Below are 68,952 nucleotides of genomic sequence, written 5' to 3' on the forward strand. Positions count from 1 at the left end.
GACCTCCTTCAGCTGATAAACACCTTCAGCAAAGTGACTGGATACAAAATGAACTTAAAAAAAAAATCAGCAGCCTTCCTATATATGACAGATAGGCTAAGAAAGAAATCAGGGAAACAACACCCTTTACAGTAGCCACAAATAATATTAAATATCTTAGGTTAACTCTAACCAAGTAAGTGAAAGACCTGTGTGCCAAGCACGTGAAGCCTTTGAAGAAAGAAACTGAAGAAGATATCAGTAGATGGAAAGCTCTTCCATGCTCATGCATTGGTAGAATCAAGATAGCAAAAATGGCCATTCTATTAAAAACAATCTACAGATTCAATGCAATGCCCATCAAAACTCTTACAATTCTTTACAGATCTTGAAAGAAACATATTCAACTTCATATAAAAAAGAGAACATCTAAAACAATCCTGCACAATAAAAGAATGTCTGGAGGCATCACCGTCCCTGATTTCAAGCTCTAGTGCAGAGCTATAGTAATAAAAACACATGATATTGGCATAAAAACAGGCAGGGGGATCAATGGAATGGATTCAAAGACCCAGATCTAGATCCACACCCCTACCAACACCTTATTTTTTATAAAGAAACCAGAAATTCACACTGAAAATAAAAGGCAGCATCTTCAACAAAAGGTGCTAATCTAACTGGGTGTCTACATATACAAGAATGCAAATAGATTCATACTTACCACCCTACACAAAACTCAAGTCTAAGTGGATCAAAGACCTCAACACAAAACCATATACACTGAACCTGGTAGAAAAGGAAGTGTTAACCAGGCGGTGGTGGCGCACACCTTTAATCCCAGCACTCTGGAGGCAGAGGCAGGTGGATCTCTGTGAGTTCGAGGCCAGCCCAGCCTGATCTACAAGAGCTAGTTCCAGGACAGGCTCTAAAACTACAGTGAAACCCTGTCTCCAAAAAAAAAAAAAAAAAAAAAAAAAAAAAAAGAAGAAGAAGAAGAAGAAGAAGAAGGAAAGAAAGAAAGAAAAAAGAAAAAGAAAAGAAAAAAAAGAAAGTGGAACTAGCCTTGAATCCATTGGCACAGGAGACAACTTCCTAAACAGAACACTAACAGCACAGGCACTAAGACTGACAATTAATAAAGGATATCTCATGAAATCTAAAAATTCCTGTAAGGCAAAGGACACCATCAATAGGACTAAACAGCAGCTCACAGAATGGGAAAAGATCTTCACCAACTCCACATAGGACAGAAGACTAATATACAAGGTACATAAAGAACTCAAGATACTAGACATCAACAAACCAAATAATGCAATTTAAAAAATGGGGTACAGATCTGAACAAACAATTCTCAACAGAGGAATCTCAGATCTCTGAGAAGTACTTTAAAATGCTCAACATCCTTAGCCATCAGGGAAATGCAAATCAAAACGACACTGAGATTCCATGTTACACCAGTCAGAAGGGCCGAGATCAAAGACACAAGTGATAGCTCATGCTGGTGAGGGCGTGGAGCAAGTTGAACACTCCTCAGATGCTGGTGGGAGTGCAAACTTATCCGGCCACTTTGGAAATCAATATGGAAGTTTCTCAGAAAACTGGGAATCGATCTACCTCAAGCTCCAAAGGACTCTCCCTCCTACGACAAGGACACTTGCTCAGCTATGTTCATAACAGCTTTATTTGAAGTATCAAAACCTGGAAACAACCTAGACGTCCCTCAACCAAAGAATGGATAAAGAAAATGTGGTAAATTTACTCAATGGAGTATTACAAAGTTGTAAAAAAAAAATGACATCATCAAATTTGCAGGCAAATAGATGGAACTAGAAAAAAAAATCATCCAGACTCAGAAAGACAGACATGGTTTGTATTCACTCATAAGTGGATATTAGCTGTAAAGTAAAGGATAACTATGCTACAATCCGCAGACCCAGAGAGGCTAAGTAACAAGGAGAGCTTAACAGGAGATGTATGATCTCTCTCGGAAGGGGAAATAAAATAGATTTTGTGGGTGGACTGGGAGCAGGTGGGGATGGGAACAGGAAGAATCATGTCAGGGTGGAGAGAGAGAGTACTGGGAGAGACAACTGGAACTGGGGGCATTTCAGGGGGCAAGGCAGAAACCTAGTGCAACAGAAACTCCCAGGAACCTACGAGGAGGAACCTAGCAAAGACCCCTACTGAAAGGAGATAAGGAGCCTCAGCCCACCATCTTCTTCAACCAGGCAAGGCTTCAGCGGCAGGGACTGAGACACCAACGAGGCCACCAAGCCTTCAACCTATGATTTGTCCTGCCTGCGAGATGTGCTAGGGTAAAGGTTATGCAGAACTTATGGAAGTGGCCACCTAGTGATTGGTCTGACCTGACACCCATGCAGGAGAGGGAGCCAGTACCTGACACTGCCTGGAGTGCCAAGACCCAAAGGCTGGACAGCCCTGAGACATGGGACAGAACCAAACAAGGAAGATTTTAAAAAATGTCACTGAAATGCTCCGTAATGATCCTCTGCTGTACTTGTAGACCAGAGCCTAGCATAATCGTCATCAGAGAGGCTTCATGCAGCAACGTAAGGGAGCAGATGCAGGGACCCACAGCCAAACATTAGTTGGAGCTTGGGGAATCCTGCAGAAGAGGGGGGAGGAAGAATTGTAGGAACCAGAGGAGTCAAGGTCACCACAAGAAAACCCACAGAGTCAACTAAGTGGGGCTCCTAGGGGCTCGCAGAGACTGAACTGCCAATCAGGGAATCTGTGTGGGTCTGACCTAAGTCCTCTGCATGTATGTTACAGCTGTGTAGTTTGGCGTTCTTGGGGGTCTCCTAACAGTGGGAATGGGGATTATCTCTGACTCTTTTACCAACTCTTGGAACTCCTCCTCCCACTGGGCCACCTTGTTCAGACTTGATATGAGGGGATGTTCCTAGTCTTATTGCAACTTGTTAGGCCATGTTTGGTTGATATCCCTGGAAGGCCTGCCCTTTCTTGAAGGGAAATGGAGGAGTGGATCTGGGGGAGGGAGGAGATGGAAGGGAGGGACAGGGAGGAGAGGAAGAAGGGATGTAATATATGCAAGAAGAATAAATTTAAAAAGGAAGGAAGGAAGGAAGGAAGGAAGAAGAAAAAGCCTCCTTTGGGGTGTGAACTGATACCCAAGAAGCTCTCCCAAAATGAATTCACTCAAAATCAAAACCAAAAGTTCAAATGAACAGTAGAAACAAACAAACAAAGCATAGCTACTGGTTTTATTCAGCTGTGAAAACTGAGCGCACCATGACCAGAGAAACAAGTGAGACCCAACAAGACAGACATCACGTTTCCTTTCGCTCCTGCATTCTAGATTTAAACATATAGATACACACCATGTGTTGAAGTAATAAGGGCGGCGGCGGGGCTGCGTCCCCAACACCCCAGCTGCCTGCCCGGCTAGCTTATGCCCCGAAATAATTACACGGACACTGTATTCTTTTAAACACTGCTTGGCCCATTCTCTTCTAGGCTAATTCTCACATATTAATTTAGCCCATTTCTAATCATCTGTATGTAGCACCCCAAGGTGCGCTTACCGGGGAGATTCTAGCCTATGTCCATCCTGGGTCGGAGCTTCATTCCGGGAGCGGGGCATGGCGTCTCTCTCAGGCGTCTGCTCCCTAGATGAGAGCTGTCGAGACTCTGAGCTCACTTCCTCTTCCTCCCAGCGTTCTGTTCTGTTTACTCCTCCCACCTATCCTCTAACCAATAAAATCGGCCAGGGCAGTTCCTTTATTAGCCAATGACCTTCCTCCATCAATGTGTGTGATATCATACACACATAGATGATGTGGAAGTAGCTCAGGAACCATGAAAGGAAGGAATGGGCCTAAAGGGGGAAACAAAAGAGGACAGTGGAAGGGAGGGACAGACAGACGGAAAGACTATATATGCGACGTGTTAGATGGCTCACAGGCTGTGGTCCGGCTATTCCAACAATGCCTGTCTCCTGATGGAAAGGCCAGGAATCTGGGTTTTGGTTTGGTCCATGAGACTGGACGTCTCAGCAGGTATTCAGGCTACACTGGAATCCTGAAGAAGCAGGTCTACTACTAGTGAAGGAATGCCTTAGCAACAGGGTGGAGGAACTTGCCAGAGAAGGTGAGGGCAAGCAAACAAAAAGCAAAAGGTTCCTTATTCATGTACTTTTATATGTAATGGCATTTCATTTGTATTTTAATAAATAAAGCTTGCCTGAGGATTAGAAAAGTAAAACAGCCATACTGGTCAGCCTTACAGACCAGGCAGCAATAACACACACCTTTAATCCCAGCAACTACAATGTCATGCACCTTTGATCCCAGAAGCCATACTCGCTTGCTATAGAACCAGGCAGTAATGGTGCACACCCTTAGTCCCAGAACTAGAGAGGATTATAAACCTGGGGGAGACAGCTCTCAGACACAGTCCCATTCTGAGATTCCTGGAGGCAGGATCGCCATTTTGGGAAAGAGGTCGTGGTAAGAGCCAGTGGCTGGCTGTTTTGCTTTTCTGACCTGCAGGTTGAACCCCAATTTATGTCTCTGAGTTTTTATTAATAGTCCTTCATTTGATACCCAATGTGGGGCACCAGATTTAGGATGAGTCTTCTCACCTCAAATAGTTCAATCAAGAAAACTCTCACAGGTGTGCCCAGCTGCATGGGTTTAATTGATTCCAGATGCAGTCAAGTTGACGACCAAGATCGGCCATGACAGAGGGAGCAATATAAAAACATCACATTTTCTGCCACATACAGAATCCATATGTGATGTCTATTCTTTTTTATCAACTTGACTACATCTGTAATTAGCTAAAACCCAAGCAGCTGGGCACACTTGTGAGAGTTTTTTATTATTATTATTTTTAATTAAATCATTTGAAGTGGGAAGAGCCACTTTTATTCCAGATCTTTTGAGTTGGAAAGATCCACCTTTAATCTGGGCCACACCTCTGCTGGCAGCCTACATAAAGGACACTGAAGAAGGAAGCTCGCTCTTTTTGTCTGCTTGCTCTCGCTCTTGCCAGCAAGTCCATCCCTTCCTGGCATTAGAGCCTTCTTGTTCGGGATGCTGGAGAATACTCAAGACCAGCTGAGATATCCAGCCTCATGGACCGAACAATGCTGGATTCTTGGCCCTTCTGTTGGTAGACAGTCCTGTGGGCCTAGGTGGACCACAGTCTGGAAGCCATCCTGGCAAATCCCTTTCTTCGTGTATATGTAGATTCATTCTCTATGTTCTGTCCCTCTGGAGAACTCTGACTAACACAGCAGATTTAACCAGACAGGGCCATGTGCACAGCATGTAAGCAGGAGCTGGATCCTTCTAAGATGGGTGCAGCAGGGACAGAGAGAGGAGGGTGAGCAGAGCCAGGCGCAGAGATGGGCATGTATGAGATGTCAACATGAAGATCTGTTCTTTCATATGCTGGCTTTAAATTTAACTCTGTTGCCAGGCATGGTAGTATATACTTTAATTCCAATAATCAGGAGACTGAGGCAAGTAGATCCCTGTGAGTTGGAGGCCAGCTTGGTCTACAAAGTGAGACCTAATCTCAGAAACAAACAACAAAAAGAATTAACTTTTGTTAAAAAAAAAATCCTACCTAAGACTTTAACATGAAATGACATATAAAATTGTGGTAGTATATTTCTACATGTACACATACATATATGTAGTGGCACAAACATATTACAATATACATAGATGAAATCTATAAACCAAACTTAGAATTGGAGCTTCACAAGTCTGTATTACATTCAGGAGTCAGGGACTCATTCTACCATAATCTGCACTCCATGATTGCAAAGCTGTGCTACCTGCAGGTTTGCATTCCACAGGTCAGTCACGGTCATGGGTGTCTGTGCAGAAATGTCCAAGGGCTGATTCCCTCCTGCAAAGGTCTCTCCCAAGCCGTCATTCAAGTCTTTGCTTCATGGCACACTAGTCTTGTCTCTCATGAGGGTGGGGTGACCCTGTTGTCTTCCTCTTCAAGTGCTAACTGCCAGCTTGGTACAAGACACCAGAATTCTAAAGTAATCTTCGATCTAAAATCTGCTGAGAGACTGGCCTCTGGGCATGCCCATGTCAGGGGACGGGGGTGTTATCTTGGTTAATTGAGGCGTGAAGACTACGGGTGGCAGAAAGGAGAATGTGAGCTGAACACAAGCATCCATTGCTCTCTGGTCTTGATTATGTATTGTGTGACTCTGTGTGCACGAATGTGTGCCATAGTGCTCTTGTGGCTTGTGGGCGTCAGAGGACAACCCTCAGGAGGTGGTCATTCTCACCCTCCTGCTGCTGAGGCTTGCTCTCTCACAGTTCTGCTGAGTACTTCAGGCTAAGCTAGCTAGTGGCAAGCTTCTGGGCAATTCTCCTGTCTCTACTTCCCAATTTGCCATAGGGATGTTTTACAGATTCAAGTCACCAAAGCTGGCTCTTTTCTGTCAGTTCCAGGGATCAAACTCAGGTCAGCAGGCTTTGAAAGCAAGCGCTTTTCCCTGCGGAGCCAACATGCCAACCCCTTTCTCATTTTTGTTCATTTATCTGTTTCTTGATTGTGGATACAATGTAACCAGCTGCTGCAAGCTGCTCCAGCTGGGACTTGCTGCCATTGACTGTAACCTGGAAATGGGAACTAAAATAAACCCTCCCTCCCTCTCGTTTGTTTTCTGTCAATCCTCTTATCACACTAGTGAGAGAAGAAAGACAGCAGCTGAGGGTCTAGCCTGGGGTTGGGGGCAGGCTGCGAGGTATCAATTCTTTGGTAGTGAATATATTTTCATGTTACAATGATCCTAACTTCCTTATGTGGCCATGTGACATCAAGGACTCAAAGATGAAGAGTGAGTAAGAAGGACTACATATCTTTGACACGGAAGCCTTCCGTTTGCCCTTTCCACGGCAGCTGTGGACAGTGAGGTCCTCGTGTGATGATATGCAATGCGCCATGCAGAGTGGGCATCATGCAGAGTTCCAGGAAAGGCACCTCCAAGAGGCCTGTAAGGAGCGGAGTGTTTGAACAGACTTCAAAAGCTACGATTGCCAGTGGTAAATCCAGGGAGAGTACATTCAGGGAGCAGAACACTCAGTCTCCAAGTCCAAGGGTGTGGAAGTATATGGTCACAGGTGGCAGGTTGCTCATGCCACAGTAGAGTGCAGTGGGGTTGGAATGTGGGAGAACACAACACCTAAGCTGGCCAGGTAAACAGACCGGAGTACCAGAGCCTGCCAGCCACATACCAGGCTTTCTACCCCGGGATGGCACTGACCTTTGGAGCCACATTCTTTTTTGTTTGGAGGTGCCTGTCACTGTCCTGTGCTTGAGAGATGCTGAGCAGCCAACCTGGCCTCTGCCCACTGGTACCAAGAGCAACTGCACCAACAGTGGAGGCAACCTAGCATGTCTCTCAACTGCTCAGTGCCCCATGGGGAAGCTGCCCAAAGCAGTTAATGGAGGCAGTGAGGATAGCAACGGCCTAGGGTCCTGTCAGGAGCAATTCCTGTAGTGAGCAAAGACAAAAGACAGGAAAAGACAAACAGGAGGCTCTCTGAATCAAGGGGCTGAAGAGATGCTTGGGCAATAAAGTTCTTACTGTAGATGCATGAAGACCCAAGTACAACCCCGAACCCCCACGTAAAAATGTTTGGCATCCAACTAACCAGCAGAATCGAGTGATAAATTCCAGGTCAGTGAGAGACTCTGCCTCAAAGAAATCTGGGAAAGGATAGAGGAAGACACCTGACATTGACCTCTGACCTCTTCACACAAGCACACATGCATACACAGAAACACACACACACTACAAGCATGGCGGTGTGCATACTTTTAATTCCAGACTTTCAGATGCATGGACAGGAGAATTCCTGGGATGGGAGTATTGCTGGCCAGCCTAACCTACTTGGTGAGCTCCAGGCCAATGAGAGACCTGAGAATAATACCCAAGGTTGTCTTCTGACCTGCACACACACACACACATACACACACACACACACACAGAGAGAGAGAGAGAGAGAGAGAGAGAGAGAGAGAGAGAGAGAGGAGAGAGAGAGAGAGAGAGAACCAAGATCGAGGATGTCCATTTTAAAGGGGAGGGAAGGAAGCCCTACTCTTCATGGCAATTAGAGATAAAGGTCATTGCCCAAAAGGCCAGGAGAAAAGGTGAAGGTGGGTACCAGTCTATCCCAAAGTGAGTGACACTTGGAGAGCCCATGGCAGGCCATCTATGGACCTGGCCTCCTTGTAGGAATTATACGTTTAGCCCAGGCTGGCACAGACACTGGCTGTCTCCTGGAAGCAACCGTAGTTACACGATGGAGCTGATTCTGAGAGTCCCCTCCTACTTCTCTCTCCACACAAACACTGAATTTGGGAGGAGGGCACATCCGTGCAGCCATTGTCCTGAAGCACCTTGTCCCTCGAGACTGCCCCAGCCTCTGCTGTCTTTGGATCTTCGATCTCAGCTTCCACCTGGGTCCTTGCTCTCCTGAGCGACCAGCTGTAGACTGTGTCTCTGGACATGCCCTCCTCGTGTTTATGACTTGCTAAGCTGTCTCAAAGGTCTCAGGGAAAACCCTTCACCTTGTTATTATAATAAAAAATAGTGAGAGTCAAGTGGAGAAATACACAGGGGAGAGTTCACAAGGGTCCAGGGCACGGGAGTTTCTGTCCCCATGGAGTTAGGGGACCATCCCCTCCCAGCCTGTGACTGTGCTCGCCAACCAAAAGACCATCACATCTTCTTGTCCATGACACATTGTAGGCGCCATCTGTTGCTCTGCCCAGCCTTCCTTGGACGTTTGGGAGCAAGGATAAAGGTCCTAGCCCTCAACTGTGCTTTCCCATGCCTGGCTCCATCCCGAGGCTAGGACCCTCAACTGTGCTTTCCCATGCCTGGCTCCATCCCGAGGCGAGGACGGCCCACTTAAGCCATGTCACCTATTGCCATCTTTACTGTGAACTGAGACATCTAAAGGAACCCAGCGTGACCCCCGAGAAAACACAAGGTGTCAGTTCAGTGATGGAAACAGGGGACAAGTACCAAACACATCCATAATTCCAATCGTAGCTTCTCGAGATCCTCTGAGATGTGTTTCAGGACCCACAGGGGATCCCTGAAGCCATAGATGAATAGCGCACATGACGTGGACGAACTAGAGGAAGGGTTTACGTCGGTGGGTAGCCTATACAGCATGGATACACTGGAGAAAGATGCTCTCTGCTAGTGGGTGGCATACTCTGCAGGGATGCTCTGTACCCTAGTCTGGTGCATGTCCAGGGTAGGGAAGAGTGAGCTGGCACAAGACTTCATTGCCATACTCAGCGTGGCAAGCAATTTAATCTTGTGACTTATTTACTTCCGGAAATCTTCATTTAATATCTACAGTAGACCATGGATGGTTGAAGAGTTATGAAAAACAAAACTCTGGGTGATGATGGATTATTGTATACCATTTTGATATAAAAAATCATTAATAATGAATCAGACGGAATAAGGGTGGTGTAAAATGAGAAGGAAGGAGGGCTAATGAGTGGGGCTTGGAAAGCAAGGGAGCTGAGGCCCAGGCAGAGTCAGGCCAGGGCTTGTCCCTGAGCTCCACTAGAACCTGTGCTAGGATGAGGTGCCTTTCACAACCAGTGTCTGGTGCCAGTCCCTCAGCCACCTCCTCCTCAGTCTCAGGAAGACCTGAGTTGCTGCTCGCTGGTCTCCCCAAGACACAGAGCCTTCTCTCTAAACACCGTCCAGTTTCCTCTTGATTTGGAGTCTCGCTCCCCAAACTACTCCTAGTAGGTGGGAATCACATGTAACAGGGAGGTCGCAAAAACCTCAGTCAACAATCACATCTGCATTCTTCCTCCCAGCTGCAGACTGGGCAGGGTGTCATGCCAGAAGGGTGTGGGGACAGGTGTCATCCCTGGGCCAAACCAAATCAAGTTGATAACCTACTGATGACTTCTCTTTGAGTAAGAAGCAGCATCAGTAATACAGTGCTCAGGGGTCTAAAGAACCTTTTTTTGCTCCCTCAGTGAGCCTCTTGGTGGGTGTCTAGGAGGGAGTAACGGAAGCTCTTCCTCTCCAAACCCCAAAGACTCGCCAGCATGTTTACCACAGGGAGACACAGAAAAGACCCTTGGGCCCCAGACCTCCATCCCACCCATCACTCCACCCCATCACTGCAGGTATAGGAAGCAAAATCAGTAGACTGGTACCATGGTGTAGACAGGTACCATGGTGTAGACAGGCACTATGGTGTTTAGCAATGTGATGAAAATGAAGTCAATTTTCTGGTATGACTTTGACGACTAAGAACCTTGAACTACGGGGGCAGGGTAACATTCTTCGGAAGGAAGGACGGATCGGGCTGCTGGCTGGTGAACAGCTTCACAAAGCTCCAGGGCATCAGGGACAGATATTTCTGTACTGACGGCTCCGGAGCCAGCAATACCCAGCAACAATAACTTCACATATCTTCATCGAGGCTGAGCCCCTCTCAGCAGCCCTTAAAGCATTTACCTCCCCAGAAACCACTCAAAGTACTAAATATTAAAAGAAAATAAAAATCCCAGGTACCAGAAATTGCACTTAGCAACTATCAACCGTATTATTTCCTTCCATCGAATGCATTTTTCTATTTTTAAAAATATAAACGGCTTTGGCTATTTAAAAAAAAACACTTATCCACCCTCCTAAATGACTCTGATTTTTATTTGTTTTTCACAGTTGAACAAACTAGGTACAAAAATGAAGCAGTAATTCTAAGTAGCTCCTTAAGCATGGAGAGTTTCTTCCACCTGTCATTTTAAATCGCACATTGTTCAGGCGGGAGGCACAGGATGGGGGGAACTGGGTGAGCAGAAGTGGGAAGCTCTACCTGAAACCCAAGCCAAGGGGTTCGTCCACCTCACCTGGCGCATCTCTGAATAGAGCCGCATGCCATCTGCTCCTGCCCCCTCACTTCTCAGTCACTCAGTCACGCATGTCATCCATAATTATTAGGTAGGTATAGGGAGGAAATCACTGACGGAGCCTAACGAGCGCCTCACCCTCAGGTGCCTACAGACTAGAAGTCAAACACATTAACTAGATGGCTTCATTGACTCATTCCCCAATAACCTTTGAACCTCTGTTATCCAGAGGCGCTGCCGAGGGCCATCATGGAGACAGGCCGGACCTGGCATTCAGTGGCTGACTCTCTGGTGGGAGGTAAGCAGATAAACAAGATGATCTCAGAGTGATAATTGCTGGGAAGTATGTTAGAGGAAGTTGTGATGGAGGCACAGGAGGGCATGGGCATCTCGGAGGGGTGGTGATGGGGATGACCTATGACCCCGGGGCCATTTGCCTGGGCAGCTGGCTCCTGCTCCACCCCAGTCGAGGTCTCCATGCTCCGACTGTTCCCGTGAAGGGTCGGGGGTGGGGGGACATTGGTCACTGCTTGGTGGATGAGCAGGCAGCCTGTCCTACCCAGGGTCACGACCAGGGCTGGCAAGGAGAATGCATACGGTGCTGATAGAGACCCACACACCTTTAGCCTGGTGCAAATGGTGGGGCTAAGTCTCAGACAGCAGCAGGGAAGTGTGCGCCTGTGAACGCTGCCAGGCTCGGGCCACTTCCAAAGAACCCGCCAAAGGCAAACAGGACTGCTGCCAAGGCTCGCGCCTGCGCAGGACGGCTCCCGCCCGCCGATCTCCGCGCTAGCGAGCTCTGCGCCGGGCGCGAGGGGCGGGGCCTGAGTGCGCTGCGCCGAGAAGGCGGGGCCTGCCGGCTCCGGAGGCGGAGCCTAGCCCGGCTCGGCGAGGCCGCCGGACGGCACTTCCGGGCGTCCCAGCGCTGGGCCCGACGGCGCCTGCGCGGTGCGAGGCCGGCCGGCCGGGACGGGGCGGGGCTGGTGAACTTCTGTGCCTCCTCGTCCCGGGACGCCGCGGGACACCGGGAGGGCGGCTGGCACCATGAAGATCTGGACTTCCGAGCACGTCTTTGAGTGAGTGTGGGAGCTGCTACCGGCTCCGGCGCCATCGGGGAGCTCTCTGGCATCGGGTGTGGCAGAACGAGCGGGGCTGACCCCGGGACCGGGGACCGCCAAGGTCACGACCCCAAGCCTAGCTAGGACTTCGGTGACCCCGGGCAGGGGCCCTGCGCCACTGACGGAAGACAGGAACTGGCCGTCGGGCATGACCCGGAAGTGACTCCAGGGGTCGCAGAGCGCTAGGTCCCGCCGGCCTCGTGGTGGCCTGGGGTGTTCGGAGCTCCGACCACCTCGGTAGCCTGGAGTGACCTGACGGAACCCCGACGGCTTACGGTGCCCTGACGGAGCCCCGACGGCTTACAGTGGCCTGGGGTGTCCTGACTGAGCCCCGACGGCCTCACGGTGGCCTGGGGTGTCCTGACTGAGCTCCCGCCCCCTCCATTGCATGAACCTCCCACGGACAGCCAGGCAGCCGTCCATCTAGGTGGAGTTTCTTCTGGTGAATTCAGTTCACACCACCATGGTGCCAAACCTTGGTGACAGTCAGCCTGAGGAACAGCCAGAGATCCGGGACCAGGCCTTGCTCTTCCGGATAGTTTGTGACCGTAGTTTTCAATATCTGTGAGCCATGACAATTGACCAGATAGCCAGTCTGCCATCACATCCGGTCATAGCTTTATGGTTCTCTGAACTTGTACTGGAAAACAGGACCGGAGTCTGTTGGGTGTTGGGAAAGACACCACCCAGGTTCACAGTGCCACATACAAGATAAACAAATGGTTAACCCTTGTTCCAGCAGTATTCTTCGTTGACTGACATAAAACATCCCCTTGTCGGAATTATTGTTGACTTAGCCTTTGAGTCCATTTCTGGGTGATCTGTTGCCACACCGTTGTAATAGTATAGCTTTGTGGTGTGTTTAATCCAGGTGTGTCAGCACTGTTATGAGGGCTATTTTAAAAGAAGAGTGGGCCCAAGGCCTTTGAGGGCTCACTGTGTGCCCCATAAGGACAGTGCACTGGAGTTAGAAGGGACTCTCTCTCACTTCTGGGACTGGAGTCCCCGGGGTGCTTTTTAACCTGGTCACAGCCTTTGGTAGTCTGTTCAGAAGGGATTCTACAACCCAGTCCTCTGCTGGATCTGAGGGCTTCGAAGTTGCTGCCCAGTCCCATGCTTAGAACTTATCCTCCCTTCTGGTCCTCCACATTCTTCCCTCAGCTTGTCTCCTCTGCCCTCTCCTGCCCTAGGACCCGTTCCTCCCCGTTTCCTGCCAGGACTTGTGTTCAGTGAAATCTGGTCACTGGACTTGAGGTCTTTTCATCCATGAGCTTAGTCTTCTTCTATCACAGACCTCTAAGACTAGGGAACACTCCAGGGGCTGTGTCTGAGAAGATAGATCCGCAAATAAACGCTGTCCATGCCCCGGTAGGAGACCGAGGATGCCGTCTCTCCAGAGAGGTTGAGCCAACCAATCAAAGTCCCAACCCATACACACTTAGGGCACCCAAACCTGTATCTCAAGCAGGATCTGCCGCATGCCCATAGCCCTTACATTGCCGAGTCTGAGGCTAGACTGAGCATAGAGCCACAGTGTGCGCTGGGCAGCCGGACTGCTTAGCAAGGTGGAGTCTCAGAAAACAGGATTTCAAGATGGAGTTAGCCTCCTGAATTACAGTCCCAGTGTCTCACTACCGTTTTCAGGCTTCCATCTTGTGAACGATGCTCTCTCAAGCAGGACCCCAAGTCATTCTTCATCCGTACATCTTGGATTTTTCAGGCATTTCTGAGACGTGGCATATTGTTAACACCCAGTGTGGCGTCGCTTGCTGAGTCTTCCAGCTTCTGTGTGTGCCAGTTCCAGGGATGAGAATGGCCAGACTCTCAGCTCCATGTCGGTGCTCTGTGAACATCTACTAGGGTCTTTTTCACAGAATCATGCTTTGTCGTGAAGCTAAAACTAATTGCTGGAGCACTAGTGATCACTGGGTGCCCTTGGCCAGCAGTGATGTTTAGAGTTCGCCTAGAGAGCACAGACGGGGCAGTCCCGGTAAAGCAGAGAACTCCCCCACCCCCCGGACTGCTTATGAATTTTTCAGAAAGGGAGGGAGAAAAGGTCAGTGCATGGATGAGAGAGCAAAGAGGGCCTCATCTGATCTTCATTTGAGATCGTTGTCTCCGTGATAGTCAGAGGGCTTGGCCAAATCATTGCCATTGGGCTGCTTAGATTATGAAGCTTCCACTTAGATATCTGCATTGACTGTGGAATAGGGCTTAAGGGTAAATAGAAATCCAGGCTTGTTCATAGGATACTTTTGACTAAATGAGAACATTAAAAAGCATGTCACTGGTTGTCTGTGGTTCTGGAGGGTTTTCTTCTGTTGACAGGTGTGGTTGTCAGTCCGGGTTCTCCACAAGGTTGAAGTGATTAGTGCCCACCTGCTTTGCTTTTAGATAACAAGAGCACTGTGGTTTGTGTTCGTGGGCATAGCTTGAAGTCCATCTCCAGAAAGCAAGGACACAGATAATAATACAGAAAGGGGTGGGGTCAGACTGCAGGTGGACCAGCCAGCTGTGTGTTTCCTGAGAGTGAGTGCCTTGTGTACCCAGAGGGCAGGTGTGAGTGTGGCGCATTTTGAATGGGTATGTGGCCTTTTTGCTAAAGTAAAGAAGCTGCAGGTTCTCAACCACTGGAGTGATGGGCAGGTGCTCATGCTAAGTCATTAGGCCTTGGCATTTCCTCCCAGTGACCTTTGCAGAGCTGAAGCCAGACTTAGAGGAAAGTCGCGCGCGTGCGTGCGTGCGTGCGTGCGTGTGTGTGTGTGTGTGTGTGTGATGCCCAAGGACGGATGTTAAGACAATGCTTGATCAGCCAGTGTCCCCACGCGCCTTTACTCCCAGCATCCGGGAGGCAGAGGCGGGCAAATCTCTGAGGTCCAGGACAGCCAGGGCGTTGATTCTCGGCTGTGACTGAGGAAGGATTGCTGTGAGAGGCATGCTCCTTAAGGCTTTGCTTCATGGGCGTCTGCTATGCCGTGCGGTCTGTTTCCGCAGACACTGACGTCTGTACGCATTTAAAAACCGTCACCACTCATGTCTCCAGAAGTTACTTCCCAGCATAAACTCGTCTCATCCTAAAGCACAGCCTCTGTGGTAAAAGAATGGCTTACCCCATCCGCCATTTTACGTGTTTGGTTTTTGGTTTGTCTGCAGCCACCCATGGGAAATGGTTACCACGGCTGCAATGCAGAAATACCCAAACCCCATGAATCCAAGCGTGGTTGGCGTTGACGTGTTGGACAGACATGTCGATCCCTCTGGAAAGCTGCACAGCCACAGGCTCCTCAGCACAGAGTGGGGCCTGCCTTCCATTGTGAAGTCTGTAAGTATGCCCTGCCTGGGGCCGTGCACTAGGCTCTTCTACCGTCTTTCTGTTCTGCTGCCGCGTGGGATTTTGCATAGGTTGGAATTACATCCTAAAGGTTGGGATGTGTTGGATTAGAAAGACTGCTCAGCCTCCTAAGGTACCATGGCTGGAGGGAGCTGGCTCAGTGGAGAAGGGAGTTACATCTTTTGCTGCAGCCTGAGGCTTATTGTGGAATTTACAATGGTTGGGTCCTCGCTATGAGGTGACATTGGGCCCTTGTGGGTTGTGCCCATATTGAATGACAAGAGCTCTGTTTGGACTGCTACTTCACATTCAGGCCGTGGTCTGGTACTTTCTCAGAAGTGGTTCTGTTTCCATGACAAACCACCAAGCTTTAGTGAGCTGATAGAGCCAGTGAGAAACTAGGATGCCAGCTGGTCACGATACAACTGGGGGTTTAGACCCAGGCTTCTGTATTGGGTCTCTCTATTTAGAGCAGGAAGGAGCCTGCTTTCCACCACAGCAGAGGAGGGTGAGCTTGGGACGCAGCCATGGAGGGGTTCTGGTTATGGATGGACCCCCTCAGCTGTGAGGCCTGCTTTCTTATCTAGCCAGTGCGGCGGGGGGCGGGGGGATTCTTCCTGGCCTTCGTGAGACACTTGAGTGAACTCTACTAGATAGGTCTTCTGACTGCCAGGTGTCCCCTTCCGTGCCCCAGCATCACCCCATGGCGAATATGACATCGCAGCTCAACAAGCTGTCCCTGATTGCTTCTGTGGAAGGTTCTTAGTAGGCGTATGACAGTCTTGCTTCCTCTGTGTGCGAGTCCCTGTTAGCTTGTAGTTGACACATTTGTGCCTTCAAGAGGAAGCTGAAGATGCTTGACTGAAGCTCTAACTCTAGTGTCGCCCGTAGCTCATTGGTACAGCAAGGACGAAAACCTACGTGCAGGAGCATTCTGTCGTTGACCCGGTAAGGAAGACCATGGAGCTCAGGTCCGCCAACGTGAGTCCTACCTCTTCGTTTCCATTCCTCTCCCTCTGACCTGAGGCTTCCTTTCTTACACATGAAATAGGCATGAGGATATACTATCAAAAGGAGTGCCTGGCTGGGCGTTGTGGTGTGTCCTGTAACCTAGCTTCTTTGGGGGGGGGGGGGGCAGGAGAATTACAAATTGCATTCAAGGCCGTTTGGGGCAACATAGGAAGAGACTCCCTTATTTCGTGTGTGTGTGTGTGTGTGTGTGTGTGTGTGTACATATATATATAGTTTTTGTTCTATTCTTTTTTCAAGATAGGGTTTCTCTTTATAGCCCTGGCTGTCCTGGAACTCACTCTGTAGACCAGGCTGACCTTGAACTCAGAGGTCCTCCTGCCTCTGCTCAGGGAATAAAGGCACGTGCCACCAACAGCCAGCTTGCTTGTTTATTTATTTATTTATTTGCTTATTTATTTAAAAGGCTAGGGGTGTGGTAGAGCACTAGCCTAGCATGCCCGTGAGCTGAAGTTCAATCCCCTGGTATTGCAGAGTTAAAAATAAATAAATAATAATGAAGAAGGAAAGGTGCTGCATGCTCCCTAACCCTGCAGTTCCTAAATTCATTTTCTGTTTTTACATGTGTGTGGGGGGGGGGGGGCATGGCATACTCAGGAGACCTTGTGAAGGGGGTCGGGGCGGCTTGCCTTGGGAGTCCGCTCTCTCCTGCCAGGAGGTAGAGCTACTGGGGTTGAGCTCAGGTCGTCAGACTTAGGGGAGACACTTGTCTTTGCTTGTGCAGCCACCTCCCTGCCCAAATAAGGTTTGGTGAAATTTAAATAGGGAAATTTAAATTGTACTTAGCCAAGATAGTTTATCTGTAAGTTTTTTTTTGCTTTGTGTGCTTAGCGAATAAGAATTGGGGTTGTGTGTTGACTTTAGAAATTTTTCTAGTATTGGTTTTCGAAGTGGCTTGACTTTTTCCTCGTCCTGTAGATCTCATTTACAAATATGGTCTCAGTCGACGAGAGGCTCACATACAAGCCGCACCCCCAGCACCCAGAGAAGTAAGTAAAGCTGCATGGTGGCCTGGCTCCATCAGGCTCTTTTGCTTCTTGGTGGGTTGCTCTTTGAAAACCAAGCATGAGTCATCTAAGACTGTGGGTTGTTTTGCCAGAACTGTCCTGACCCAGGAAGCTATCATCACCGTGAAAGGGGTCAGCCTCAGCAGCTATCTTGAAGGACTCATGGCAAGCACCATATCGTCCAACGCTAACAAAGTAAGTGGGCCGGGCACCTCTCCTCAGCAAAGTTTGTGCTGAATGCAGCTCTCCACCAAGCTGGCTGGTCCACTCTGTAGGGAGAGGCAGAATAATGGGCAGTGATTTGTGTGGCTCTGGAGTCCTGTACACCTTTGCTCCCACACCAGCATTGCTAGCAGCCCAGGGGACTGTAGACATGCGTGGGTGGTGAGCAGCCGTGTGTCTGCTCAAAGTGCTGGTCCTCCACAAGTTTTGTTATGCCCATGAGTTCTAGACGTTTTGACTTCTGTTACCTTCATGATGAAATTGTCTGATGCACATGCCACGTGTACATAAAATAGCACCACTGGGAATCACCCCCATGTTAAAACAGTAAGTTTAGTGGGAAAGATGCCTAACCCATTATGTAACAGTCCAAACTGTGCTGGAACTAGCTCTGTAGACCAGGCTGGCCTTGAACTTGAACTCAGGGATCCATCTGCCTCCCAAGTGCTGGGATTAAAGGCATGCCCCACCACTGCCCAGCTAACGCGTTAACACATTTCATAAAGTCATTGTGTCAGTGCTTACTCGATGTGCAGGCCACAGGACACAGGAAGGCAGCAGTAATCACACAGCAGTCGCTAGGAAAGGAAAAGTAGAAGCAGGCCTTAGTGTGTAATGAGTGTTTGGTAATTGATGTTTTTGCCAAGTGCTGAGAGGGAAGGAGTTGGTGCAGGGGTGTCCAGGAAAAGCATTCAGGCGGGGGAGCTACACGTGCAAAGGCCCTAACCAGGAAGCGGGAGTGCTCCTCCTTCACCCCTCAAGACACTGTAGAGCCTGAGGAAGGAAGGGGGGAGGGAGGGAGGGAGGGAGGGAGGGAGGAGGATCAAGGACCAGATCCTGGGGTGTGCACGTTAGGGTTACAGTGTTGCTACAGAAAGCAAAGGGGCTTGAGCGCCCCAGTCCCAGTCAGTGGACACCTTCTGCACACAAGATAAAAGTGGCTTCTGTGCAGGCCAATTGCTCGAGGCATTTATTGTTTGGTAAATAATAACTGAAAAGGCCAGGACGAGAGATCTGTCCCTGAGGTTCAGTGAGCCTGTAACCCCTTATCCTGGCCGCTGTTTCCTGTATACATACCTTTGCCCTTGCTAACAGTAAATCCATTGCACTTTTTAAGGGCCGGGAAGCAATGGAATGGGTGATCCATAAACTGAACGCCGAGATAGAAGAATTGACAGCATCAGCCAGAGGAAGCATAAGGACCCCAATGGCGGCCGCAGCAGCGTTGGTGGAAAAATGACAATGGAAATTGGTGTGCAGCTGCAGGGCCCAGGACTCTTCAAGCTGACATCATATTTATTTGTTATTTAAAAGAATATAGCTACTTTAGGTAGATTTTATTATTTTTTTTTTTTAATGAGCTGGGGAAAGGCTGTGACTTTTGATCAAAACAAAAGATGGAGAGGGTCTGAGTCAAAGTGATCGCCTGAGGGGAAGGGATGAGGGGCTGGCTGGAGTCTTGTGTTCACGTGGACAGTTAACAGGCTTGTTTGTTGTTGTTTAAGTGCTTAGAAGAAATAGATGTTGGTCTCAAGTCTCCTTAGGTATAGAATCTTAGCCTTTCAGGTACTGAAGCCCTGCGTGGCTGTGGACCAACCAGCACAAAGGCCGGCTGCCCTCGAGTGCACACAGTTGCCCGACGCGGTGAACTAGAACCTCCTGCATGAGGAACTCACTTTAAAAAGAGACATTGTGTAATTTCAAATGACATTAATTTGTATAAAATAACTTGCCCTGCTGGAAACCAGTGTTTGGATTTGGTATTTAAATGATATTTTTGGAGTGAAAATTAACACTAAGGTAATATGACTCCAGCAAAAATGGTATTTTATTGTATTAACGGGTACTGTATTGATTTGCCAAAGTTTTGTGACTTAGTAAAGGCATTCCCTTCCTCGCATTTGCACTTTGTGATCTCTCACGCTGGGCTGCGGGCTGGGTACGGTAACTGGCAAATGAAGTGACAGCTGAGCATCGCATCACAGACAGCGCAGCTGCTCACATCTGCTGACCTTATCCATCGCCACCATCGACACCATGCTCCTGTCATCGCTGAGGCATGAGATGTCAGGTTGTTTGGGTGTGATTACTTTGGGGCTAATTATGACCACAAAGCATCTTTTTTATGGGAAAAGAGCTCCCCGTCATTTGGGACGACTCAGATGTCACCTGGATCATCGGTGCTTTCTTCTTCCCTCCGGGTGTTGGGTACGGGGGGGGGGGGGGGGGGGGGGTGACACGGACGGACAGTGCCCTGAGGAACCTCTACAAGATTGCAGTTGGTTGGGGTGCCAGAGGACTGCAGAGCAGCCCGGGACTGTCAATCACTGCTGTTTGCTCTGATACTGCAGTATTGTCGGAGGGGTTGCCTTTTGCCTTTTATGGGATGGGCTTCTACTTGGTTTTCTTAGAGAGACCGGTTAACATGCATACAAAACCACAGAGACTGTTTTAAATGGCTCTAAAATTCCTGCTTTTCTACTTCAAAACATTCCTTAGCTTAAATTTTCTTGAGACGTTTATAAAAGTAGGTTACATCTAATGAAAGGGGTTTTCGTTTTGTTTTGTTTTAACGAAGCTACTTTTAACGTCCCAGCTAAACAAAACACTGCTCTGTATTACTCTTTGACAAAGTTTCGGGTGGAGTCACACCCGAAAGGGTCTGATATACTAGTGACTATTTAAACTCTAGTTTAAAGGGATGTAAATCTTGGTTTGCCACACAGTTCTTAGATGGCTGTCTAAGCACAAACGCAGGGCCAGCCAAGTTGGGAGGCCTCGGTCCTGCCCCGTGGAGAAGGCCCCGCCCTCTGCCACCGCACCTGGGAAGGTGACCGGGACGCGGCGGCCTCACTTTCCCAGGTGTCCGCGCGCGCGACCGTGGTTTCCGGAGGCCGTTTGGCCAATGAGCGGGCGGCACCGGCTCTCCCATTGGCTCCCGGCTGCGGCGAGGGCGGGATGAGGCGGTGACTGGCGGGCCCGCACCCCGCCTTTTCCGGTACTCCGGCGGCCTGACCTTTCTGCAGCCGGTCCCGGCTGAAGCGACTCTGAAGCGACCCCGCGGCTCTGCCCGACACGTCCCACTCGCGACACCATGGTGGCGTACTGGCGGCAGGCTGGACTCAGGTATGCCCGGACGGCGTTGGGGAGGCCCGGCCCGCCCTCAGCAGGCCGCGCGCGATGGCCAAGCCACGCGGCCACCTGCCAAGATGGCGTCGCCGTGGACAAGGCACGCCGCGGGGTCACGGGGTCATGGCCCCACACAGGTGACCTTTCCCCAGTCTGCAGAGCTGTGCAGAGCTGTGCTGAGCCCCTGTGAGCAGCCACCCCTGTGACACTTGGTCTCCCCTCCCAGAAGGTCATACTCCAGGCCGTGGCCCAGTGCCCCGACAGAGGTGGGCCCGCCGTAGGTGCCTCATGTTGAGCCATCTCCCACGGCATCCGCACAGCTGCACACTGCACACCTTCCTCCTCCCAGCCCCTTGCAGGCCAGGTGTGAACGCCTTCAGATAACTGACCATAAAAGCACTGTTTTAGTTCAAAAGTTTGTTTCTAAATAATTAAACGACTTAAATACAGCAACAAGCTGGGGAATCATGCATGTGAGAGCTATGTTCACATTTTGCTCTGTTTCCTACACTGGGACTTTTAAAAAAGTCCTTCATTTTAACTCAATGTGAAAACATACACTGCCAAGAAGAAAACTTAGGACCTCCCAGTCAGATGCCAGCCAATCTGGGGCACAGTTCTGACTGTCTCCTTCGTATAGATCACTTTTGGTGTCGCTCAGTTTTCAATCCAATTTTACCATAGTAACCAACCAAAAGTAAGAGTATGGGAAGAAAACCAAGATGTCTCCCGTAAGGCCAGCACTGCCCAGCTGTTGGTAACGAGCCTTTCATATTCTCTCTTGCTTTGCTAGCTACATCCGCTTCTCCCAGATCTGTGCGAAAGCAGTGAGGGATGCCCTGAAGACCGAGTTCAAAGCTAACGCCGAGAAGACGTCCGGCAGCAGCATAAAGATTGTGAAGGTGAAGAAGGAGTAGCCGGTGAGTGGCTGGATGGCTTGTGAGAGTCGCCTGGTCGGGTTCACCGGAACTCGCTTTGGTTCGCGGCTCTGCCCCGACACTGGCGACTGCAGCCCTGAGAGGGCTCATGGCATGATGAAAGAGTGCCCCGGACAGCCCCGACAAGCAGAATAATTGGCACATTGATTTTCAGTGCAGTTAGCATCCTCAGATAGAAAGCCATCTTATTTTAATTAAACCTGGTTCATCTATCTGCACACAATCAAATAACTGGAGGGTAAGCTCCCCCCATTGTGATTGCTCTTGGAGTTAGGTAACCGACTGGGAACCTGAGAAATGGCAGTTCTTTGCCTGTTCCTTCCCCCACCGCTGCTGTGCCCGCACACACCTGCAGGCAGGGTCCTGCTGGCTTATTGAGCAGGAAGAGCTGGCAGCCCTGGGTGAGCCCTGTCCTGCGTTCAGAGCCTGGCTCGTTTTACCTGTGCAGCGCTGTGGGGAAATGTCAAGGTGCAGTCTTGTGCCAAGCTGAGTCATTGAGTTCAGGCCACGGTTCTCCAGACTACTTTATTTACATTGTTATTGTAAAGCTAAGCAAGGCCAGTTATCAGAGAGATGTTCTTCAGATTTCATTTGCTTTGCAGCCCGCAGCATCCGTCTGTGTTCCACAGCCTATGCCACGAGCAGCTGGCCTGATTGAAACTCCCTGCCCTAAGCACTTTTCATTTCATCTTGAATTAACAAATATTTTATTGAAAACCAGGGAGTGGGGGTGCAGTGTTTTGAATTGAGCCCCTTTTCTTGGTTCAGTCTAATCAGAATCTGGACCTGTAAAACCTTGGTTTTGGTAGACTGTTGATTCTCCACAGTGAGCTGAATCAGAACAGCCCCTCACCTGCCTGTGGGCACGCTGCCCGTCAGTGGCTGACCCCAGTGACTTTGTCCGAGCCTTGGGGTCAGAGAGTCAGGTCTGGCTCCTGAAAAAAAAATGTGTGGTCTCTATCTTGATGTCTTACTGCAGGGAGGACCCCAGTCTGCTGGCCTGGGGGATGGGGAGCTATAGGACAAAGTTGTTTCTGTCACAGTAGAGATGATTTACTCAAGGACAGGCAGCCCAGGCCTAGGGTCACTCCAGCTGTGCCGCAGCTGACACAGCAGGTTCCAGTCAGGGTGGGTGTGAGGCAGACACGGCAAACTAGCAACTGTTGCGTTTTCTTGTCTCCGTAGGCACTGGCTGAAGCAGGAACTGCTGAGTCGTCACGGTGAAGACGTGGGTACCTGCTATGGCAGATTGAAATCACCCTCACCTCCTGGGGACAAAACTGCCCTTGTTGATAAATTGACTATGCCAATAAAATGACATGGTTCATGTCTGCTGGATTTCGCTTCTGTTGTACATTTTTAAATAGGAACTTTGCACAGAGTAATGTGAGTGTGACCGTGTGAACCATGACCTGTATGCGGCTGCTGTGGTAGCACTGCTTAATTCTATCAAAGTGTCATGATTTATGAAAATGTGACACCATCGTGGAGGTTGTGTTTTCCCTAGTCTCTGAATCGCGTTCACGGTAAACCAAGGCTCTGGGTGGTTCCGGGTAGCCCAACCGAAACAATTAGAACAGCATTAGAGGAACAAACTGTATGACTCACCTCGCTTCACACAGACCTGGAGAGGAGTCATTAACACTAGACTTTATCCAGACAAAACGCTTTTCACCTTTTATTACTTTCTGGGTGCATTTGTCACCGGAAATGAGGCAGAGCCGATCAATACCTTGTGTCCTGTGTTGACGGCTGAGGTTCAATTAAAACTTATGATTATTTATTTATTTGGTTTTTTGGGACAGAGTTTCTCTGTAGCTTTGGAACCTGTCCTGGAACTAGCTCTAGTAGACCAGGCTGGCCTTGAACTCAGAGATCCTCCTGCCTCTTCCTCCAGAGTGCTAGGATTAAAGGCATGCACCACCACCACCCAGCTAAAACCAGTTTGGACACAGTGGGTAGGGCAGTCCGATCACCTCACTTCACAGTGGGTAGGGCAGTCTGACCACGTCTGAATGGACATTGATTATCAGTTAAGTGTTTAGGAACAAAAGACTTTGGTTTTGGCTTTCTTTAAAACGTGAACCCTCTGCCGGGTGGTGGTGGTGGTACACGCCTTTAATCCCATCACTCTGGAGGAAGAGGCAGGAGGATCACTGAGTTCAAGGCCAGCCTGGTCTTTAAGAGCTAGTTCCAGGACAGCCAGAGCTACACCAAGAAACCGTGTCTCAAAAAAAAAAAAAAAAATAATAATGACCTGGACCCTCTTAGGCTCTTGAGTAGAGCTACTGCAAAGTTGACCACACACTGTTACTTTCTAAAGCGCGGAGAAATAGCTAGAATCCGAGCTTCAGGTCCCGTGAGGCTGAAGACAGACACACACTTCCCCTGTGGGTTTCAGTGGACTCTCAGCACGGGGTGCTTAAGGAGGGACATTAACCGAATGGACGGTAGTGGTCCTGAAAGGTTAGGAGCCATGGCATCTGCTGAAGTCCTGATATTAAGAACTTGCAGCGTTTAGCTGACCACTTTCTCTGAGATTAAGGCCCCAAGAAGCAGCTCCTGTACCCAGCGGTGGGATAGCTGACTCGTGGGCCATAGGATAACCAGGCTGACTAATAAGCAAAGAGCTAAAGGATTTCCAGCTTTGTAAATAATTTATTCAGGGAGCCATTAGTTGGGGTGACTAGAGATGAGACTTGGGGCAAGGATTGAAGTAACCAAATGACTGTTCGTCAAAGATCCTGAGAGTCTGATCTAGTAAGATTAAGTACTAAGGCAACACGGATAAACTCAGGTCCAGCACCTTGGGGTGACAGGACAACTCGACAAGTGATGGGGTCTGTAACCAGTGGTGTCAGAGCAGAGGGATCCAGGGAGCTTTGAAGTCTTCCGACTCCTGATTTCAGCTACACAGATGTCACCGTGGCAACCATACCACTGAAGAGACCCAGTGTCCCTGGGCTTTTCGTCAGTTGGCACTGTAATCTTGTGCCGTTAGAACAGTCAGGTGAGACACATCAGCCTGAGTGGTCAAACTCCAAGGGAAGGGCTTTGCTGAGTCAGAGATGAAATGACTTGGTCATTTAAAATGGAATTTATTCGCACTTCAATGACTTAGTGAACAAGTATAAACGGTCATAAATTTTAAAAAAAAAAAGTTAGAATTGAGGCCTCTTTTTGCATCTGTGGGATCACCTTCCACAGGCTAGAATGAAGGCATCCCGGTAAGCATGCAGCTGACTCCTGCAGAGTGGTGGGCTGTAAGCCTTGTTAGCATCTAAGGAAGAATGGGGAGGTGCAGCTCTCACTAACGCTTGTGCTTCTCAATCCATACCAAAGTGGAAAGTATTTAAAATAAACAGGAGCCTGGTCAGTCACACCAACAATGGGGCCTGATTGCTCTCGCTGTGAACTGTAATTATTTCTTCCCGGTGCCTAAGTGAAGAGACTGCCGCCCACCTGCCAATTCAGTATTGGTTATAAACAGGCCCCAGAGAGTAGCTGGTGACAAGGCCCTAGGTTCCATCCCCAGCACCATAGGGATAAACCAAGACACTAGGACCCACTTTCATGCAAACAATTCCCTTTGGAGAGGTCAAAGAGCTCCTCCATGACAGCTGCAGACCACTGAGACCCCACGCACCTCGGACCTAGGTAGACTACAGCCGAGAGGTTACGGAAGGCTGCCTGGGCTCCTGTGTGTTCAGTCCTGTCGTGATGTGAGATTACAGCTGCAGTGGTTAAAGCTGTGTCATCCTGCAAATGTCCATGGCAACTTCTGCAAATTAATCTGAACTATAAAGTTCCCTAATGAGCCCATGTCCCCTGTCACCAAGGAGGGCACTGCGGCATTGCGGCTGCGTTCCTGCATCCAAATGGTTGCCGGGCATGCCTCGTGCCCTTTCCCAGAGAATGGAGAGGCGGAACAGGAGCTGCAGGGGTGACTGCTGAGGGAAATAAAGAGCATCTACGGACAGCCGTTGGGAGGAAAACCAGGACAGTCATTAGTGAACACTGGCGTCTAGTTCTAACGAGAAACACAGAGAAATGCGTTGAGAGCCAGTTACTGGGAGACCAGGGTCCGAGGATGAGAATGCTTTGTTTTCCCTAGGCTTTTGGACGGCGGGAGCTGAGAGGAGAAGCATGGCTTCTCTGGCTTCCCTTTGTCTTCTTCCAGCCAGTGCTGAGGAGCACATAAGGGCTACACAGTGCAGTCATGGAGGTGGGCTCACTTCCCTTGGCCCTGAGCCTCCTGCACACTCTTCAGACACCAGGTCTTGCTGGGTTTGGGAAAGGGGGACTCAGAGCTGCCCTGGTTATCGGGTACCCAACAACGCTGCTAAAGGGTTGGAGAGGGACCATCCGCTGCAAAGGACTCCTGGCAAGCTTCATCTGGGGGGTCTACCTATAGCTACCAAAAAACAAACGGGCTCACTACAGTCAATTCGCTTGCACAATCACGTAATGACGTAGTGGCTGCCAAAGGCCCTGCCACTCCCAACCATCACTACACCACCTACACCTGTTGTCCCTCCCCTTGGCAAGGGAAGGACAGGCTCCAAGGGCTTCAGGACAGCCACAGATCTTTGGAGAAATTACAGAAAATGGCTGCCCTGTAGCCTCTCTCCTGGCTAATGTTCCTTATCTTCTGCCTCCATTTCTGCCTCCTCTTCCGCCCTGTCCTCTTCGCTCTCCTCCTGCCCTGCTTTGACGTCTTGAAATTGTTGGTACTCAGATACCAGGTCATGGATATCACTCTCAGCTTCCCCAAATTCACTTATGTCCATCCCTTCGCTGGTGTACCAGTGCACAAAAGCTTTCCTTCTGAACATGGCCGAGAAGTGCTCGGAGACCCTGGTGAAGAGCTCCTGGATGGCTGTATTGTTACCCAGGAAGGTAGCTGCCATGTTCAGCCCGCGGGGTGGGATGTCACACACAGCCACCTTGACGTTGTTGGGAATCCATTCCACGAAGCAGCTGCTGTTCCTCGTCTGCACGGACAGCAGCTGTTGGTCTACTTCCTTAGTGGACATCTTACCCCGGAAGATGCAAGCCACAGTCAAGTAGCGACCGCGGCGAGGGTCACAGGCGGCCATGATGTTGCGGGCATCAAACATCTGTTGGGTGAGCTCAGCCACCGAGAGGGCTCGGTACTGCTGACTGCCCTGGGCCGTGAGTGGAGCGAAGCCTGGCATGAAGAAGTGGAGACGAGGAAAGGGCACCATATTCACCGCCAGCTTGCGCAGGTCCGCGTTGAGCTGGCCGGGAAACCGTAGCGAGGTGGTGATGCCACTCATGGTCAAGGACACCAGGTGGTTGAGGTCGCCGTAGGTGGGTGTCGTCAGCCTCAGGGTGCGGAAGCAAATGTCGTAGAGTGCCTCGTTGTCGATGCAGAAACAGGCATCTGTGTTCTCAATCAGCTGGTGGATGGACAGGGCGGCATTGTAGGGCTCTACCACCGTGTCGGACACCTTGGGGGACGGCATGACGCTAAAGGAGTTAAGGATCCGGTCTGGGTATTCCTCCCTGATCTTGTTCATGAGCAAGGTGCCCATGCCTGAGCCGGTGCCCCCACCCAGAGAGTGCACGATCTGGAAACCCTGCAGGCAGTCGCAGCTCTCGCTCTCCCGCCTCACCACATCCAGGACGCTCTCGATCAGCTCTGCTCCCTCGGTGTAGTGGCCCTTGGCCCAGTTGTTACCAGCTCCTGAGTTACCTAGGACCCGGAGAGAAGAGCGGGAGGGGGAAAGATGAGGTGAGCAGGGCGCCACCACAAGGCATCCTCAGCTCTTCCTGGTAGAAGCTTCTGGGAACACCCCCCCCCCAAAAAAAAAAAAAACCACTAAGCAAACAAACAAAAAAACCTACCATGAACAAAATTATCAGGCTGAAAGAGGGCTCCTAATCTGCTGGATCGGATGCTGTCCATCGTCCCAGGTTCCAGGTCCACAAGGACAGCTCGGGGCACATACTTTTTACCTGTGCAGATTAGTAGGAACAGCTCAGCACATGGCGGTTTTTCTAAAAGTTGATGTTTACTCAAAATGGATCCTTGGGGCACTGACCAAAAACCATGAGTATTCTAGAAGAAGGCCTTTGGTAGGTAGACAGTTTTTTCCTTCTTTTTTTTTTCTTAAAAAAAAAATTATTTAAAAGTTTTTTTTTTCATTTTATATACTAACCACAGTTCCCCCTCCCTCCTCTCTTCCCACTCCTCTCCCTGTCATCCCTCAAGGCAACCCCCCATCCACTCCTCAGAAAGGGTAAGGCCTCCCATGAGAAGTCTGGTAGGTAGACATTTTAATATCTATACCTGATCATACCTGACCCAGACTACCATGACACAGATCTGTAAAAATAGCTTTTTTTAAAGCTCTGCTTCTCTTATTACTGTGTCTCACTAAGAACATGGATTCCCACTCTTCCTGAGGGGAATGACTGGCTAGCATGGGTGATTGCACCCCCATTCTGCCCCTTGCACTGGAGTGGGGCACCCGCTAACTAGACTCTGTGACCCTGCCTATCTGCCAATTCCATGTTGGGACTTCAGTCTTTCACACTTGGGCCATTTCCTCTGCCCGTGCTCCCCAGATGATAGGCCGGCCCAGCAGCCAGCCCTACCTACCGTAGGCTTCATTGTAGTAAACGCTGATCCGCTCCAGTTGCAGGGCGGAGGCCCCACAGTAGCCCCCAGCAGGGTCAATCCCATGTTCTTCTCCGATCACCTCCCAGAACTGTAAGCAGAAGGAGAGAAATTAGCTCAGAGACCTGGGGAAGGAAGAGCCATTGGGGCAGCTCAGCCAACAGAGGGGCCCACCGCCAAGCCTTAGGACCTGAGTTCAGTCCCTGGAACCTTGTGGAATGAGAGAACAGCCCGCCCCCGTGTCTGCACTCCGTGCGCTATTACCCAGTTCGCGAGCTTCAGGCTAGGGGGCTGGAGGTTAAAATACACAAACACACACAGACAGAGAGACAGAGACACGGGTCATCCTTGAATTCCCCAAGAATGCCCCCTTTATTGTGTTCAGGGGCAGATTATATAGAGATAGCCACGCCCCAGCCAAACCCACCAGAAACCACTCTCCTGCCATCAGGAACTCCTAAAGGTCTCGTGCTCAGAGCAGCTGTAGGCACTCAGATCAGGGGAAAACAAGTTGTTTACAAGAAATTCAGGATCTGGGGTCTCACTGCTCCCAACAAGAACCAATCACAAACTACCACACACACACACTGACTACCACACACACACCATGGCCTGTGTACTCTCTCTTGCACGTGCACACGTGCCCACACACACACACACAAATACACACAAATAAATAAATAGATGGAATAAGAAAAAGTCCAATAGAAAGGGTGGGATGGCTCCCGTGAAGATGCTGCTGCTCTGGGCACTGCCTGACCCTGCCCAACACTTCCTTCTTGCTCTTCCTCTCCTTACCTCCGCTAAGTGTGACTATGAAGGCTGTGCTTTAGATCTCTCTAAACTCCTGGAGTGAAATGTCAAGCACACGAAATTGGATTTTGCTATTAACCCCAGTGCATTACAGCTGGTCCTTTTAGAATCTCACTTCAGATGAGGGAGCTTAAACTTCCCCTTGCCTTGGTCTGACCCGGAGAAGTGCCGATCCAGGAAATGAAAACAAACTGAGTTCTTATTTCATTTCACAATGGTGCTCCTTTCACTTTGGGGATTTTTTCTTTCCATGAACTTCACTTCAGAAGTCCATAACCAGGGCCTGACTGCACAACCTGACAATAGAATTTGACCATCCGACAGACTCCTTATTCAGAATTATGTGTAGCTGATGTCTTGGAGCTGTTTGGAACATCCTATGGACCCCTGCATACAGCATTTGAGATACAGTCTTACTCAGTAGACCAGGCTGGCCTCAAACTCACAGATCCGCTTGCCTGTGCCTCCTAAATGCTGGGATTAAAAGTATGCACCATCACCCCCTGCTGAGAACATCATTTTATCACATTCATTCATTCATTCATTCATTCATGTGTGTACGCATGTTTGTTGATGTGTGCAGAAGCAATCAGTGGTTGTCAATTTTCTCTACCATGTGGGCCCTGGGAATGTAACTCAGGCCATCCGGCTTGACGGCAAGCCCCTTTACCCGCTGCACCATCTTGCCTGCCCACAGCATTTATTAATACAGAGAAGATTACTGGAATGGTCTCATTAGACCATTCTGAAAAGCTCTCACATTAAAGTGCAATGAAAACACCTTCCCTTGAGTCTAAATCTCCAGGGTATTTTCCCAAGCCGACTTTGTAAGCGGCACATCTGCCTCAGCTACGCTCTTAACAGAACAACACCGGGCTCTAAGGGGCTGTGAAGAGTAGAAGAACCAGTAGGAAGATGTTCTGAGATGGCCCAGAGGAGCCGTGTCTTGCCACTGTGTGTCTGTGCTCATGATTGTGCCTACATGTGCCTGCAGGTGGACACACGCTGCGTGGACATGCGTGTGGAGGCCAGAGGTCGAGATCTGGCGGCTCCCTCACTCTTCGCCTTAAAGACAGGCTGTTTGTTGAGTCAGAAACTCATTGACCTTGATCAGGCTGTCCAAAGAGCTGACTGCCTCTGCCTCCCCCGAGCAGGGAGTTGCACACACAACTCTCGATGTGCACATTTGGGACCAAAATTCATGTCTTCTTGTTTCCATGGCAAGAGCTTTTCCAGTTAAGAGATCTCTTCAGCCTAGAACATTCCCTAACATTCCTATAGGCCCAATGCAAAGTCATGGCCAGGACTCCAGCCACCAGATGGCACAATCCCGAAGGCAGCAGGAGCAGCTGATCCCTATCCTTCCCGAACTTCCTCCCCAGGGCCTCTCTCCACCCTATCATCTAAGGTCAGAGCTGTGTCCCTGAGCCCTCCCCACCCCACTTCTCTATTGGTTAAGACACTCTGACTCAGTGACAGTGTTTGCCCCAGACTCAAAGACCTTCCATTCAAGGCGACCCAGCTCTAGCTTCCCTGGGTGTTCCTTCACCTGAAGGCCTCCACGCCAACACAGCACAGAGACACTTGCTCATCCTTGTAGACTGTGGCAATGTTTATGGCAGCTGAGTAATGGGACCAACCGGCCAGTCCCCGAGTAGAGTGTTGGACAGAGGAAATGTGGCTATACACAGCGGGATTTTCTTTTCAACCACAAAGAACAAAGTTTTATCATCTTCTGGAAAATGGTCGAAACTAGAGACCGTTGTATTAAGAGGACTAAGGTAGTCTCCAAAAGCAAGTCTTGCATGTTTTCTCTCATTGCTGTGTCTTGGAGTTTATATAGTCATATAAAATCAGGCATGTATACATAAGATACTGACTGGGGGAATAAGGGATAAATGGGGTAGGGGTAAAGGAAGATACTCAAGAAACAATATAAATCTGAATAAAAATGTAAAAGTAGATAAATAAAATTAGGAAAACCAAAACCAAAAGAGCCTTCTCCAGTGTTCCACAGCTGTGTTCCATACGGTAGCCGGCAAGGTCCATCCCTCGGCTAAACACTACACATTGCTCAGCTCAAAATGAAGGGGACCCCAAGACTGCTGTCATATGGAAGGGCACACATGCACAAAGACCTGAAGGGCAGCTGTCAGGGAAGGGAACAAGACAAGAGCGAAGTCAAGTTTCAACAGGGCAGAGTTTCCGTTTTACAAGCCGAAAGGTATTTTGAAGGTTACACAATATACACAATATGACTGAATTTGCATGCAAAAAATGGCAAAGAAGGAAAATTTTCATAACATATGTCTTACCACACCCAAAGGTTTTTCTTTTTAAAGCTCCATTATGTTTCATTATAATAAAATAGTAGGATAATGAGTAGAGTACTATGGCTTCACCTGTTCTTTCAGTATAATATATAATATATATAATATAATTAGGATAATGAGTAGAGTACTATGGCTTCACCTGTTCTTTCAGTATAATATATAATATATATAATATAATTAGGATAATGAGTAGAGTACTATGGCTTCACCTGTTCTTTCAGTATAATATATAATATATATAATATAATTAGGATAATGAGTAGAGTACTATGGCTTCACCTGTTCTTTCAGTATAATATATAATATATATAATATAATTAGGATAATGAGTAGAGTACTATGGCTTCACCTGTTCTTTCAGTATAATATATAATATATATAATATAATTAGGATAATGAGTAGAATACTATGGCTTCACCTGTTCTTACAGCAGGTGGGTACCTGGGGGATTCCCCGCTTTTGCAATGTGTTATTTATACTGATTTGTTTGTTGGTTCTGTGGGTGGGGGGCACACATTACCATAGCACACAAGTAGGGGTCAGAGTGCAGCTCGTAGGAATCGGTTCTCTTTCTATCACAGGGGTCTCGAGGATCGAACTCAGATCATCAGGCTTGGCAGCAACCGTCTTTACCCACTGGCCACCTTGCTGGCCGCTGGTCCCACTTTTGACTATTGTTAGTGATACTGCTCGGAAGGAACAAAGGCCCTTCATGGCAGTGGCTTTAAACACATGATTCATACACATGAAAGTAATTTCAAAGAAACACAGGGAGCTCTCTCCATAGGTGCTACAGATCTCTTGTTGATCTTAAAATTAGGAGTGGCAGTCCTGACTGCCAGAGCCTGCCTTCCTGGTGTCTCCAAGGGAAGGAGTCAAGACCCTCACTCAGAGTAGCGCAGGAGGATGTGGGGGTTGAGAGGGAAACTCATTTACATGCCAGAATATTTTAATCACTTCTCTCTGTGTTTGCCTCTTTACTTTTCTATTGCGTCCTAAGTTTTCTTTGTAACATTAGTATGGACCGCAGCCTACCCATGGCTCGGAGACCTTGAGGAAGAAGGGACAGAAAGGCGGAGGAGCCAGAGGGTGGAGGATACTGGGAAATGTCTTCCAGACATGGTGTGACTACTACGCTCAAATTCATAGAATCTGTGGCTACCAATACGAAATCAAGACGAGGTTCATTAGTAGATCAGCGGACGACACTGACTGGACTCAGTGGGTTACAGAACCGTGTGTGTGCGTGTGTGTGTGTGTGTGTGTGCGTGCGTGTGTGTGTGCGTGTGTGTGCGTGTGTGTGTGTGTGTGTGTGTGCGTGTGTGTGTGTGTGTGCGTGTGTGCGTGTGTGTGGTGTGTGTGTGTGTGCGTGTGTGTGTGTGTGTGCGTGTGTGTGTGTGTGTGCGTGTGTGTGTGTGCGTGTGTGTGTGTGCGTGCGTGTGTGTGTGTGTGTGCGTGCGTGTGTGTGTGTGTGAAGGGGGTAGTAGATGGGTGTATTACACAGTGTCCAGGGATAGTGGTAGCAGGTAGGGGTGGATCTGATCAATATATACATGTATAAAATTGCCCAAAAATAATGCAGGAGGTGGTGGCACATGCCTTTAATTCCATCACTCAGGAAGCAGAGGCAGGTGAACCTCTGAGTTTGCGGCCAGGCTGATTTACAAAACTAGTTCCAGGACAGCCTGGGAAAAACCCCATCAGGAAAAACTAAATTAACTAATTAATTAATTAAAATTTAAAATTGCCATAGAGTAAATTTTGAAAAGAACATTTGGGGGGCATAAGGCACCACAGTGACAGGGTATTGACAAAAAAACAAACCAAACCTTCCAAGACGGCTCAGCAGGATAGACTCTGGCCACCAAGCTCTAAGGCCTGAGTTCAACCCCTGGGGTGAAAGGAGAGAATGGGCTTCAGCAGTGACTGCACCCACCCTCCCAGATAAACAATCCAGATCGTAATAGTAGTGACAGGCAGTTTTCAACAGTGCTTTGTAGATGGCTCTCCAGGTAAAGGAGCTGTCAAACCTAGGGACCTGAGCATTCTGGGACACCATACCTGAACCCACACACACATACCACATATATACCACGTACACATACACACCACACATACACAACACATAACCTATACCACATATATTTACCACACATACACACACACCCCCAACACACCACACAGAGTACATACACCACACACACACCACATACAACACACACCCACCACACATACGTACACCACACACAACACATATACATACCACACACACCGCTCATATACATACACACGCTCACCACACACACACAATACAATACATGCACACCACACACAACACATACACACCATACACACACAAATTAAAATAAACACAATTTTAAATTGAGAAAAATTCCCAAAAAGCTTCAGAAAACTCTTGAAACAAATTACTGATTTTAGATGTGGAAAGCTCATTTCGAAAATGCTAAAAGCAAAATGGCTCCCATACCCATTTACACATACAATTACAGGCAAAATTAACATTAATTAACACTCTAGCTCTAATGGTTTTGCTAAAAGACCTTGTTTAATAAGCTTTCTATTTAACAAGTATCTGCAAACCCGCTAGGCCTCCTCCTTTGGGAACCTGGGCATCTGTTGGTTTGGCTGCAACCTGTGGTGAACGACTCTGGTCTTACCCACCTTGGATCCGATCTGGTTGCCACACTGGCCAATCTGAATGTGCACGATTTCCCGCATCCTCGCCTTGAACCCAAGGGTCAGTCAGATCTCAGAGTGTGAGAGAGCCTGGATTGTCAGGGAGAGCTGGGTGCAGTTTCTTTCATGGCCCTGATGGGACCAGCCCACCCCAGCTGCTCTCCCAATTGACCTATGGGGGTGTCTGGCTGAAGGCCCCGCCCCAGGCCTTCCCTGTTTTCCACAGTCATGGTGAGAAGGGTGCTTGTCTGTCCTGAGCTCTGCCCAGTCATTTCCTCGATAAGAGTTGGACTGAGGCTTCCTCTGTGTGGAACCTAGAACTAGCGTCTCCCAGACCTGGTCTCAGCAGCCTTGGGCTATGTGGTGTCCCATCCGCGGGTTATGGCTGAATGGCGGGCAGCTGGGAGCCACCCCAAAGGGCTTTCCTTACCTAAGTCATCATTTTGCCTGTCCATGGCATGTCCTACCATCTTCAGCCATGTTGCCTACAGAACAATTTGGGAACCAGCCTCAGCACTGAGGTGACCTTGGGGACAGTGGAACTTTTCCTTCTTAAATTACCAACTCAACAGTCAAAGAGTCCCAGCCTGGCCAGATGGTTCCTCAGGCAAAGGCACTTGCCACCAAGCCGAGTGCAATCCCTGAATCCCGCACAGTGGAGAGAACCGACTCCTTCGAGTTGGCTTCTGACCTCCCTACACGTGCTTTGGGGCAGACACACACGAATCAAGGTAAAATAAACGGGGAAAGTAGCTAGTACTTATTGCAGTAAAATGGTCATAAAATGAAGTTTTTCTTTCCAAACCTGAACAGAACTGAGAAGGAGACCCAAACTTCTTAAGAGTTCAAGAAATTGATGTAGAAGAATGAAAATAGACCCATATCTATCACCATGCACAAAACTCAAGCCCAAATGGATCAAAGACCTCAATATAAAGCCAGTCACACTGAACCTTATAGAAGAGAAAGTGGGAAGTACACTTGAATGCATTGGCAAAGGGAACCACTTCCTAAATATAACCCCAGTAGCACAGACACTAAGAGAAACAATTAATAAATGGGACCTCCTGAAACTGAGAAGCTTCTGTAAAGCAAAGGACAGGGTCAACAAAACAAAACGACAGCCTACAGAATGGGAAAAGATCTTCACCAACCCCACATCAGACAGAGGTCTGATCTCCAAAATATACAAAGAACTCAAGAAATTGGACACCAAAATATCACATAATCCAATAAAAAAATATAGTACAGACCTAAACAGAGAGCTCTCAACAGAGGAATCTAAAATGGCTGAAAGACACTTAAGGAAATGTTCAACATCCCTAGTCATCAGAAAAATGCAAATCAAAACAACTCTGAGATTCCATCTTACACCTGTAAGAGTGGCCAAGATCAAAAACACTGATGACAACTTATGCTGGAGAGGTTGTGGAGAAAAGGGAACACTTCTGCATTGCTGGGGGGAATGCAAGCTGGTACAACCCCTTTGGATGTCAGTGTGGCAATTTCTCAGAAAATTAGGAAACAACCTTCCTCAAGACCCAGTAATACCACTTTTGGGTATAGATCCAAAGGATGCTCAATCATAACACAAGGACATGTGCTCAACTATGTTCATAGCAGCTTTGTTTGTCACAGCCAGAACCTGGAAACAACCTAAATGCTCCTCGATCAAAGAATGGATAAGAAAAATGTGGTATATTTACACAATGGAGTACTACACAGCAGAAAAAAATAACGACAGCTTAAATTTTGCAGGAAAATGGATGGAGCTAGAAAACATTATCTTGAGTGAGGTAACCCAGACATAGAAAGACAATTATCACATGTATTCACTCATAGGTGGTTTTTAGACATAAAGCAAAGAAAACCAGCCTACAAACCACAATCCCAGAGAACTTAGATAACAATGAGGACACTAAGAGAGACTTACATAAATCTAATCTACATGGGAAGTAGACAGTAGAAAAAGACAAGATCTCCTGAGTAAATTGGGAATATGGGGACCTTGGGGGAGAATTGAAGGGAGGAGAGGAGAGGCAGGGAGGGGAGCAGAGAAAAAGTAGAGCTCAATAAATATCAATAAAAAAATAGATGCGTTTCTCCGTATCTTTTATGCATTAACAACAACAGAGGATGCAGAGATGGCTCTGCAGTTACAGAGCTTGTTGCGTGCATGAGAGGACCAGAGTTCAAATCCTCAGAACTCATGGTAAATGCTAGGTGGGTGTGGAAATCCACTTGTAATTCCTGCTTTGTAAGAAACAGATAGGGATTCCAGAGCAAGCTGGTTAGGGAGACCAGCTCAACGGGGGAGCTCTGGGTTAGACTGAGAGACTCTGCCTCAATGTACACGGTAGAACTACAATGGAGAAAGATCCCTGATATTAAAACCAGGCCTCCACATCCAGGTCCATGCATGTGCACCCACACACAGGAAAACATGCATATACATACATGAAACCCCATGCACACGCACATACAAAGGGGGGAAAGGAAAGAAAAACACACACAAGTTTGGTGTGTTGGCACACATCTGCCATCCCATCAACCAGGGAAGCTAAAACAGGAAGATTACCACAAGTTAGAGGCTGACCAGCCTGGGCCACAGAGTGAGGACCTGTCTCAAAAGCAGTAAGAACCAGGGAAGTGGAAGAGCGGGTGAAGGTGCCGTCCATCCATCACGACTGACGACTGAACTCAATCCCCAGAGCCTCAGATGTGGGAAAGAGAAAGCCAGCTCCCACAAATTGTCCTCTGATGTTCACTTACACTGTGGCATGTGTCCCCCAACACGAAATCAATCTATAAAATATAATTAACTGAGTTAGTGCGCACACAGCATCCATCCAGAAGTCAGCACACCCTCTAGACTCCCTCCTTATTCACTCTTAATACCCTCTTGTCTTTGGGACCCTGATGGCTCAGAGCAGCTGGCTTGCCCTCAAAGCCCCACACATCCTTAGGAGCAGAGCGCAGGAGGGTGCAGTGGCCACGGGCAGCTGTTAGCTGATTACAGACGCAGGCTGTATCTCCTGGCCAGTCAGGGGTTGCTAGTCTCATGTTGCTGTTGAGACCCTGAAGTGTCCGAAAGATAGGTTTCCTTAAAATCCTTAACATGAGTGTACCCTTAGCGTGGCTGTAGGGACACGGTGCTCAAGGACACTTCCCTCCACCCTGAGAGGTAGTCTAAGTTGAAGGTGGAAGGTGTTCCAAGAAACCTGATTGTCAAGCACAGCTCGGCAGGGAACAGCCAGCCACAGTGAGCTATTGTGAGAAGCTGTGTCCGTGGTGGCCCTGGCCTCTGTGCAGAAGCCTTGAAAGGGGCCCGTGTGGCTGTGCGCTGCCTTGCTGTGTGGACCTCAAGGCTGGCTCAGGCAAACCCCTTTTGATCTCCATGTGTTCATTCTTCACCGTATGACCAGGCCCCAGTGTGCTTGGGTCCCCCCCAGAGCAGCCCTCTCTTGAGCACATTCCTTTTGGTCATCTCAGTTTGCTCAGGGAGGGGAAAACCTGGCTTCCAGATGGGCCCTTAAAAGGGTTTTCTGTTAATGGGGCAGCTGGCAAAAAGAGAAGGCTTGTTTGCTCCGATTCCTGTATCATCAGCAATGTTTATTCAGTCTCGGCCCAGTGCTCAACTTTGGATGCTGGCTGTAGGGAGGCTAGGGTGGGGGGTAGCTGCTGGGCGGGAGAGGGCTGGCAGGTCCTCAGGACTGCCCCTGAGAGGGGCCCATCTCCTTCTTAGCTGAGAATTTCTTGATCTGCAAAACCAGAGTTAACAGTCTCAAACTCTTAACCTCTTTGGAGCAGGTAGTGCAATGAGATTGACCACAACACCTCAGAGGTGTTCCTGGAGGATGGGGTGCAGCTGTCTGAGTGGATGCCACCTGTGGACGCAACCTCATGGGCATCCCTGGTACTCAGGGTCCAGAGCGCCGAGTTACAGTGCCAGGGATAGGACTGCACACATAGAACATCCGAAGAGCGGAGAGTCTCAGCTCCTTCTTCATGAGGACACCTGTTTTTCCAGAAAGAGAGCTTCTCATGGTGGCTTTGTTAGATGCCAGTGAAGGGGTGATTTATGGCAACATCTCAGGCCAACAGAACTGCCCCATTCAAGATGCGGGTGAGCAGTGTCCCCAGAGAGGACAGCGTCACCCTCAGGTCTGATCTCCCACCAGTCTGAAAGTGACCCCTTAATCCGGAATTGTGGCACGGGATGAAGGGTGGCCCCTGTGCTGAATAACAAAGTCATTCTCTGGCCCCTGGAAAGTGATATGACGAGGGCGGGTTAGCGATGACTGAGCTCCAGTGCACAGCTTCGCCTGGTGTTCTTCTCGGGCACAGAGGACAGAAGCAGGGGGCTCTTTGTAGCATGCAAGGTAAGACACCAAGCAGAAACACCGAGATTCCTGAACAGGGACAGTCAGTCTTTCCCAGGCAACACCTTCCCCTTCGGGCTGCCACAATCAGCAGGCCACAGGAAATTGGTCGGAGCAAACCTTTTCCTGGATGACTCGGGGGGGTCTATTATGGGAATGGAACCAAGAAGATAAGAAAAGGCCAGAGTCACACAGAAGCCCCCAATCAGCCACTTTCAGACTTCCCCCTACCCCGAGCTGTCCCCAGGACTCAGATGGAAACTCCCCTAACTCCCACTCGGCAAATGAAACGTGCTTAGGGCACCTGCTGACTTCACCCACCCCCGATCCTCCACTTGGGAGTCATGGAAGTTCCGTGAAGAACTCAAGAGAAGATTGTTGAATTACAGCGTTTGCTTGTGAATTGGGAGCCAAACACCCTCTTAACATCTTAGCAGGAAAATGACATTGGAGAGGCCATGACTGATGACTTAGTGGGTGTGGGCAGCCCCTCTGATGAGCTGAGCACCGCTCCGGCTGCACCGTGCTTCCCTGCGTGTCTCTAACTCGAAAAGAAAGTTCCAGAGAGGGACTGGAGGATGTGGATGGCTTCCCAGCTCTACCAAGGAGCTTTGCATCTTGCTCCCCTGAAACTGAAGTGCCCGCAGAGCTCACACCATGCTGCGTTCCTCCTCATCCGGCCTGCAGTCACAGACTATGAAAAAACCTGTCCACCTCCTCGGGACACTGACACCAGCCTCTTGAGCCAGGATTTCTCTCACTAACAGACAGACATATGAGGATACGGGAACGGGTGCGCACACACACACACACACACACACACACACCACTTCCCCTAACCTACACACACACACACACACACACACACACCACTTCCCCTAACCTGCTGTGATTCTGAAGGCAATGGATCTTGAGCCTTCTCAATTGCACTTTCTGTCTCCCAAGGTGTGCAGTCTCTGATAAGCCATGATCTGTGGCGGGAACAGAGATAAGCTCATAGCCGTTAGCACCTGGAGCCAAAACCAAACAAAAATATATAGAGTTCTCCAAGCCTGGGGTTTGTCGGTGTGAGCTCGCGTGTGAGTTTCAGAAAAGATCTATTTACTCAGCAGATACTATCAGAGGGACCTTAGAAAAGGTCCTGCCCTCCAAGGACACTCTGAGGCTGACAGGAGCCTGGGCTTTCTCTCCCTGCTGTGGCCCAGTAGTCGGGGTTTGGGGCAGAAACCGACTCAGCCCAACTTCAGAATAGTTTGGTGGGTCTTCAGACTCCAGCCAAGGGTTCAGTCCATGGTGTCGGAAGACAGTAGAGATAGGACTTCCAGTCAGACATCCTGGGGGCCTTACGTCCTCTCAGCACTCTTCTCTGGCCCCTGATGAACAGCTGCATCCTGCCCTTGCCTTCATCCACTGCCAACAGCCCTCTGCACATGGCATTCGAATCAGCCCCCAGGGAGACTGTGCCCTTTCAGGTCCCCTCAACCATTCTCCTGAACTAGTGACAACTGGGATGTCTTAGTTTGGTTTCTCTTGCTGTGATAAATGCCATGACCAAAGAAAATTTGGGCAGAAGGGGTCTACTTCATTTTATAGATTATATTCCATTACCGAGAGAACCTAAGGCAGGGGCTCAGGGCGGAAGCTTGAGGCTGAAACCATGAAGGTGTAGTGAGAAGCGATGGGCCGCTTCCCTGCCGCCCCAGCTCCGGGCCACCTGGCTAGCTTATGCCCCGAAACAATTACACGGAAACTGTATTCTTTTGAACACTGCCTGGCCCACCAGCTCCAGCCTCCCATTGGTCAACTCTCACGCCTCGATTAACCCATCTTTAATAATCTGTGTAGCCCCACGAGGTGTGGCCTACCAGGAAAGATCTTAACCTGCGTCTGTGTCGGGTGGGAGAATCATGGCGACTGCCTGACTCAGCTTTCTTTCTCCCAGCATTCTGTTCTGTCTACTCCGTCTACCTAATTTTCTGTCCTATTAAAGGGCCAAGGCAGTCTCTTTATTTAACCAATGAAATTAACACAAAACAGTAGACTTTTTTTCTGACTTGCTTCCAGGCTCACGTTCAGTCCTTTTTTTCCACAGAGTCCAAGCTCACCTTCCCATGGATTGTGATACCCATGGTGGGCTGGACCTTTCTATATTAATTAATAACCAAGAAAAGGGTCATAGATATGCCCACAGACCAATCTGAGGGTGGCGACTCCTCCACTGAGGTTTACTCTGCCCAGGTCTGTCAAGTAGACAACCAAGATTCACCGCCGTATGAGGTAAGCTGACCCTTGCATTGCTGTCATGAGACAGGCACCAGACGTCCTCTGAGCACGGAAACGTCGAGAGGGATGGGGAAGCCAGGTGAAGAGTGATGGATGGGCCAGGTGCAAGTGGCTTTGGGCACTCATGTGGCGTCAGGAGGTAGCCTGGTGGTCGGATGACTCGTCTGAGATCTCGCCAACGAGCGTCCTCGGCTTTATCACACTGGCCTGCTGTTCCCATGTACCAAGGCTGGACTGGACACCCACTTCCCTCTGCACCCATCTTCCTCCAGAACAACTGACGGCTGTGGCCTCATCATTCAGTCCCAGATAACAGGATAAGAAAATAACTGCAAAGGACCCCAGTCTCGCAGCCTCCCCTGTCTTATGTAGGCGTGTGGTGTGAGTGTGTGTGTGCGTGCACACATGCATAGATGTCTTTGGAGGTCAGGGGCCATCTACCTTGTTTTCTGAAACAAGGTTTATCGTTGGCCTCGAACTGGCCAATTAGTCTAGGCTGACGGATCAACAAGTCTTAGAGATCTGATGCTCTCAGTCTTCCCAGCACTGGGATTAACTGTGTCATCACTGCCAGAGTTTAAGGAGGGGATTCTGAGCTGGAACTCAAGTCCTTAGCCACCGATCTGTTACCATCTCTGAGCACATTCCACTTTCTCAGTCTCCCTTTGGGAGAATGCAAGGGCCCCCTCTCTGTGACCCCATGCCCCACCCCAGGCTGAAAGCAGAAGCCTGCCTGCCAGACTCAGTGTCACCCCATGGGTGCTGGTGTCCACGAAAAAGACCTCAAGGGGGTGGGTTCATGTGCCAGCTACACATATATTAGGTGCCCGGCTGCAGGCAGCGTGTTCCGGAAGTAATGGCCTTGAAACCAACCTCAGGAATGTGACTCCAGGAAGCTACTCTCATGAGCATGTGCTAACCGACAGCAGGTCAGGATGTGAAGCGAGATGGTCTTGGGGACAGTGATAGGGTCCATGACAAAGCTGAGCCACCGGAGCAGAAGGCCTTCTCGTCCTGGATGTCTGTGAGTTAGCACGAGGCTTCTGGCCGTTGACTGAGGGGATAAAGAGGAGGCCTGTGGCTGGTGAGGAGGCCATGGTGCCCTGCAGAACCAGTCTGCTCCTGGAACACTGTCAGCAGCCATCAAAACAAACGCCGTCTCCAGGATGTGGCCCCACTCAGGAATGCGCAATAATAGGAAGTGTGTGCAGCCCGCCAGGGTGGGAGCCAGACAAATACCACACAAAGGAAGAAGGAGAGAAAAGATCTTGAGGCCACTCCGCTATGCACGAATATGCACGAACTCTAGTCCACCCTCCCATAGGCTTAGGAAGGTGGGCTGACCCTGGCCTAACTCAAAAATACGCATGTTGTTCTTTATTAGGACGAGGGGGGGAAAATCAACCTTATTTTTAGAAATGAATAGTCTTTTGTGTCTGTGGCCTTGGATCATGTGTTTGCCAGGAGACTTTATGGAATATTTAAAAAAAAACAACCACAACCCCTGCCCCCAGATTCATATCTGTACCCGCGAGACTCATGCTAAGCGGGGACCTCACTGGGGGTACCATCTTCTCATGTATCTGTTGACCCCTCTCCCGCTCAGGACGGGAGGAAGACTCGAAGGAGGACGGAGTTATCTGCTCCGGCAACACCTGATGCTGGCATGATTCAGTTACCTGAGAACAGCCCAGGGCACGTGGCCAGCCACTCAGGCAAAGAACTGTAGGGTAGTTTCCGGAGACATGCCCAGTTCATGAACACCTGCTCAACTGTGCCCCGAGCCTGGGTGGCAGAGACACACGACTGCTCATAAAACAGCGGCTAGAAGCAACACGTGGGTAAGTAGGGCCTCCAAGGCAGGAAGGTGCAGGCCCTGCCCTGAGCCTCCTTCCTTTCAGGCCCAGATTAGAAGATGAATCACAATCTCCAAAATGATCTCCCCGACACGTGAAGTGCTGTCAAAAGGGAACACACCTTTCAGGCTGTGTGGCTCCACGCTGCCAGGCCAGTGAGTCTGCTCTGAGAGACAGGGAGACTGTCACAGGAATGAACTCAGCCTCCAGCGTGCACGGGACCAGGGCAGAGGCAGACCACATGTCCAGCACTTCCCAGGTCCTACCAATCATGTCCCTTTATCCACGTGTCCTTCAGAGGACCCTTGGGACCAAGGTCTTTCCGGGCCAGCTCCAGTAAAATTGGAGTTTGATGGGTGAATGTCCCTGCAACAGAACACAGACATATACACCAAACCAACAAAACCGTGGGAAAGGTTGCCCTAGCGTGGACTTAGAAAACGACAAAACGGGGCAGCCAGTGGGGTCTGACTGCAAGTGCAGGGTGGTTGGTACCACCCAAGTGGCACTGAGATTCCAGCTTGGCCGTCCTGAGTCAGACCCATCACAAGGGGCTGAACTAACATATATGGAGAATGAGTCAAGGCTGCATTTTCTTCTTGGCGTGAACCTTTGGACTCTTTGCCCCCTTCTTTCCCACTTACCTCTCTCTTCTCATCACCTCACCAGTTCTGGGTTAGGGAGGCTCCAACGAACGTCTACGTACTCATCTAGGATGCCACACCTCACTAGCCTGTAATATTGCAGCTCCGACCCCACTTGTTGCAGGAGGCCGCTTGTTGGTTCCTGGCCGCTCAGCCCCGAAATAATCACACAGAAACCGTATTAATTAAGTCACTGCTTGGCCCATTAGCTCTAGTTTCTTGCTGGCTAACTCTTACATCTTAATTTAACCATCTCCATCAATCTGTGCATCACCACGAGGTTGTGGCCTACCAGCAAAGTTTCAGCACGTCTGTCTCCAGCGGCGGCTCCACGGCTTCTCCCTAAATCCTCCTTTCTCCCAGCATTCAGTTTAGTTTCCCCTGCCTATTGCTGTCTTCCTATTGCTCTGCTATAGGTCCAAAGCAGTTCCTTTATTAGCCAATGATATTCACAGCATACAGAGGGGACTCTCACATCACCCACTCCTTTAAGCAGCATTTAGTGAGAAAATGCTACCTTGTGACAAGGACTTAGAGAGCAAGACTCTGGGTGCCTATTAGCCTCTGTGACCTCCTGCCAGGCAGGTGACACTAAGATCATCATACCTGCTATGCAATTTTCTGGGGCCAAGGTAAAGTGGACCCGCCCGAGTTTGGGGCACTACATGACTTCAGGGTCACATAGCCTCACGGCAGGTCCTTCGGAGTTAACTAAATCGCTTCTAAGTGCATGGTTTGCTGTGATAATGCCAGAGCATGCTCCCAGCACCCCAGGCTGCTGACATCATGTGGCCAAAAGGGATGGGAAGCTGAGGGTGTATGTGTACAACACCGTGATGCCTGTAAACCAGCAGGAGACACAGGAGTTCAGTCCTGGACCTGCCTGCCTGCCTGCCTGCCTGCCTGCTAGCTCCAAGCTGATAGCAATGCCTTGGAATGTGTACGTGGACTTTGTACCACTAAGACCTGGCTAGCTTCTGGGGGGTGGTGACACACTGCTATCACCAAGTGTTTTCAGCTCTCTCTTTCTCCTCTCTCTCTCATCCCTTCCTTCTTTCATTTTAATTAATGAATTAGTTCAGAGGCTGAGAGCACAGACTGCCCTTTCAGAGGACCAGCATTGGGTCCTCAGTACCCACATCTGTTGGCTCACAACTGCCTGTAACTCCAGCTCCATGGTGTTGGGCGTGCTTTTCTGGCCTCCAAGGGCACCTGCACTCACGTGCACAAGTAACACATAGACACACACACATTATTAAAAATAAGACTTAATTTTTTAAATATTCGTTCATTCATTTACTCATTGTTTGTGCCAGGGACTGAACTTGGGTTTTTGGACACGCTAAGTACATCCTCTCGCGCTGAACTACATCGCTGGCCTCTGTCGTTTTCTCCCCACTTCAGCAGACCTTACGCAGATGACATCGTAGAATCACAAAGACCGACTTTCCCTGCTCCTGTAAATCCAGGGTCCCCCCACCCCATCATGGAGGCAAGGAAGAGCCCACATGGAACCCGTGTGTGAGATGGCATTTCCTCCTCCCCCCCCCCCCCCCCCAGAGAGGATCATGGGACTCTAAGGTCTATACAGGGTCACCATTGGGGAGAACTGCCTTAGGGGATTCAGACTGGAATGCTTCCCACTGGGTCTTAGGTGGCCTCCTTCCTCTCATCCCATCTACCTCCTCGAGGAGGAGGAAGGTCACCGTGACTTCCCAAGATGAAGGCTAGCAACAGACAGATCCCCGGGTTCATGCTGTGTGCCTCAGCGACCACTTTATAGAGACAGGGCCCCAAACTACTGGGCTATTGGGGAGCGGCAAATCTGCCTGCGAGACCTTGTTCTGCTCTGGCAGGAGGTATCCAGCAGCTTCTGGAAAGGCAGGCAGCAAAGCAGCTATGTTGATTTCTGATTGTCATCAAGGGCAGGCAAGGAGTATCCTGGCTGGTCACTGGGAACGTCACCATCTCCACCTGGAGAGACCCTGAGACAAAATACTAGGGGATTTTTCTTACGGAAAAAGGAGATGGCGTTGTGGCCTGGTGCTGCTAACTATAACTCATGGGGCATAGGAGGAACGGGAAATTCTGCGATTACAAAACCTAGATCCGGGTCCCGCTTCTCTCTCAGTTCCTCATCTTGGAAGAGTCTGGTTACTGGGACCCTTTCCCAGAATCATGATATATATGCCAAGTGAAAATTTCCTTTACGACTAAGTCTAGAAGGATCATGCCTTCGCCTCTCTCTGAAGGAGAGCCTGGACCTTTTGGGGAGTGGGGTTCAGAAAACCAGGCTAGGGTCTAACGCTGGGGATGACCCATACCTCATTCTTTGAGACTCGGGGGATCTCTGTGTGCTCCTAGGGGAGGCCTAGCCTACGACAGCACCATCACTCCAGACTGGGAGGCAGAAGGATCTGCCTGGAAGCCTGCAGAGCCACAGCCTGCCCCACGATGCCTGGGTCTCTGGAGAGTAAGTTTTTTCAACTGTGTTCAGTGAGTCCCCATGCGATCACAGTGACTGGTGACACTGTCACGTCCGAGTCTGGTTGTGTGACCCCAAGTTGTGCTGATCCCGCTGGGAGCAGATTCTGCCCTGGGGGCTGCCGGGCGGGGCCGGGGCAGGAGCAACGGGAAGGCCCCGCCTCTGGGGTGTGTCTAACTTGGGCGCCTCCTAAAGGACCGAGCGGGGTGGCCTGAGCGCGTGGGTCGCAGGTCAGGTCAAGGGGTCGAAGGTCCGGCGCGTGATCCAGGGTCCAAGCAGGCCGAGGAGCAGGAGCATGGCGTCGTCGGAGTCGGTGCTGCAGCTGCGGCTGGTGCTGCTGATGCTGTTGCTGGCGGGCGCGGCGCGGGCCAGCCTCTACTTCCGCCCGGGCCAGACCTGCTACCGGCCCCTTCGCGGGGATCAGCTGGCCCAGCTGGGGCGCAGGTGGGCGCGGGGCTGTGCCTGGGGAGGAAGAGGGTACAGTTCTGGGCCATGCGCGCGCCCCCTGCCACCTGGGACCTTGCTTCTCTCTGGTCCACCCTGCCTCCTTAGGCCTGAGAAATCTCATCCCTTCCTTTTGGGATGACTTTCATATCCGGGGAGCTTTGGTGTTTGCTAGGTTGGGCAGGCCTCACGTCTCTGTCCATAGTAGGTGAGCACTAGGGTGTTGAAGTCATGCTCAGTCACCGTCAGCTTCCAGTCGTGGTGGCTTTTCTGGTGGTGAAGGATCGAGCCCTGAAACGCTTACATTTTGGAAAAGGGAAGAAGGTCCCTAGGGCACTGCCTGGCTGGGTCTGTGGCCCTGGTGGGGGAGGGGAGGCCCTAGGTGTTCCAGGGTTGATTTCCATGCTGGTTACCTCTTCCCAGGACTTATCCTCGGCCGCACGAGTACCTGTCCCCATCGGACATCCCCAAGAGCTGGGACTGGAGAAATGTGGACGGTGTCAACTACGTCAGCGTCACCAGGAACCAGCACATCCCACAGTACTGTGGCTCCTGCTGGGCCCACGGGAGCACCAGCGCCATGGCAGGTGGGTAGCCCAGAGCTCCACGATAAGCCCTGGGCAGGGCCAGGTGCGTGGCTGCTCTTCACCACCCAGGTTGCCTCCAGGTGAGCCATGATGGCCACAACTCACAGAGTGGTGTGACTCCCTTTCTGCCGTTCTCTCCTGTGGGCCCACTTAGGGCCTCTGTGGGACAGGCTGGAACTAGAACCCATGACAAATGACTCCTGGGTACCCTCCCTCCCCCAGGCCTTGTGACTTCAGCCACTGAGATGGAAGCAGCCTTTCACAGTCACTGAGCTGAGGCCCTACTAGGTCAGGGAAGTGAAACTGCGGTCAGTGTTTGAGATGAACAAGTTAAATCTTAGCCTGGCCACCATAGAGGCAAGAAGAAGGTACAGAAGGAAGAGCTAGCCCCACTGAAGTCCACACTGTCGGAGGGCTGCTGTGTCCTTCCTTGGAAGAGGAAGCAGGCAGGGGCCGGAAGTGCCATTTTGCCTGGAGCGTATAGACTCAGCTTTGCCACAACGGTGGCCCCTGGAAGCCAAAGGGAAGCATGTCTCCTGGCTGGGAGTGAGGCAGGGCAGTGACCTCTCACGTGATTTGTGTCTTTCTGGTCTGGCCTGCTGTAGGTAGAGCTCGGGGTGAAATGGCTGCCCTTGTGCCTGCAGGGGCTTAATTATATAGGCCTCTCACCTGCCCGCTCAGAAGACTCCATTGTGAGAAGAGTGACAGCTGGGGTTCAGCCCTTCAGCTTGGACTCTTTCTTCAGGGCAAGGGATTCTTGACAGAGCCAGCCAGGTGTAGCTGTGGCCCTTCGTTGAGTCACCTCTGGGGTCGGGAATGTACTGCTGACCCTTGAGAAGGAGGAGGAGGAAGGTGGCCTTAGAAGGTTCTGGCATAGGAAGGTCAAGGGGGGCTTGTCAAGGGGGCAAGGTGTGTGGGGAAGGCCCATGGCGGTGGATCCGAGCAAAGTCGAGAGCGTTCAGGGTGAGGTCGCAGGGCTGGTGTTGGGGAAGAGAAAAGACCTCAGCAGAGCGCAGGGAGGGGTGAGGGCGATGGGGAGCAGAAAAGGTCAGTGGAGTGAGGTACATGGGGGTGCAGGAGACGGCTGGAGGCCATTGGGTCTTAGGCCTCTTAGATGGGGCTGGGCCTGCCTGAGGCTGCATCTTCCCCATCACTCGAGCAGAACGGCTCTGGGAAAATGGCTGCTTCATCCTTTCTTCCTGATCTCTGACATCTTCATCGGTTGTCAAGGCCTTGCTTCCTCTTTTTCTGTGTCGCACTAAAAAGGGACGTCCACAGGTCCCTGGCTGTGTGCCAGCAGGGCAGCAATGGAACCAGTTTGTCTTTCCCATCTCTGGGCAGTTAAGCATCCAAGCTTCTCTCTATGAGGCCACCTGTCCTCATCACTGGAGGCCCTCTCCTTCCCTTCATCAGTCACTTCCAGCTGTGACCAAGAGCCCCTTGGTCCCACCCACCTCTCACTGTCCCACCGCTTGCTCCCGTTGGGTTCTCCAAGCTTCCCACTTCCACTCTACCTCTTGTCACTTTTGAGACTCACGAGTCTGTGCCCAGGCCTCCTCCCATTGGGGTGAAGCGAGGCCCTCACTGAGCCACACTTCCTTTCTTCTTTCTCCCTACCAGCCCCTACCAGCTCCCCTCCCTACCAGCCCCCTCCCTACTGGCCCCTCCCCTCTCCCTACCAGCCCCTCCCTACCTCCCCTCGCTACCAGCCCCCTCCCTACCAGCCTCCTTGCTACCAACCTTCCCTACTCTTTGACTTCACTGCTTCCCACACTTCTGAAGTCTGTGTTCCCAGTTTGTTTGTTTCAAGATAGGGTTTCTCTAACAGTCCTAGCTGTCCTGGAACTCACTCTGTAGACCAGGCTGGCCTTGAACTCACAGAGATCCACCTGCCTCTGCCTCCCGAGTGCTGGGATTAAAGGCGTGCAGCGCCACCATCCGGCTTGTGTTCCCAGTTTTGATCTTTGCCTAGACTCACTTTTGTATCTGCTGCTACCCTCTGGCCTGCATTCCTGCTGCCTCCAGGCCCAGATATGCAGGCCGTCCTCCCCATCTCAGCCACCAACAAGGCCGCCTTCCCCTGAGGATATTCCGCAAAAAGCTTAGGGGTTATCTGAGTCATCTGTTGCTCCTCTGAACTGTTCTTCAGTTCACAGGCTCTTTAGTTTTCCCAACAGCCCTTGTGGAGGAACTAGGTGTTGTCTTTCCCAGCACCCTAACTCCTGATGGTCTCAGGCAAGAGATTTCCAGAATATGCCTGTTAAACCCGAGTCCCATCATATTTCCATTCTTGAGACCATCAATGACAAGGGCCTTCTCTGACCTCTGGCCGGAAGTCTGGCTCCTCCCTCGTGTCCACACCGGCAGCTGAGGCCTAGGTACCGGCATGTGCAAGACTCTCCTCAGGTCCTCACACTTCTCTCCTTGGATGGCGTCTTAGTTGTTGTTCTGTTGCTGTGAAGAGACACCATGACTAAGGCAACTCGGAAAGCATTTGCTGGGGACTTGCTTAGCGTTTCAAAGAGGAAGTCAATGACCATCATGGTGGAGAGCATGACAGCAGGCATGGCGCTGGGGCAGTCGCTGAGGTCTCTGGTCCACAAGCATGAGGCAGAGAGACCTGGGCTTGGTGTAGTCTTCTTAAATCTCAAAGCACAGCCCCAGTGACACACCTCCTCCATCAAGGCCACATGTCCTACACCTTCCCCCGAACAGTCCACCCTCTAGAGACGTGAGGCTGCGGGGCCCATTCTCATCCAGACCACCACAGATGGACATTTGCCAGACTGCACTATGTACCTGATACCTTAGCCCCTGGGTGCTCCCCAGAATGTCGCCTGGCAGTGCTGTTCTGCTTGCCCATCATCTTGCCCCCTGTGCTGTGGTACAAGTCCACAGAATAGAGCTTGCTCCTGCTGGCTTGCGTCTACAGTTTGCACAGCACACAGAAGGTGGGACTGGAACTCTGAGAATGAAAAGGGTGCCAAGTTAGAAGAGGCAGAGTGGATTGTGTAGAAGGGTCATCCCAAGGAGCCTGCAAACTCTGGAGCCACGTAGTTGGTCAGGTTGAAGCTAGACATTGCATCAGAGAGGTAGGGGACACCAGGCCTGAGGCTATCCATCCGGCCACTCACGTTGGGCCTTAGCTGAGGTCACCAGAAAGGAGAGAACAGAGAATAGGAGGAAAGGGCTCTCAGCAAGCCTCAAGAAACACTGCTAAGGTTGAATGTGGAAGAGACAGCCCAGGCACTTCCGGAAGGGCGGAGTGGCCCCTCTGCTGCCCCTCTGGAAGAGACAGTCTCGTGAGGGTGAAGAGGGGTTAGAATGGATGGGTGATGTCGAGCTAGGGACCTTGGCAAGAGCAGCTTGGGAGGCCAAAGAGACATAGGCAGTGGTGAACCCCACCTCGCGCTGCTGAGGCAAGGCGTAGAGTCCTGGGACCCTGGGTTGGACTCCGGGAAGGGCGGGTCTGTGGGCTTGGGGATGTAGAGGAAGGAAGGCTATAGGGAGCCAAATCTTGGGAACAAGACAGGAAGGGTGGGCCCGTGGCCTTGGGCAGCTTTCTGTTGTGGCACAGGAGTGGGTCTAAATGGTGATGAGACAAGGTGGTCTGCTTTTGAGTATTTCCGTGACGTGCTCTCTGAGGTCATCAAGGGTGTATGTGCAGGTTATGTGAGGGGTGGTTCTAGAAGGTTCTGTACTGTTAGATGGCAACCTTGTGGAGCAGGACCAGAGTGGGAGAGTACGGGAGGTGACCCAGGGCTGAAGTCTGTAGGATGGAGGGAAAACAAGGATAGACTTTGGTTGGGGAAGAGCAGGTGAGGCTGGAGGAGATAAGGCCTGGGGAAGGGAGTAGCATGACTGGTGTGGGCTGTGTGTGTAGCCTGAGGATGAAGAGCAAGGAGGCTTTTCAGGACGCAGGTCAGCCATGCCCTGGTGGATGTTGTGATAATCCTAGCTGCCCCTCAGTGTGTGGGACCAACACATGAGCACTGCGTGCTGGTGTTTGGCTCCCTAGGCTGCCATTTTCCCTGGAGATGCCCATGCCTGCCTTCTCCGTGTGGTCAGTGACTGGTCACTAGCCTCCTCACACAGGTGGTTTTGCTGCCATCCTGTAGCTCCTTGGGATCTGGCCTTGCCTCGTGACACTTACAGACACACACAGGCCTCACAGTGCCCGAGGAAGACCAGAGCATGTCCCTGAAGCCACAGTTGAGCTGAGGCCTGCACAACAGGGAGCAGCAGGCAGAGAGCCTTGTGGCATTGGGGGAACTGGTCGGTGCTGACCAGCGTGATGACTTTTGCAGACCGCATCAACATCAAGAGGAAAGGTGCGTGGCCCTCCACCATGCTTTCTGTGCAGAACGTCATCGACTGTGGCAACGCTGGCTCCTGTGAGGGCGGCAATGACCTTCCAGTGTGGGCCTATGCCCATAAGCATGGCATCCCCGATGAGACCTGCAACAACTACCAGGCCAAGGACCAAGGTAGGCCCTGCCTGCTCCCCCACACGCCTGTACACGGTCTTTTTCCTCTTTCAAGGGAGAGTGGCCAGGAGCCGAGGATCCCACATCTGTCATACCGGCTGGGATGCTGAAGAGGGTGGGGGTGGAGACTGCAGCCCCCAGGAAGAGCTGGATGGTCTGATGTCACTCGAACCTGGTGGGCTGGGGTTAGAGTAGCAGGAAGCTGGAACCCATGGTCCTTGCTGAGTCAGCGTGGAGAGACACCAGAAGAGCACTCGGCTGGAGAAGTAGCTCAGTGATGGCGCTTGCCTGCCGTCCATGAGGAGGCTCAGTCTCCAGTATTGAAAGTAAATATATAAGCAGAGCCACACCCCTGTAGCCAGGACTGGATGTGTGCGTGTGTGAGTTCTCATACCTGGCATTTGTGTGGTTTTATGGGCTTTTTATAAGGGGCCAAGCAGGCAGCCAATGGAAGGAAGTGTCTCTTTCCCTTGGTCTGGAGCAGAGAGCAGGTGGTGGGGCTGCTTTCTGAGCTGCAAGTTAACCTGCCCAGCTGAAATGGAGCACCAGCTGCTTCCTGGCCCAGCAGTCCTGGACAGTCCTGGACAGTGGGCAGAGCTACCTGGCCCGGAAACCTATGGTTGGCACGTCCCTTTCGGGCTGCTTTCCTTGGAAACCAAAGAAAAGGAAACTCAAATCCATCCTTCCTGGCTGTAAACTTTGACCCTTAGAACGTTCTTGTGGCTACAGCAGGATGCTGGGGGCAGGGACAACGACTCAAGGTGCTTAGAGGGCAGTTGGTCCCTCATGGCTGCGGCAGGATGTTCAGGGGACTCAGGTACCTGGAGGGCAGTTTACAACACCCCTGTGGATGGTGTCCCCTTGTCTAGCTACCTCATGGACCCTACTGCCTCACTCCCAAAGAATTGAAAGAATTCTCTGGCCTAATTGGCTGAGTTCATTGTCCTGGATGGATAAACCCAGGAACAGATTCAGGGTAGAGGCCAGGGACTGCTTTGTGGATTGTTCCTGGGGTCCTATCTCTCCTCCACTCCCAAACTGGTGTCATCCAGCTGAGGCTAGGTCCCTCTGGTCCCCTCCAGACTCACAGGTGGTTGGGTTCGTCAGAACCACTCAACAATCCCCTCTTAGAGGAACAAATGAAGGCCGCCTGTCGCTGGCATACCTCACACTGAGCAATGATGCCTGAGGGACAAAATGAACTGGTGATGTCATCCTCCAGGAGTTTACTGCCCTGGGGAAGGGTCTGGACTGAGGTGTGTCCTCCTCTGCATTCCACCTTGTCCTCTGAGTCTGGAGTGCATCCATTTTGTTAGTCTGGCTGGCAAGTGGACTAGAGAGACCCGCATTGCTTCACCGCCCCAGACTTGGATTCCAGACTAGCCCCATCTCGCTGACGTGGTGCGGGTGCTGAGCCTCTCTGAGCTCAGGTCCCCGGGATTGCAATGGCAGGCACTTGACTGACTGATTTCTCCAGCCCTCAGACCTAATTCATTCTTTTCCCTAATTTTTTTTAAACAATTTTTTTTTCAGCAACAGTGATATATTTTAGAATTTATAACATACAGCGCAGGTTTTTGAGTATTTTCAGATTCCCAGTATGTGCCTCTTTGAGTTTCGGTGCGATAAAAGCACTATTCCCAGGTATCTCAGAAATTCTAAAACTACGATTATTATCAACATACTTTTAGCAACCTTCACATTCTGTTATTTCGACAACTACAATTCTTGCTTAATGAATACAAGTTTGGCATTCTGCAGGAGTGTTCAACACAAAGCATAATTTACAATTCAGATCCCCCAATGAGGCAACAGGCCATTGTGAAATCACATGGGGACTCTGCCCATCCAGGGCACATTTTTGTATTCAGAAAATCTTGATTCCACCAGGTAATTCTAGGGCACGCCTTTAATCCTTACACTTGGGATGCAGAGGCAGGTGGACCTTTGTGAGTTCAAGGCCAGCCCTATCTACAGGTCAAGTTCCGGGACAGCCAGGGCCTCAGAGAAACCCTGTCTGGAAAATTCAAAAAAAAACCAACATGTGATTCCTTGAAAGGCTGTTCAAAGGACTTACACGGAACATCTTATAGATGTGATGTCACTAGCACTTTGCCCTTCTTATCTTTACTTGTCCTCCCCACGTTACACACATGTGCTCTTGTGTGCCTTCACACACGTGTACATATGGGCTAGGATCTGCATACAAAGGTGAACAGGGATTTTTTTCTTTCTGAGTTTGGGCCACTTCGCTTTATAAATGCTAAGACCATTCATTCTGCAAATATTGTGATTTCATTTTTCTGCGGAATAGAGTTTGTTTTACATGTGCCAGGTTTTCGTTATCCGTTTATCTGCTGATGGACAGGGGTTTGACTCCAGCTCTTTCCTGCTGTGGCGAATAAAGCAGCAATAAGCGTGGACATGCAAGCGTCTCTATGGTAGGGCGATCAGTGCTCAGGGTATGTCCGCAGGGGTGAAGCAGCCGGGCCATATGCTAGCTCTATTTTTAATATTTGAGCAATTTCCAAGCTGATTTCCATAATGGCTGTATTAATTTGAACCCCCACCAGCCGTAAATAAGGGTTCCTTTTTTCCCCAAAATTCCTCTCCAACATTTGTGGTCAGATTTCTTGATGATAGTCATTCTGACCAGGATGAGGTAGTTTCTCAAAGTAGTTTTAATTTGCATTTCTCTGATGGCTTGATGACTAGGGATGTTGAACATTTTTCTTTTTCCCTCTTTGAGACAGTGCTCACTGTAATAGCCTTGGCTGTTTTGGAACTTGCTGTGTAGACCAGGCCTCAAACTCCTTCCTGTCTCCTGAGTGATGATCCACCTTCCTGTCTCCTGAGTGATGGAATTAATGTATGCCACCTTTAATCCCAACACCCTGGAGGCAGAGGAAGGAGAATCCCTGTGAGTTCAAGACCAGCCTGGTCTACAGAGTGAGTTCCAGGAGAGCCAGGGATGCACAGAGAAACTGGCTCAAAAACAAATAACAACAACAAAAACCAAACAAACAGACAAAAAAGGTGTGTGCCATCACGTCCAGACCACCTTTAAATTCAGTTTTGACAGTTTATGTTTTGTGTAGCCATTCGCTGGTATTTGTCTGTGGTTCTTTGTAAGTTCTAGATTCCAGTCATGTCTGGAATGGGGCTGGTAAAGGTTCTCCCCTTCTGGCCTGTGTGCTCTGCTGAGTGTTTCCTCTGCTATACGGAAACGTTTTCTTTTCCAGTGTCTCGTCTGTTATTTGGGGCCAACTCCTGTGTTATTGGTGTTCTATTCAGAAAGTTCTGTCTACCCTAGCATCTTGAGGGGTATTTATTCCCTCTATTTTTCCTCTAGAACTTTGTGTTTCGGCTTTTAGGTTAAGATCTTTGATCCGATGGGAACTGATTTTTGTATAGGATGAAAAGTATGACTCTAACTTTATTTTTCTTAGGTGGATATCTAGTTTTCCCAGCACCCTTGGTTGAATAGCTTTTTTCCTCCAATGTATGTTTTTGCTCCTTTGTCTTGAGTTTAAGGGGCAGAGCTTTGCCAGTTATTTCCAGGTTCTCTGTTTTGTCTGTCTGTCTTGTTTCTACGCCAGCACCGGTCTTTGTCACTATAGCTCTGTAGTGTAATTTGAGGTATTGAGACACCTCCATGAATGTTCCTACTCCTTGGGATGGCTTTGGCTATTCCTTAAACCAGATTCTGATATTTCTCAAGCCAAGTAACAAGAGGACACATTTCTTTAAATCAAGTATTTTGGCCTCCTTAGTCACTAGCCAGCAGTGCAATCATCTGGTTACATTTTAATAGTGATTGCACTGGGTTTTCAATTACAGCATGCTGTGAGGTCCTCTCCCAGCCTTTAACGGAGAAGGGAAGGGCCACGTCAGAGTGCCTAGCATGCACTAATCAAAGTGTGTTCTTTCTGTTCTGCTGAGGCCTGGCGGAGGCTTTCCCATGCCCGCAGCTGAGAGACGCATAATCAAGCGGCACCTGGAGGGCTTCCGCTATCGGCTAATGAATGGCGGGCTAAATTAGAAAAGTGGAGAGGATGGGGCGGGCTTCATTAGTGGGCTAATGAGGAGACGGTGTCATGCTGACTTCTTGTGTTCTAGAATGTGACAAGTTTAACCAGTGTGGGACCTGCACCGAATTCAAAGAGTGCCATCCCATCCAGAATTACACCCTCTGGAGAGTGGGTGACTATGGCTCCCTGTCGGGTAGGGAGAAGATGATGGCAGAGATCTACACCAATGGTCCCATCAGGTAAGGGAGAGGTCTGGGTCTGTGCACCTACGTGCAACTGTGTCTTGTTCACCCTTCCCCCTGGCCACTTTGACCCCCAGCTTGAGCTCCACTTTGCCAGTAACAGGGAACTTCTGTGTAGTTAGGTAGAGAAGGCCCTGGCTGTGGTGAGTGGGGATGTTGGCGGGGTCACTACTGTAAGCCAGGTGCCACCACAAGCGCCTATTGCTTCTCCCTTTGCTAACCGGTGGCTCTCTCAGCTGCGGGATAATGGTGACGGAGAAGATGGTGAACTACACTGGAGGCATCTATGCCGAGCACCAGGACCAGACAGTTATCAACCACATCATCTCCGTGACTGGCTGGGGCGTCAGCAGTGATGGAACCGAGTACTGGATTGTCCGTAATTCATGGGGCGAACCCTGGGTAAGACAGTTCCTTTTTTGAAGGTCAGGCCAGAGTCTACACATCTCCCCAGCAGCGGAGTGGAGGGCTGGCTTGTGTCTCACCAGGACACAAGCAACTTCTGAAGTCTGAGCTGTGCAGGGTTGCTACTGTCCTGTGTATCACCAGTGCTTAGCAGCCAGTGGCTCCTCCCCAAACTATCCCACGGCCAGGGCTGGGCCAAGTGGTCCTGATGGTAGCGATGCTTCATGTTTTTCAGGAACACTTGTTTGAGTTAGGTCAAAAGTCTAAGGGAGCCAGGTGGTCGTGGCGCACGCCTTTAATCCCAGCACTTGGGAGGCAGTGGCAGGCGTATCTCTTGAGTTCACAGCCAGCCTGCTTTACGAGAGCTAGTTCCAGGACAGGTTCCAAAGCTACAGAGAAACCTTGTCTCGAAAAACAACAAAAAGTCCAAGGCAGGAAACCTGCAGATTGTGGTTTTGGGACACAGTTTAGACTGTTGCTCAATAAAGACACAGGAATACTCTAGAAGAGGCCACGGGGAAGACGTGGAGGTGACGAAGTGTCAGCCACGTCTACTGAATGGCCACAAATCAGGTATTAATAGGGAGACAGTCACATTCTTAGATTGTCTAGCTGCTGAGAGAACCGAGTCAGAGCTTTGTCCGGACCGGAGTTCTACAGCACAGAGGGTGAGCAGGGGACCGTGTCCTGAGGCACTAATGCCGAGTTCTTGCTCCTTACAGGGTGAGAGGGGCTGGATGAGGATCGTAACCAGCACCTACAAGGGAGGTGCAGGTGGCAGCTACAACCTGGCCATCGAGGAGGCCTGCACATATGGGGACCCCATTGTTTAAGTCGCCATCTCTGGAGGCAACATTGGAAACCATGGCAGGGATGGGTGGTCATCAACACTGGACAGCTAGAAACGGTGCCTGTGGCCATGAGAAGCAGAGAGTGGGCTGCAGAAGCCATCCCGAGAAGAGATGGTAAAGGAGGAACCATACCTCATTGTGGCCCTCAGGACCAGAGCCCTGCCTTCAGCCACCTGGAGAAGACAGCGATGGTCTAGAGCAGTTCTGAGGGAGGGGAGGACAATCCCAGACTGCCTAAGCGGTAAATAAAGGGTCTAGCTTACCCGAGCACTCGGTCTGTGCACTTTATTTACATGGGAATAGCACGAGGACACACGCCACCCAGCTCATCATTACTCTTGGCAAATTAAAACAATAAAACACCCAACCACCTGGGTCATTGGTAGAAAGCTTACATAAACCCTAAAAGTGACTCATGGAAGCGTCCCTGCTCTGGATCCTCACTACCCCGAGGCCTACTGGGTTTCTCCAGAGAGGTGCACACCCGACTCCTGCACGTGACATGCGGTGCAGGGGCCACACTGACAACAGAGGGGCATCCAGCACAGCAGCTTCTCCTGGGCACTGCCAACACAGGCTTTTGAGAAAAGCTGCCTGCTCCCTCCCAGCAGACCCCGCTCCCTCCCAGCAGACCCTCCTTTCTACTGGGAGGCTGGCTGAGTCTTCACAAGCAGCTTCCTGATCCAGTCCTCTAGTCCTGAGCCTGGCCCGGCAGGTTCTGCTCCAGCTCTGGGGGGGTCTCAGTTCACCACGATGAAGTTAGACTTGCAATGGGCTGTGCGGGAACACGGGAGCCACCGGGTTAGAGCAGGGGAGGAGTGAGGGGTCCAGCACAGCAAAGGGACGTTTAGGGGCCTTACCAATGAACTCGGTCACGGGGTCGTGCTCGCCCTCCGCTTTGATGGTACCCGCAATGCTGTCATTTTCCAAGATGGGGAGGAATAGCTGTACAAAGTCTGAGGTGTATGGCGGGGCAATGACGTCCAAAACCTAGCAGGGAGACCTCAGGGTCACCGCAGTGCTGGTGTGGGGACACAGCATTTGGCGCAGGCAGTGTGACATGGCTCTCCCACCACCAGGACCTCCCCAGAGACTCCCCAGCTTCTAACCCCAAGCCACAGAATGTAATACAGGGGACATAGCAGAGGTCCCACAGGTGGAACGAACCTAATACATCATCAGTGTCACCATGACTACCATGGATCTCAGAATGACATCAGGCCAGAAGGGCTGGGCTAGTGGAAGGAGGGTACTACTGACCTCAGTGACGAAGTACCGAATCAGCGAGATGTCGGTGTCCAGCTTCTCTAGACATCTGCGGATGTAGCTGACCACGGGAAGCACGTAGCCACGGCTCAGCAGGTGCACCATCCTGTCCAACAGGGTCTTTTTTAACTCGAGCTATGGAAGAGCAAGGCCAAAAGAGCAGGTCAGAACTGGAACTCTCCCAGCCCCAACAACCCCCGAGACACAGCTCACCTGCTCCATCACGTCTAGCTGGGAGTGTTCGGTCTCAAAAAGCTTAACAAGCAGCTGCAGAACCTGGGGGTGCAGGAGCTGGTGGCAGGTGCTGATCTGTGGACAGCCAAAGGAGCGTCACTGAGGCACCTGCTGGCCTCTCTCTGGGCTTACTGGCAGCACACAGGGAATGTAGGGGACTGTCACAGCCACCTGATGGGGCTTACCACTGATGGGGTCAGCGCTTGTCAGCTTCTAGGCTTCCCTTCTGATAACACTTGATAAACACATCTACAGTCACTGAAACTAGGTCCTTAAAAAGATAGCCTCATGGGAGGGGGGACACAAGCCACCAGCTCTGAAGAGAGCATCTACTACCCTCACGTCAGGACAAAGGTCTAAGACACAGACCACTGTGTACCTCACAAGTGGCCCTTCTGCCCTCTCACCTCATCCAACAAGGCCAGGTGAACCGGCGTATGATCAGTCTGCAGCTGGAAGTATCTCGGTTCTGACACTGTCCAGTCTACCCATTTCAGAACACCCATCGCCACCACTGGGAACCTGCAGGCAGACAAGGTACAGGCTTCCTTTGACTACAAGTGGGGGTGGGGCGGGGAAGGAGGGTGAGCCATGCTAAGGAACAATAAAGGGCTGGAAAGCAAGAACAAAGTCTGGGGACACAGCTACTCTCCCTCACTCTGCCCTGCAGGCTCGCACTTCTGCAGAGCAGAAGTGGTTTGATGAGACCAGCTCCTCCTCTCAGGAGGGATTTGATTCTTGCTCCTTCAAACCACTCCGCTAAATCACAAAGGAAAAATCATCAAAGCAGAGCATGGCGCCCGGCAGACCCTGCTCACGGCTACTGTTATTTCAGATGCTTTCTTCGTCCCCAGGAAACGGGCAAGAGGCGAGAGCCTGAGAGGATGCAGTTCCCGAGATGCACTGTGTACTTAATCACGAATCACTCCGTCCAGGCAATGCCTGCTGGCTTCACAATCTTACTACAAATGAACGCATTCTTTAAGCCCGTTTTTCTAATTCTGGATGCCTTTCTCTACTCACTGAGGGTCTGCTGAACACATTTCTGGCCACGAAGCACCTGAAGAACACACAAGCTGTCTCAGTTGCTTAAGCTCTCCATGTGTGTGAAGAAGGATCCACCCTGCCAGGCAGTGGTGGTGCACGGAGGCAGAGGCAGGCAGATCTCTGTGAGTTTGAGGCAAGCCTGGTTTACAAGAGCTAGTTCCAGGACAGCCAGGGCTGTCTCAAAAAACAAAGACAAAAAAAAAAAAAAAGAATGAGCAACCCAAGCTCCTCTTGCTTGCTCTCCGTGAGAGTTCACACTGTAACCATAGAGATGTGAGGCCTGGCACTCCAGAGACTGGATGGGGGACTGGTGTGACACTCACCTAATGCACTGATAGAGTGTGCTCAGCTCGGCTACCAGCTCCGAGGCCCCCTTGTTCTCATTACAACACAGATTGTGGACCGTTTCTACAGCCTTTGATGTGGACTTCAGCTCATCCTTGCCAATGCTCACCCGTTTGTTCTGAAACATAAAAGCTGCTGAGTGATGATGGGACTGTGGCCCTTCTGGAGGGTACCCCAGGATGGCCCCTTCCCTGTCTGCAGACTCAAAAGTCAACTCAACTGTCAAACTACAGTCATATCGCCCACAGAAACCAGGTCATAGGGCTGCAGTATGGGAGGCACAGGGAAGTTTCATCCCACTAGCCAGTCCTAGAGGAAAAGATGCCACAAAACTCGTGAGGGCACTGAGCTCTTTCAGTATCTTGTGCACCATGGTAAAGACATTTCCAGTGCTGGGCAGGCTGGAGAGTTCTTGCACCCAAAGCCCCACACAGAGCCAGAGCCGAGGAGGCTACTGGTCTGAGCCCACAGGTTCTCAGCACTGACGGTACCTTCTTCCAGGTCTCAACCACACTAGCAGCGTAAGCTAGGATGTGGATGTACTTGTGCTTGTGGTCCTGGTTGATCTTGGCTCCTGGCTTGAATAGTGACTGCATAAACAGGTCCAAAAAGGCAGGCACCCGGATCTAAGAAGAGGCACACTCAGGAGTGGGCTGGCAGGAGGGAGGCAATGGATCACCCACCTGTAGGGCTCTGACAGGGTGAAGGCTGACGGGGGGCATAAGATGCACCTCTGTGGTGAAACGCTCAGAATGCAATGGGCCCTGGCTTCAATTCCAGTAGTGCCAGAGAGGTTGGGAGGAGAACTTAATGTCAGGTGTAGCCATGCCTGTAACCCCCAGCACTCAGGGAAGCTAAGGCAGGATAGCTGGCCTAGTTTGAGACCTGTATGCATGACCTTAAGAGAAGGAGGGAACTCGGAGGCCTCCCCAAACCACCCTGACACCTGGTGTGGGGCACTTGGCCTCCCTGAAGCGGAGGCAGCTTACGAGCTCCACGGGAGGAGGGTCCATGCTGGTGAACATCTTGAACAAGACCGTGATGTCCGCAGGATTCAGGGCTCCCCTGGACAGCATGGCGCCGAGAGCTTGGCAGGCCCGAGGGTAGGAGGCAGCTGTGCCCAAGGCCAGCGTGATCTGACTGGCATCGTGGCCTCTGGTTGGAAAGCCGCTCCATTACTAACAGCTTTTCCCTTTCCTTCACCTTAAACATGCAATGTTGAGCGGGCAGGACCCTGGGCTCGCCCGCATTTCTGCCATTCACTCTTGACCAACTGACCCCCAGGAACAACAGCTACAGAGTAGCCGTGACCTCCACGAGGGAGTCACACACCCTGCACACCTCCTCAGGGAAGCCTCGGCAGCAGAAGATGAAATGCCTTGGACTCCATGAGCAAGCAGGGCACTGGAGACCAGGCCGGGGCTACTCTGCTGTCAGGGGCACAAGTGCACAGCAGCCAACCAGGGCAATCCCGTCCTTAGCACAGAGCCACCTGCACATCACTCCACCGGCCGGGGCGCCCGAAGCTATACCCACGTCAGCCCCACAGGGGGAGCTGGCCTGGAACCTGATGGAGCTGGAGGCTGAGCTGTACACTAAGGCTCGGCTTTCTGAGGAAAAGAAGGAAGAGCAAGGCAAGCAGGAACATCTCTTACTTCTCCTGGGCAAAGCGCTGGACTTCTTGAGCGACCCTGCGCACTGCAGAGCCACCCTGCTCCTCCTGGGCCAGCACGGACATCATGGCCTGTGCGAACAGGTATGTGTGCTCCCCGTGGCACACCATCTTCTAGAAGATGGCAGGGAGACAGAGTTCAGGTCACAGTGATAAATGCAGACGAAGGGTTCTGTCCAGGGCTCTCTGACCTGGAGATACTGTACGGAGAGGGGTCTTGCAGAGCCTGACCCTGGGTAGCCCCCTTCCGCTGATATTCAGAGGGGCTTACTGCAAACTCAGGAAGATGTTTCTCAAGGTTTTCTTCTCCTCCATCCAAGATTGTGGCTAGAGAGGTCCGAAGCACTCTGGAGAACACCTCCAACTGTTGGCAGGCTGTGGACACGCTGGTGATCTCCCCTTGGTACCCCGCATCAGAAATGAGCTGCCATATAACCCAAGAGCCAAGGGTCAGCATCTGGGGGCCCCACCTTTCAGAGTGGTTAGCCAGTCAATTGTGTGAGCCAAGTGAGCACTGGTCTTTAACCCCAACTTTTCCTGTGCTTCCTGCTGTGATACCATCTAGGTGCGTGCTCGCTCACCCAGACTCACAGTCTCGTCTGGGCCTTGGTGTCGGCCTGAGGCCCTTGAGCAGATATGCACAATCGAAACTCCACTGTCCAACCCTGAATCAGTCGATGCCGACCTAAGCACGGATACCAATTCTCTGTTCCCTTTGCTCAGTGTGAGGCTGATGGAAGGGAAAGAATGAAAAGCCCACCAAGAAAAGCTTTAACAAGAAGAGCGCAGAGCGGACCCTCTTTTCTCCTCTTTTCTGGGCTCTAGGACTTGCCCTACCTTCACAGTGAAGTTGAGCATCAAGCAGTCAGGATGGGCTTCAGCCAGCTTGTAAAACAGATCTCTCCATGTGGTGTGTGCAATCATCTGCTCAAGCCACGCTGGGGTCTGCCGGAAACAAGGGCAAGGCCAAAGGTCTCACTTGAGTCTGGGAAGTCTGCGCTGCAGAAGCAATCACTGCAGCTGGATGAGACCCCGGGGGGGGGGGGGGTCCCTAGCTCTACCCTTACTACAGTCATACAGTCAGCTGCACGGCTGGCTTCCTGGTTGCCTGCTCACAGCTTTTGAAAGACCTGCCGAACTTCTCAGAAGGGTGCAGAAACATGCTTTCTGGGGAACATGTGAAAAGTCCATGGACATGTATCCCTGGGCCCACCAGGTACCTCATGCTTACAAGCCCTAGGCCTTTGGCAGGAGATAAAAAAACAACTGGGATGGCACAGGTGGTTCTGCCCATGAAAATGTGTCTCCTGGCTTCCGTGTGAGCCATGGGCTCTGCCAGTGTCTGAGCCAGTGTCACTAGAGACCACTGCTTCTCCAGAGGGAAGGCCTGAACGCTGCAGCACAGTCTGAGATGTTTCCTACACCTTCCCTCCTACCCTGCCCTCTGCCCTCTGCCCTCAGGGCTCACCCTCAGCCTGATCCCCCAGTACCCCACAGCATCTATATGCGCCGTGACCTCCTGTGTTTCCTGGAGGACCTCCTACCAGGCTTCTAGCCCACACCTGCACCTAGGAGTTGTGGGAGGCCATGGGCCTTCTCTTGGCCTCACCACTGGCAGCTTCCCATCAAGTACCCCACTCTTGAGAAGAGAATACAGCAAGGAGGCTGGCAAAGGCCCAGGCTGTGCTGTCAGGCACCCCCCTCACCTCTCCCTCTTCCGTGAAGATAGAATCTGCCTTCCGAGGGTCAAAATGCTTGATCAGTAAACTCTTGAGGTGGTTTTCCACAGTCTCCTGCACCTGTACTGGCTCAACACCTGGGAGAAAACAGAAGCTTTACCCACTCCCCCGCGACCCCCACCATACACAGAAGCTTTACCCACTCCCCCGCTACCCCCACCATACACAGAAGCTTTACCCACTCCCCCGCTACCCCCACCATACACAGAAGCTTTACCCACTCCCCCGCGATCCCCACCATACACAGAAGCTTTACCCACTCCCCCGCGACCCCCACCATACACAGAAGTTTTGCCCACTCCCCGCTACCCCCACCATACACAGAAGCTTTACCCACTCCCCCGCGACCCCCACCATACACAGAAGCTTTACCCACTCCCCCACGACCCCCACCATACACAGAGCTGCTACCAACTACAACAGTGCGAAGGCTCTGGACCCCTGAGAAAGTTTCTAGAGCTATTTATTCAGTAATAAGGCCATAAAAGGAACAGAGTACGAGTCTATGGGATGGCTACCCTGTCTGTGTGTTCAGGAGAGGGACATCTCAAAGACAGAGGACCAGACCTGACAGGTGAGGAGCTGGAGAGTACACTCTGTCCCCATGGAGAGAGCAGGTGCAGCCAAGGGCCACCCTCAGACTCGTCACCCTGATGGCAGTGAGGCAGCTGTTTCCGGACAGTGCTTGAGTGACATCGCTGTCCCCAATTCAGTGGATTTACAGTAAGGCTCTATTCTGATCACATTAGTTAAAAGCCACCATCGAACTAGTCTGAAATTATCCATAATTTAGCGCTGGCTGTAACAGGCCTCTTGAAAGGCAACACTGAACATATACTGTGTGATGCTGTAATTCTGTGGCTGCGGAAGAAGGTCGGTGAGCACTCCAGTCACAGGGTACCTGCTAACCCAGTGACTGACTCACAGCTCAGAGCTGAGCACACAGAGAGGGGTCAATCCTCTGCCTTTGGATCTTAGAGACCAAGAATGCTCAGAATTTATCAGCATCTAAGGACCCAAAGGTCCTTGCCACATGAACACGGGAAACGGAATTCGGATACCCAAAGTCAGGTAGGCATGGTGCCCCCCCCCCCCAGGAATTCCACTCACACATCAGAGACAGGGCATTCCCAGAGCAAGCTGCTAGTGAGAGCAGCCACAGCTGCAAGTCCTGGGGTTGACTGACACCCCACTTTAACAAGTAAGGTAATAAAGCAATCTAAGTTGACTCTCAAAACAAACTGGGGCCTCCATATGCCTACCTACACATGCTATGCACACCCACCTGCAGTGTACACACACACACAGAGAGAGAGAGAGAGAGAGAGAGAGAGAGAGAGAGAGAGAGAGATATATGAGCGGCCAGGACAGGGCTCGTCCTCTCAAGCACCTGTCTGAATGAGCCACTCAGCCAGCAGGTTCACAGTCTGGGCCACTGCTGTATAGTTCTCAGACAGGAGCTGGATGACATTTTCTGGAGACCCTCCTGCCTGGAAATACCTGGGAAGAGCAAAATGGAGGCTTTTACAATGAGTGGCCAAAGAGGAGCCGGGGTGAACAGGCAGGCAGGAGGAAGGCATGGGCAAGTGTAAGGGTCTTCCAAGGTGCCAAGGGACTCTTCAAACCTTCCACTCCCCATAAAACGCCCCTGAGCCCCGAGTGCGCGCTGCGCTCACACACCTCTTCAGCGTGTTGAAGATGGAGGGCTCCATGATGTAGTCCCGGGTGGAGAACTTGTGCAGACACTCCTGCTGTACCTCGGCATCATCCTCTCCTCCAGAGTCATCTTCCTGCTGCTGCGAGAGGCAAGAGCCGGAGAGGTGTGCGCTAGCGTGGGTGCCCTGCCATCTCGCCATAAAGACGGGCAATCACACACGTGATTTCATCTCACTCAGCTACAACAACCCCATGGTGTGAGCTGGGCAAGCGGCAGCTTCAAAGGGTCAGGGGCCACACCAAGCAGGCCCACGGTGGTGAACCGGGTGCACAGTGCACGGCCTCCTCTTTTACACAAAGGCACTCGTGACGCCACACCCGCCAAAGCTCCAGAGGATCCCACAAGCTGACCTACGGGAAGGTCAAGAATAACAACTGACATTCAGCTCAACAGCCAGTCACCACTGCTACCCCACACTGCTACCCAGTGCTCTCCAACAAACACCAATAAAGTGGTCCGAGGGTAGGAGTCACCAAGTTACTCTTAGAAAGTCAAGATCACTAACCCTCGAATCAGCAGGCCTGGCTAGAGCCGGACACAAACTTGGGCTGAACTCACACAAGCTGCTTGGCTGGCCGACAACTATGAGGTATGGTGGACTGAGTGCCCCCAGATCTGTCTGTCTAGCTGCAAAGCAGTCATAACAGCAAGCAGATGCCCTGTAGCGATGGCTGCATTGAGTCTGGGAATCTAGACCATACAAGACAAAGCTTTCCTGCGGAAGGAGCTCACAAGCCAGGAGACCAAATTCCAGGTAGCTGACATAACAAGGTAGGAGCCAGGCCAGGAAATAAAAAAAAAATAAAAAAAAAAAAATAAAACCAACTCAGCCCGCTTCCTGTTCTTGTAAATAAAGTTTTATTGAAACACTCTTGTATCCACTTTGTTACATATTGTTACCCTTGACTACTTTCCCTAATCTGGTTGTTAACTAGCCCTGCACAGCGCCACACAACCTAAGGTATTTTCTATGTAGCTCTTCACAGGAACTTGGCTTCCACTGCCCTGGACTCTCTGAGAGCAATGAGCTGGGGGCAGACAGAACCTGGTGACTTCATTCTGAAGACCAGAATGTTCTCTCAGAATGCATGCAGGCTTCACCCTGAGAGCCGCTCATATATGTCAATAGTGCCAGGCTTCTACCCTGTCGCCACCAACAGCGATTCTCCGCACCAGGCCATGTACCTGCCCACACGTCTCCAGCTTCACCTGGACCGTTCGCTGTCGTGCCCACCCCAGATGCCAGCATGCAGCACTATTCTGTCCGCTCAACATCCCAGCAGGTCTGCAAACTCTGGAGACCAGCTGACCCTGTCTTTCCCTGGAAACAGATCTGCTCACAAAACTATTTTAATAAAGGACTCCTCCCACCTGTCCCCAGAAGCCTTGGAAATACCCTCAGTTCTTCCTCCCCTCACTTCCCCCTATACCTTACTGGCGAGACCCCCAATTCCATCTCCCATACAAGGGTTCCATTTGGCCCTTCTTTCTTGAATGCTTACTGTGGCAATACCTCCGCATGCCTCCATTTTTCGTCCCCCGAAATCACCTTTCACATTGATGCCACCCTTACCAAGTCACAGATGTGATCAAGCTCTTGGTTTCCCATCTCTCTGGGGGTGGGGGTAGGGGAACCTTCTTTACTATGACTCTGTGTAGCCTACCTGTCCAGTCTCACCCTATGCCACCCCCATGTATGACCAGCAGCCCAACTAGTCCATGTGTCTGTCTCCAACTGTTCTCAGGTTCACTCTCAGGACTCAGAGGCCCCAGTTCACGCTGCTATCCTCCAGCTCTCTGGACTTGCTCCCCTCCAAACAGTCAGAAGAGACAGATGTGCGTGTGTGCAGAGGTGTCCAGAGTTTGCACGCTGCACTATATTCTCATCAACCAATGTGCTGCATTGCATAACTATATCAGGACACGTATGTCGCAGGCTGGGCACCCTGACAGCTCATCACTCTCATCAGGGAGAACTCCTGGGGGGCCAACGGGCCACACCAAGGTCACTGAAATCCAGTGGGATCTAGGCCAGACCCTGCCACTCCTAACCCTCAACATGGACAAAAAATGCAACAACCCAACAGCAAGCTAATCCACAGTGTACTCTCTTGTGTCTGTGTGGTCTATCGTGTGTTCCTGTGTGTATGCTGTCTGTGTGTACGTGTTCGAGGTCAAGGCTAGGTGCCATTCAGTCATTCTCCAGCTCACTTTCTGGCCTCTCGTTGACTGAGTTTACCAATTGGGTTCGAGTGTCTGGCTTCTGTGTGGGCTCCAGGTTCCGAATTCAGGCAAGCACATAGCTTGCCGAGCCATCTCCCACATCTTCCATTTTTTCTTCCATCAGGGCCACCTCAGTGACTAAGTCACTCAAGTGACAAGAGACATAAAGGCATCATTTTATGTCTTCCTGTCTTTGTTTTATGGCCCTGGGCTGGTTTCTAAGTCTTTCTCCTTACTTCCCTTAGGGATAACACTCAGTTCAAGCTCTAGAGCCATGGAATGAAATATCACACCAAAGCACTTAGCCTTCATTTTAGCTAACTCTGACTCCCTACAAAGTGCCCGTGGCCTGCAGGATGTTCTAGTACACAAACAGATGTCAGGAGTCTTAGACAAGCTTTCTGGTCAGCAGCTCTCCAGGACCCCTGGAAGATATGACGGGTGACTGTCAGCCCCTGTTCCACCAACCAATAGGATTTCCAGTTTCAGGAACCCCTCTCCCTATCACCCTCACAGGTTATATCTCGCTGCCCCCTACATCCACTCAAAGCTCATCTTGCTTCCTGAAGAAAAGGCAAACTCCCAGGCTCCCTGCACACTGCCCAGAAGTACCTGCGAGGCTTAAGTCAGCCACACACCTGGATGGTCTCTGTTGGGACACCAAATTGTGCCACTTCCCTATCTCTCCCCCCAAACCCTGGACAGTTGGGGCTACAAGATCCTTCCTGTTCTGTACTCTAAGGATGGATGAAATCGACCCATAAGTGAAAAGAAGAAAGTTTGGTCTGTCCAGCACCAGAGAGTTCCCCCACGCCCCCCAGGATGCTGGAGTGAGGAGTTGAGTATGTTCACTCTCCGATAACTGTGGTCCCTTGGAGTCGGTCTGTCCTGTTGCCTGGCAGGGGATCAGCCCAGGAGTCATCGCGCAGGGGGAAACTGAGTCCCCCCCAAAGGGGCAGGACCGACCCGAAGCCCTCAGGGCAGCTCCTGCCCCGCTGGGCCCGGGTCGGAGGTCAGGGGGTCAGGGGTCAGCGGGCCGGCAGAGACCCCAGCGTTCACACCCCCCGGTACCCGGGTCTGGGGGGCGCGGGCGCCGCGAGCACAGGGCAGAGAAGCGGCTTCCTGGCGGGACGCCTACTGCCCTCTCACCTGGCCGCCGTCCGCCTCTTCGCCCCACTCCGGAGCATTCCCGAAGTAGTCTTCTGCCATAATTGTACCCGGCGCTGGGCCCGCCATAGTTGCCGGGAGTCCTTACTGCGCGTGCGCAGGAGGCGACACACGAAAGTGCGCGTGCGTGGTTCCGGGCCGGCCTCCGCCAGGCCCTCGGGGCGGAGTTGGCTGAGGGGCGTGGCTACAAAGGGGGCGTGGCCTATGCGTTGGCTCCCTAGGCTAAGGGACTTCTTTGAAGGAGTTCCTCAGGGCAGGACTCATGGTGTAGTCTTAGAGCTTTTGAGAAAATTTCCCATACAGTTTACTGTTTTTTTTTTTGGTTTTTTTTGAAACATGGTCTCACCTGGCCTCGATTTGTTATGAAGAACTTGAACCTTCAGCCAGCTTAGCTTTGCCAGTGCAACCAGCATCCATCTACTGGGGACAGAGTCTAGGGCCCACGGAAATGTTCTGATTTCCTTTACCAGGGGTAAAAAGTACCCGGTGCCGTGCAGAGCATGATTTAAAATGTACTCCCAGTGGAGGAGGCCCTACAGCCTACAAAAGTCATGACGGGCCTGGAAAAGAGGATCCTCTGGAGAGCAAGGCTGACGGTACCTGGAGAGGATTCCTGGCAGGTAGCCAGCGGTCCCAAATAATGACCTTTGAGATGAACGCCCTGGGCTCTAGATGTGATGGTGAG

General features: G+C 50.8%; 5 protein-coding genes across 6 annotated transcripts; 3 read left to right on the forward strand and 2 right to left on the reverse strand.

Annotated features, from left to right (window-relative positions):
• The first annotated feature begins 11,777 nt into the window (after window positions 1-11,777).
• Window positions 11,778-19,503, forward strand: Prelid3b (PRELI domain containing 3B). Its single transcript, XM_041641748.1, has 6 exons — window positions 11,778-11,972; window positions 15,168-15,336; window positions 16,237-16,326; window positions 17,293-17,363; window positions 17,474-17,576; window positions 18,721-19,503. The coding sequence occupies exons 1-6, from the start codon at window positions 11,941-11,943 to the stop codon at window positions 18,841-18,843; spliced, it is 588 nt and encodes a 195-aa protein (XP_041497682.1). The 5' UTR covers window positions 11,778-11,940; the 3' UTR covers window positions 18,844-19,503.
• A 1,067-nt stretch (window positions 19,504-20,570) lies between these two features.
• Atp5f1e (ATP synthase F1 subunit epsilon) lies at window positions 20,571-23,008 on the forward strand. The gene is made up of 3 exons (XM_041641880.1): window positions 20,571-20,729; window positions 21,526-21,652; window positions 22,856-23,008. Exons 1-2 carry the CDS (start codon window positions 20,698-20,700, stop codon window positions 21,647-21,649), a joined length of 156 nt encoding a protein of 51 aa, XP_041497814.1. The 5' UTR covers window positions 20,571-20,697; the 3' UTR covers window positions 21,650-21,652; window positions 22,856-23,008.
• A 3,296-nt stretch (window positions 23,009-26,304) lies between these two features.
• Window positions 26,305-34,202, reverse strand: Tubb1 (tubulin beta 1 class VI). Its single transcript, XM_041641876.1, has 4 exons — window positions 34,146-34,202; window positions 28,299-28,407; window positions 27,542-27,652; window positions 26,305-27,389 (listed from the first exon to the last, which is right to left on the reverse strand). The coding sequence occupies exons 1-4, from the start codon at window positions 34,200-34,202 to the stop codon at window positions 26,305-26,307; spliced, it is 1,362 nt and encodes a 453-aa protein (XP_041497810.1).
• Window positions 34,203-46,002: 11,800 nt separating this feature from the next.
• Ctsz (cathepsin Z) lies at window positions 46,003-57,124 on the forward strand. The gene is made up of 6 exons (XM_041641885.1): window positions 46,003-46,254; window positions 46,678-46,841; window positions 51,149-51,328; window positions 55,448-55,598; window positions 55,838-56,003; window positions 56,729-57,124. Exons 1-6 carry the CDS (start codon window positions 46,106-46,108, stop codon window positions 56,837-56,839), a joined length of 921 nt encoding a protein of 306 aa, XP_041497819.1. The 5' UTR covers window positions 46,003-46,105; the 3' UTR covers window positions 56,840-57,124.
• A 3-nt stretch (window positions 57,125-57,127) lies between these two features.
• Window positions 57,128-68,374, reverse strand: Nelfcd (negative elongation factor complex member C/D). Of its 2 annotated transcripts, none has more exons than XM_041641884.1 (15): window positions 68,250-68,374; window positions 64,841-64,953; window positions 64,551-64,660; window positions 63,128-63,237; window positions 62,259-62,366; window positions 61,693-61,845; window positions 61,405-61,535; window positions 60,739-60,904; window positions 60,241-60,375; window positions 59,728-59,867; window positions 58,765-58,879; window positions 58,337-58,432; window positions 58,118-58,258; window positions 57,718-57,847; window positions 57,128-57,632 (listed from the first exon to the last, which is right to left on the reverse strand). In XM_041641884.1, exons 1-15 carry the CDS (start codon window positions 68,334-68,336, stop codon window positions 57,598-57,600), a joined length of 1,770 nt encoding a protein of 589 aa, XP_041497818.1. In that variant the 5' UTR covers window positions 68,337-68,374; the 3' UTR covers window positions 57,128-57,597. The 2 variants fall into 2 exon arrangements, with proteins under 2 accessions (XP_041497818.1, XP_041497816.1); XM_041641882.1 differs by having other exon boundaries at window positions 64,841-64,956.
• Between the last annotated feature and the right edge of the window lie 578 nt (window positions 68,375-68,952).

Source organism: Microtus oregoni, unplaced genomic scaffold (assembly GCF_018167655.1).
Source record: "Microtus oregoni isolate MIOR12 unplaced genomic scaffold, Mior012 000071F_ref0000514, whole genome shotgun sequence".
Classification (NCBI taxonomy): domain Eukaryota; kingdom Metazoa; phylum Chordata; class Mammalia; order Rodentia; family Cricetidae; genus Microtus; species Microtus oregoni.

Bases quoted from the DNA above. Each gene is read 5' to 3' on its own strand.
- Prelid3b (XM_041641748.1), top strand. From the start codon at position 11,941: ATGAAGATCTGGACTTCCGAGCACGTCTTTGA. The intron at 17,364-17,473 runs GTAAGTAAAGCT...TTGTTTTGCCAG, and splicing joins CACCCCCAGCACCCAGAGAA to AACTGTCCTGACCCAGGAAG. The intron at 17,577-18,720 runs GTAAGTGGGCCG...GCACTTTTTAAG, and splicing joins TATCGTCCAACGCTAACAAA to GGCCGGGAAGCAATGGAATG.
- Atp5f1e (XM_041641880.1), top strand. From the start codon at position 20,698: ATGGTGGCGTACTGGCGGCAGGCTGGACTCAG. The intron at 20,730-21,525 runs GTATGCCCGGAC...TTGCTTTGCTAG, and splicing joins TGGCGGCAGGCTGGACTCAG to CTACATCCGCTTCTCCCAGA.
- Tubb1 (XM_041641876.1), bottom strand. From the start codon at position 34,202: ATGCGGGAAATCGTGCACATTCAGATTGGCCAGTGTGGCAACCAGATC. The intron at 28,408-34,145 runs GTGGGTAAGACC...TTCTGCTTACAG, and splicing joins GCAACCAGATCGGATCCAAG to TTCTGGGAGGTGATCGGAGA. The intron at 27,390-27,541 runs GTAGGTTTTTTT...TCCGGGTCCTAG, and splicing joins GCCTGATAATTTTGTTCATG to GTAACTCAGGAGCTGGTAAC.
- Ctsz (XM_041641885.1), top strand. From the start codon at position 46,106: ATGGCGTCGTCGGAGTCGGTGCTGCAGCTGCGGCTGGTGCTGCTGATG. The intron at 51,329-55,447 runs GTAGGCCCTGCC...CTTGTGTTCTAG, and splicing joins CTACCAGGCCAAGGACCAAG to AATGTGACAAGTTTAACCAG. The intron at 55,599-55,837 runs GTAAGGGAGAGG...TGGCTCTCTCAG, and splicing joins TACACCAATGGTCCCATCAG to CTGCGGGATAATGGTGACGG.
- Nelfcd (XM_041641882.1), bottom strand. From the start codon at position 68,336: ATGGCGGGCCCAGCGCCGGGTACAATTATGGCAGAAGACTACTTCGGG. The intron at 64,957-68,249 runs GTGAGAGGGCAG...TGCCTCTCGCAG, and splicing joins AAGAGGCGGACGGCGGCCAG to CAGCAGGAAGATGACTCTGG. The intron at 58,433-58,764 runs GTGAGAGGGCAG...GGCTGTCCACAG, and splicing joins ACCTGGCCTTGTTGGATGAG to ATCAGCACCTGCCACCAGCT.